The following is a 72,089-nucleotide window of genomic DNA, read 5'->3' as shown; positions in this document are numbered from 1 at the left end:
CCACCTACCTGCTCCTCTGGTTTGAAAACTTTTTTGGACTGCCACATACAGGCACTATCCAAATTGAATTGTCTCCATAGCAGCCTCCACACGTTGTCTCCATTGCTACCTCCAAAAGTCGTCCATATAGCTGCCTCCATACATCGTCCCTTTATCAAACGAGGTTTGTCAGGCCGAAATTTGGGTTGTTTTCATGGATTCCACATCAAAGTTGTTAACTTTGTCGCCACCCTGCTGTGTTATCCACAAAATACACTGGCAAACTTTTACCATTTACGGATATTATTTCAGCGCTTCTTGCGCATCTGTTTACATTCCCCTCACCCGCCATATCCTAAACTTATAAGAACGCTACTACACTTGATCTTATACAAAAGGTTCTTAGAAGTGCTGTTTGGGGAGTAGCCTAGAGACAGGGGCTTGGATTGGCGAAAGCTCGCCTAGCAGCGGAGCGCCAGCTCCATGCGCATCATGCGCTTCTTGCGCATCTGTTTACATTCCCCTCACCCGCCATATCCCAAACTTATAAGAACGCTACTACACTTAACTTGGTGCAGGCTGGGACCGAGTCTGACCCTGGGGCTGGTCATATACTGCCGACGCAGAGGATTGCGGGGCCTACCTCGGTCCAGGTCTCAAAGGCCTACTATACCTCCAAATCCTCCCACCCCTCCTCCACCTCCTCCTCCTCCGAATTACCATCCGTGGGCATGGCGCCATCAGTCGGTAGCTCTAGGCACAGCAGCAGTGCCGTTGCTAAGCGACAGCAGGCGGTGCTCAAACTGCTGAGCCTAGGTGATAAAAGGCACACCGCCCAAGAGCTATTGCAGGGCATTCCACATCAAACTTGTTAACTTTGTCGCCACCCTGCTGTGTAAGCCACAAAATATACTGGAAAACTTTTTTCATTTACGGATATTATTTCAGCGCTTCTTGCGCAGATGTTTACATTCCCCTCACCCGCCATATCCCAAACTTATAAGAACGCTACTACACTTGATCTTATCCGAAAGGTTCTTAGAAGTGCTGTTTGGGGAGTAGCCTAGAGACAGGGGCTTGGATTGGCGAAAGCTCGCCTGGCAGCGGAGCGCCAGCTCCATGCCAAGAACCAACTAACATAGTTTTAACAGCAGCACCTTTAATCTACTACTAGTTCACTGCCTCCATACATCGTCCCCTTATCAAACGAGCTGTGTCAGGCAGAATTTTGGATTGTTTTCATGGCTTCCATGTTAACTTTGTCGCCACCCTGCTGTGTAATCCACAAAATATACTGGCAAACTTTTATCATGTACCAATATTATTTGAGCGCTTCTTGCTCACCTCCTTTGGTTCCTCTCTGCTACCCATTGGTTTGAAGCCTGAGTCCATTTAGGGTATGTCGCCATGCCACTCTCTAGCCTTCCGCTGCTGCCGCTGCCTCTGCATGCCGTCCCCTATAGTGTCAGGGTCAATTATTGGATGTTTTAGATGCTATCTAGCTTCATTCTGTCACTCTGTCATGGCCATGCTGTTGCCCATAATTTTGGCATAATGGTGCATTTAAGCAGCCTCAGAGGCATCCATGCATGCTGCCCCTGCTGTTTCCTGTCCATTTCCGTGGTGTTTCCATCCTTTTCTGAGGTTCCCAGGTGTTTGGCCAAGCTTCCCTGTGCAGAGCCTTGGTCCCCTTGAAAAATGCTCGAGTCTCCCATTGACTTCAATGGGGCTCGTTACTCGAAACGAGCACTCGAGCATCGGGAAAAGTTCGTCTCGAATAACGAGTACCCGAGCATTTTAGTGCTCGCTCATCTCTAGTTTTAATATATTATTTTTTGGTATTTTTTACCCTTTGCTTATGGAATAGGATTCCGCTATCATTAAAGTAGTGGGGGGGGGTATGCGTTTTGCCATGTTTAAGGATGAAAACGACCTCTTTGCACATGCATCTATACAACTTTGAACACCCACCACTTACTCATGCTTGGGCTCTGTTGTATTGGGTATCTACTACGATTCCCTATGTCTATATGCCATATATGTCACTTCCGCGTCCTTGGGAATGAACCTTTTTCTTTGGGTTTTTAAATGTTTTTAATAGTCCTTTTGTACACTCAATAAAGATTGAATTCCCTTTGCATCTGCTCTCTCTTGTCTGACTTTATTAAATGGTATACATGTTACAATGATAGTCCTGTTGGGAGTTGGACGATGGTGTCCAGTCCATCTGTCAAATTAGACTTCCTCTGCCTTTGTTTCATGGCAGATCATCAAATAGGAGAACATTTAAAACATAGTATTACAAGTAACAAGTTTGAAATAGAACCAAAAACAACCTGTGTCATTAGGGAGTCATCTAATTGTCTGTTTATATACTTAGGGGGGTGCTGTCTGAGTTTATATTTTTTTTATGCGCTTGGCATACAAGGGGGCTGGCTGTATACTATATGGGGCTGGCTGTATACTACAGGGAGCTGGCTGCCTATATACTACATGGGGCTGGCTGTATACTACATGGTGCTGGCTTTATACTACATGGTGCTGGCTGTATACTACTTGGGGCTGGCTGTATAGTACATGGGGCTGGCTGTATACTACTTGGGGCTGGCTGTATAGTACATGGGGCTGGCTGTATACTACTTGGGGCTGGCTGTATACTACTGGGGGCTGGCTGAATACTACAGGGGGCTAACTGATTGTATAACTCAGGGGGCTGGCTGTATACCTCAGGGGGCTGGCTGACTGTACACTACAGGTGGCTGGCGGGCTGTATACTACATGGTGCTGGCTGTATACTACATGGGGGTTGGCTGGCTGTATATTACACCCTCTGATTTTTCTTGAGTCAATAGCTTTTCCCAGTTTTTGGTGGTAAAATTAAGGGTCTTGGCTTATACTTGGGTCGGCTTACACTCGAGTATGTACGGTAACACCAACATTCCCTATACATATTTTATAAAGTACAAAAAAGCTAATTCACAAAAAAAACCACATATTGGTATTGCTGCATCCGTAAAAAATATTTGCAATAAATCAGTAACATTATTCGACCTTCATCGGTGAATGCTGAAGAAACAAAACCCCAAAAAACTTGCCAAAAATGTAAATTTTTCACTGTACATTTTTAAATCCTGTAAAACAATAAAAGGGTTAACAAACTTCATAAAAGTTGTTTTACATACATTGAAAGGTGTAGTATCTATAATGGAGCCATTTAGGGGGTTTTATTTTTATTGAAGCCTCTCAAAGTGATTTGAAATCTGAGCAGGTCCATCAATAGCAGGATTTTGTGTTTTTTATTGAAATGTAAAAAAGTCCCACCTAAAATTCAAAGCCTCATAACCTCCTACAAAAATGAGAGGATGCATAAGAAACCATGACAACATAAAGCAGACATTTGGTAAATGTTAGTTTAAAAGTTTTGTTGCTGTTATGACACTGTGTAGAAAAAATAGAACATTTAGAATTTCAAAAAATTATGTTTTCCAAATCTTCACTAAGTATAATTTTTTATAAATAAATGCATATCACCAAAACTTTTCGACTAACATGAAATACAAAGTGTCACGAGAAAAAAAAAATCAAAAAGGTATAACCACCTAGGCACACAGCCCTATGGGGGATGTATATATGGCCGACATAAATATGTCGGATATACATCCCCCATAGACGGCAATGGGTGCAGGGAACCCTTGAGAGTGGTACAGTGCAGCACAAGTGCGGCACTGTACCGTTCCGTACCCCGTGAAAAGATATGACATATCCTACCTTTTCCCGGAATACGGCGCTCTGCCCCATGTTTCTCTATGGAGAGGGACGGGGGTGAGCAGCCGTGCTACGGTATGGCGGGCACAAGTTAGTGTGAATGTAGCCTTGTAGTGGCACAGGGCAGATTTGAAAATAGGTGTAAGGAATATGAAGAGTGGCTTCGGTGGTAAAGGGTTAAGAGACTACAAACATAACTACCAGAGTACCAGGCACATGCGATTGAAGAGGGCCCAGAAGATGAGCAGTTGAGTTGAGTTCTCCTCAACTTAAAAGCAGGCTCAGTTCCTAAATTTGCATCGGTGCTCATGTTTTTTTAGTTTATATCCCTGAATTCCTCTGGATATCAAAATTAAAAACAATTAAAACAAAGCAGTAAAAGGTAGGGGGTGGTGATTAATTGTGGTCCGAAAATATTTAAGACTCTACAACTTTATAGACATTGATTTCCTTTGCATTTGTTCATGAGGTTGCTTAGCACATCCTTGTTCCTAATACTATATATAAAAGGGTTCAGCATTGGTGTTACCGCTGTATACAATATGGACACCACTTTGTCCGTTTTGTAAGAGTCACCCAAATTTTTTTGGAGTGTGACCTTAGATATATGAACATAATAGGTCCATAGTAGAGAGTAACAACAGTTAGGTGGGAGCCACACGTGGAGAAGGATTTCTGCTTTCCCTGGGCTGAATTAATTTTCCATATTTTGAAGATAATATGAACATATGATATTAAAGTCAATAAGAAAGAAAACATAGCAATAATTCCTCCTGTGACATAGGTATATAACTCATTAATAAAGGTATCTCCACAAGACATTTGGACCATAGCAGGTACTTCACAAAAGTAGTGGTTCACATAAGGACAATTGCAAAATGGGAGTTGGAATGTCAGGGACACCTGTATAAAAGCGTTTACGAATCCAACACTCCATGAACCAATCGATAGATTGAGACAAAACATCTTGCTCATGATGCTGTTATAATGCAATGGTCTACAAATAGCAACAAATCTATCATAAGCCATGACAGCAAGTAGTATACATTCGGTAGCACCCAAAGCTATGGAGACATACATCTGTGTGGCACAACCCAACGAGGAAATGCTTCTGTCTTTGGTCAAGGTGTTCATTAGAAGGACAGGAACGATGGAGGAGGACAAGCTGATGTCAATAATCGAGAGGTTGGTCAGAAAAAAGTACATGGGGCTGTGTAGCCTTGGACTTATTCTCACAACTATGAACAGCAGAAGATTTCCTGATACCATCAATACATACATGATCAATAGCATTGTAAAGTAGACAACTTGTAGGTGGGGGACATTGGACAACCCAAGTAAGATGAACCTTTGTGAAATAGTCTGATTTCTTTCTTCCATAAGATTCTGGAAATAATTCAAAATATAAGACACACACAATACTTAAAAACCTATTAATATTCTAATTAAAGGTGTTTCAAGATGAAAATACTGGGTTGGGTAGGTGGATTGAAGGATTGAAGTTATAACTAAAGTTACAGCTCTTGTAGTTTTTCTACAGGTCTAGTGGTGAAAATCAACACTTATGACCAATATTATGGAAAGGCCATAAATGTTCATTCCGTAATAACTGTAATAACTCTCCAGAAGAGAACCGGATACTGTAATGCTCACATATCACCATGGCCAGATCATCTCTTCAGTTTCTACAGTTCATAGTTCTGTAAATTCTACCTTTGTTAAGAGGTCATTTTTTCATCACAAAGTTACTTTCTCATTTACCTTTTTAATTTTTTTATGGACAAGAAGATACCATGGCCAATGTATGATTCAACTTTCTGGCGTACAATTCAGAAGTTTTTTGTTGTACAGTGTTAAAGTAAGTGGTCGTTTGCAATAAGAAGTATGGCCCAGGCAGAAGAATAGAATGTGGCCATTGTCTTTGATGGAAAACAGTGAACAATGGAAGTCATAGCCCAATGGTGTTACCTCTGTGGTTTCCTCTTAGAATAGAGAGAAGTTTTAGCTTGGAATTTCTTTTGTAAGGAAAAAGAAAATCAAAATTAAAATAAAATCAACATCAAATAAAAGGATATGCCACACAGACATAACAATAGACCGTCTTATATAGTATACGGCTTGTAATTATTAATTCCCTTTTGTACTGTATAAATCTCAAATGAATTTCCCATTAAAACACTATGGGAGAGATTCAACAGGGCTTCTATGCCAGTTTTTTGATGATGGTAGAGGTTACTTAGTTACATAGTTGATACGGTTGAAAAAAAGACGCTTGTCCATCAAGTTCAACCACGGAAGGGAAGGGATTGGATGAGGAAGAGATTTAGGGGGAACAATTCTATATAACATAACCATCAATGCAATTTAAATATAAAAAGGCATCTAGACCCTTCTTGAAGCTCTCTGCTGTCCCTGCTGTGACCAGAGCCTGAGGCAAGCTATTCCACATATTTACAGTTCTCATGGTGAAGAACCCCTGTGGCCTCTAGAGATTGAACCTTGTTTTCTCCAGACGGAGACAGTGCTGCCTTGTTTTTTGTTTTGATTTAACCTGGAACAACTTTAGACCACATTTTTGCATGGATCATTCATATATTTATATAAATTAATCATGTCCCCTCATTGTTATCTCTTTTCCAGACTAAATAAATCTTGTTGTTTTAATCTTTCCTCATAACTAAGACCCTCCATACCCCTTATCATTTTTGTGGCTCTTTGTTGTACCCTTTCCAGCTCCAGGACATCCTTTTAATGGACTGGTGCCTGACCTGGAGAGCATATTCCAGGTGAGGCCGAACCAATGCCTTGTACAGTGGTAATATTACATCCTATAACAAGAGTCCATAACAATTCTGTTACATAACAAGATTTTGCTGGCTTTAGAGGCAGCTGATTGACATGGCATGCTGTAATTTAATCTATGATCTACTAGTCACTCAGGTCCTTCTCAACAATGGAATCTCCAAGATGTTGTGTAACGGTCACACTGACAACTGAAAGTACCTGGGAGTACCCGGGAGGAAAGTCGGTATGAGAATAGTCCAGAGGGAGGAGTCTGTGGATCAGTGGACCCTCTGGACCACCGCGGAGATGGAGAGAGTACAAGCCGGGACTGGAGTCTAAGTGGCACCCTGGTATTCACCAGAGCCCGCCGCAAAGCGGGATGGTCTTGCTGTGGCTGGGTGCCACCATGTCGTTGCTAGGGTGTGGCTAAACCCGTGGTGGCAGCCAGGGATGACAGAGATGTAGGACAAAGTCCGAGCCTGGGATGACAGCAGGAAAGCGGCTTGGAAGGATGAGCTGGAACTCATGACAGGCTAGCCGGCAGGAGCTGGCACAGGACCCAGGCAGGCAGGAATGGAGAGGTCATTGGGGGGTGGCTTGTAGGCGTCTGCGGATGCTGGAAGACGGGAGTCACCAGGAGCATCTGGGAACGCTAAAGACAGCAGACACGTATGCATCTGGAAATGCTGGAGGATCATAGAGGCATCTGGAAACCCATATTTGGTGACTATCCCTCCCTTTGCACTTTGCACATTAGTGTCAGAAGAGAAAGTTAACCAGATTTTTCTACAATTTAGGGTAGGAACTGGCTGGGAAGAGGATTTAATCGCAGGGCCCAGTGTCTCTGTCGGTGTCACCGGCCCATTTCCTGACCCTACAAAACATGGTATTAAAGCAAAACAAATTTAAAAAAACACAAAAAGAAATATGGGCAGTAATCCCAACATGTCATCAGACAAGTGTTAAAATGTTGATGTAGTGATATAGGCTGCAGAATCAAAATGCAATCCATAGTTTGGAGTAGAAGGAGTATTTGAAGCCCGAAAACTGGAGTCCAGTTGACGAGGCAGTAGATGACCCAAAGACTTTTCTCCTGTCCCTGCTGAAGTATTACAAACTGACAAAAGGAAAAGGAATAAAGAGTGTTAGCAGTCTGGTCTGCGGCTTCCCATGGTGAATTCAAGTGGTTTCTTGCCTTGCTGACTGAAGGGAATCTTAGACCTAAGGCAATGGAGGAGATTTATTTTTCTCTTTCTTGTTTTCCAGTTGTCTAGTTCCTTTTTGTCTTGTCAGTCTGATTCGTCTTAGTTGGATTTTTCTTGTGGTAAACTGCACCTGGTTAGAGATGAGCGAGCACTAAAATGCTCGGGTACTCGTTATTCGAGACAAACTTTTCCTGATGCTCGAGTGCTCGTCTCGAATAACGAGCCCCATTGAAGTCAATGGGAGACTCGAGCATTTTTCAACGGGACCAAGGCTCTGCACAGGGAAGCTTGGCCAAACACCTGGGAACCTCAGAAAAGGAGGGAAACACCACGGGAATGGACAGGAAACAGCAGGGGCAGCATGCATGGATGCCTCTGAGGCTGCTTAATCGCACCATTATGCCAAAATTATGGGCAACAGCATGGCCATGACAGAGTGACCGAATGAGGCTAGATAGCATCTAAAACATCCAATAATTGACCCTGACACTATAGGGGACAGCATGCAGAGGCAGCGGCAGCAGTGGCAGGCTACAGAGTCTCATGGCGACATACCCTAAATGGACTCAGGTTTCACCAAAGGAGGTGAAATGATCTCCTATGTGAGCAAAAGGTTGACGGTATATTTAGTCGATAACACAGCATGGTGGCGACATAGTGACCAAGTTCCATAACGTATCTGGTGAAACACCCGAAAAATGAGCCTGACACAGCTCTTTTGATAAGGGGACGACATGTGGAGGAAGCCATGGAGACGACTTCCATGATTAAGAGCGACAGTATGGGGCATTCATATTGCGCTGCTATGATTGCAACTTCAGGTCTCCAGCATGGCGGCGAGAGATGGGCCGAGTTCCACTATGTATCTGGTGAAACACCTGAAAATTCTGCCTGACACAGCTCGTTTGATAAGGGGATGATGTGCTGCATATCCTCTCGTGCTCCAGCGTCTGGGGTATAGAGAGTTGAAATGAGACATTGGTGGACGCTGTGGAGGATCGTGGAGGCAAAATGCACAGGAAACAGCAGGGGCAGCATGCATGGATGCCTCTGAGTCTGCCTAATCTTGGGATGGAGCTGGCGGTCCACTGCCAGGCGAGCTTTCGCCTGTCCAAGCCCCTGTCTCTCGGCTCCTCCCCACCCAAAATGGGCCTGGGGGCCAGAAGCGTTTACTTTGAAAAAATTATAATTTTCAAATCAGGCCGGGTCGTTTGAATATTTCACCTAGGAATAATGGAATAGCATAGTGGTTCTATTTTTAATTGTTTTTACGGAAATGGTTCCATGATTAAGAGCGACAGTATGGGGCATCCATATTGTGCTGCTATGATTGCAACTTCAGGTCTCCAGCATGGCGGCGACAGATGGGCCGAGTTCCACTATGTATCTGGTGAAACACCTGAAAATTCTGCCTGACACAGCTCGTTTGATAAGGGGACGATGTATGGAGGCAGTGAACTAGTAGTAGATTAAAGGTGCTGCAGTTAAAACTATGTTAGTTGGATCTTGAGATGGAGCTGGCGCTCCGCTGCCAGGCGAGCTTTCGCCAATCCAAGCCCCTGTCTCTAGACTACTCCCCAAACAGCACTTCTAAGAACCTTTTGTATAAGATCAAGTGTAGTAGCGTTCTTATAAGTTTAGGATATGGCGGGTGAGGGGAATGTAAACAGATGCGCAAGAAGCGCTGAAATAATATTGGTAAATGATAAAAGTTTGCCAGTATATTTTGTGGATTACACAGCAGGGTGGCGACAAAGTTAACAACTTTGATGTGGAAGCCATGAAAACAACCCAAAATTCTGCCCGACACAGCTCGTTTGATAAGGAGACAATGTATGGAGGCAGCTATATGGATGACTTTTGGAGGCAGCTATGGCGATGACGTGTGGAGGTAGCAATGGAGACAACGTGTGGAGCCAGCTAAAAAGACGACATGTGGAGGCTGCTATGGAGACAATTTAATTTGGATAGTGCATGTATGTGGCAGTCCAAAAAAGTTTTCAAACCAGAGGAGCAGGTAGGTGGTCCTCCAGAAAAATTAAATAGATTGAGTTCCTGTATGTGGCAGTCCAAAAAAGTTTTCAAACCAGAGGAGCAGGTAGGTGGTCCTCCAGAAAAATTAAATACATAGAGTACTATAGCTAGAGCCAGTTGGCCCTGGCAAAAAATAGCCAGTTTCCTATGCTTTAGTGTACAAAGAGGAGGAGAAGGAGGACAATGAGGAGGAGGAGTGCATACATTATTCAGGTTGAGCCTCTTTCACCTGGTGGAGAATGAAAATGCGGAGAAATCCAGGCTTTATTCATCTTGATAAGCGTCAGCCTGTCAGCGCTGTCAGTCGCCAGGCGTGTACGCTTATCGGTGATGATGCCACCAGCTGCACTGAAAACCCGCTCGGACAACACGCTAGCGGCAGGGCAGGCAAGAACCTCCAAGGCTTACAGCGCCAGTTCGTGCCACATGTCCAGCTTTGAAACCCAGTAGTTGTAGGGAGCTGTGTGATCATTTAGGACGATGGTATGGTCAGCTACGTACTCCCTCACCATCTTTCTGTAAAGATCAGCCCTACTCTGCCGAGACTGGGGACAGGTGACAGTGTCTTGCTGGGGTGACATAAAACTGGCAAAGGCCTTGTAAAGCGTACCCCTGCCAGTGCTGGAAAAGCTGCCTGCTCGCCTACTCTCCCTCACTACTTGTCCCGCAGAAGTACGCCCTCTGCCGCTAGCGCTGACAGAAGGGAAATACTGTTTCAGCTTGTGCACCAGGGCCTGCTGGTATTCATGCATTCTCACACTCCTTTCCTCTCCAGGGATGAGAGTGGAAAGATTTTGCTTGTACTGTGGGTCCAGGAGAGTGAATACCCAGTAATCGGTGCTGGAATAAATTCTTTGAACGCGAGGGTCACGGGATAGGCAGCCTAGCATGAAATCTGCCATATGCGCCAGAGTCCCAACGCGCAAGAATTCATTCCCCTCACTGGCCTGACTGCCCATTTCCTCCTCCTCTAACTCCTCCAACTCCTCTTCTTCTGCCCATACACGCTGAACAGTGAAGGACTGAACAATGGTCCCCTCTTCTGTCTCGCCAACATTCTCCTCCTCTTCCTCCTCATCCTCCTCCACCTCCTCCGATATGCGCTGAGAAACAGACCTAATGGTGCTTTGGCTATCAACAAGGGAATCTTCTTCCCCCGTCTCTTGTGACGAGCGCAAAGCTTCCGACTTCATGCTGACCAGAGAGTTTTTCAACAGGCCAAGCAGCGGGATGGTGAGGCTGATGATGGCGGCATCGCCACTGACCATCTGTGTTGACTCCTCAAAGTTACTCAGCACCTGACAGATATCAGACATCCACGTCCACTCCTCATTGTAGACTTGAGGAAGCTGACTGACCTGACTACCAGTTCTGGTGGAAGTTGACATCTGGCAGTCTACAATCGCTCTGCGCCGCTGGTAAACTCTGGATAACATGGTTAATGTTGAATTCCACCTCGTGGGCACGTCGCACAACAGTCGGTGAGCGGGCAGTTGGAGGCGGCGCTGCACTGCCTTGAGAGTGGCAGCATCTGTGCTGGACTTCCTGAAATGCGCACAGATGCGGCGCACCTTCGTGAGCAAATCAGACAGATTGGGGTATGTCTTGAGGAAACGCTGAACTATGAGATTTAACACATGGGCCAGGCATGGCACATGTGTCAGTCTGCCGAGTTGCAGAGCCGCCACCAGGTTACGGCCGTTGTCACACACAACCATGCCTGGCTTCAGGTTCAGCGGTGCCAGCCACAGATCAGTCTGCGCCCTGATGCCCTGTAATAACTCTTGGGCGGTGTGCCTTTTATCGCCTAGGCTCAGCAGTTTGAGCACCGCCTGCTGTCGCTTAGCGACGGCACTGCTGCTGTGCCTAGAGCTACCGACTGATGGCGCCATGCCCACGGATGGTCGTTCGGAGGAGGAGGTGGAGGAGGGGTGGGAGGAGGAGGAGGCATAGTAGGCCTTTGAGACCTGGACCGAAGTAGGCCCCGCAATCCTCGGCGTCGGCAGTATATGACCAGCCGCAGGGTCAGACTCGGTCCCAGCCTCCACCAAGTTAACCCAATGTGCCGTCAGCGATATATAGGGGCCCTGCCCGGCAGCACTTGTCCACGTGTCCGTGGTCAGGTGGACCTTGTCAGAAACGGCGTTGGTCAGGGCACGGATGATGTTCTCTGACACGTGCTTGTGCAGGGCGGGGACGGCACATCGGGAAAAGTAGTGGCGGCTGGGGACCGAATACCGAGGGGCGGCCGCCGCCATGAGGTTTCGAAAGGCCTCAGTCTCTACCAGCCTATAGGGCAGCATCTCCAGGCTAAGCAACTTGGAGATGTGGACGTTGAGGGCTTGGGCGTGTGGGTGGGTTGCGCTATACTTCCTTTTGCGCTCCAGAGTCTGGGGTATGGAGAGCTGAACACTGGTGGATGCTGTGGAGGATCGTGGAGGCGAAGATGGGGTTTCCGCATGGGAGGTGTTGGGGCCGTGGTCCTGGGCAGGGGGCTGACTAGCAGATGACACAGGGGAAGGAGCAGTGGTGTGCCCGGCCGGAGGTGAACGGGCTTGGTGCCATTGAGTGGGGTGTTTAGCATTCATATGCCTGCACATACTGGTGGTAGTTAAGCTAGTAAAGGTGGAACCCCTGCTGATCCTGGTTTGGCAAAGGTTGCACACCACAGTCCGTCGGTCATCCGGTGTTTCTTTAAAGAACCTCCAGACTTCTGAAAATCTAGCCCTCGCCACGGGAGCTTGATTACGGGCAACATTTGGCGCTGATGCACCAGCTCTGGCCCTGCCTCTCCGTCTGGCCCCACCACTGCCTCTTCCAACCTGTTCTGGTCGAGGACTCTCCTCCGTCTCAGAAGCACTGTGTTCACCCGGCCTCTCAACCCAGCTTGGGTCTGTCACCTCATCATCCTCCGATCCCTCAGTCTGCTCCCCCCTCGGACTTCCTGCCCTGACAACAACTTCACCACTGTCTGACAACCGTGTCTCCTCATTGTCCGACACCTCTTTACACTCTTCTTCCACTACGTCAATAATGTCATCATCACCCACAGACTGCGACTGGTGAAAAACCTGGGCATCGAAAAATTGCTCAGCAGCAACCGGACAAGTGGTTTGTGACTGTGGGAAGGGTCCAGAAAACAGTTCCTCAGAGTATGCCGGTTCAAATGCCAAATTTTGCTGGGAGTGGGCAGACTGGGGGGAAGCAGGCTGAGGTGGAGGAGCTGGAGGAGTGCTGATTTCGGTGACATGGGTGGACTGCGTGGAAGACTGACTGGTGGACAAATGGCTAGAAGCATTGTCCGCAATCCACGACATCACCTCTTCGCACTGTTCTGGCCTCAACAGTGCTCTACCACGAGTCCCAGTAACTTGAGACATGATGAACCTAGGGAGTGTAGCTCTGCGGCGTTCCCCTGCTCCCTCATCAGCAGGTGGTGTCTCACCCCACCCAGGACCACGGCCTCTGACCCCTGCAGTAGTTGGACGCCCACGTCCATGACCTCGTCCTCTACCCCTAGCCCTCGGGTTAAACATTTTCCAAATTAAAGTGTAAACTTTTAATTTTTTTTTTTTTTCGTGTTTATTTTTTTTTATTTTTATTTATTTTTTTAACAAAACGATGCTATCCTATTGCTATGGCTAGTTTCTAACCTATACTGACAGCACACAACTGGATTTTGTGCTGTGCCTGATGACTTTGAGCTATAAAATGAAATAAAGGTAAAAAAAAAAAAAATCAGCAGACTCTGCCTAATTCTACTCAAACCCCTAATAAATTGTCCCACTTCGGTGTTTGAGGTGGATATGCGTGTCACTAAGAGCTAAACACAACGGTCGCAGGTCTCCCAGCAAATTCCTCACAATATGGTACTAGCTGCACTACTAATGCCAGCAAGCCCAGCCACAAGCAAACAAAAAAAAAGGAAAATATAACGCTATTGCAGGCCTAAGTAAGCCGTTGGGGTTCTCCTATGGCTATTTTGTAGCCTACAATGAGAGCACACTGCTTTGCAAGATGAGTTTGAGCTATAAAATGAAATAAAGGTAAAAAAAAATAAATCAGCAGACTCTGCCTAATTCTAATCAAACCCCTAATAAATTGTCCCACTTTGGTGTTTGAGGTGGATATGTGTGTCACTAAGACCTAAACACAACGGTAGCAAGTCCCCCTGCAAATTCCTCACAATATGGTACTAGCTGCACTACTAATGCCAGCAAGCCCAGCCACAAGCAAATTAAAAAAAAAAATGTATAACGTTATTGTAGCCCTAAGAAGGGCTGTTGGGTTCTTGTAGAATCACTCCTGCCTCACACTATTCTAATAGAACACCCTAACGCTTTCCCTGACCAGCAGCAGCTCTCTCCCTAGCGGCATCCAGACACAGAATGATCCGAGCAGCGCGGGCAGGGGCTAGTCTATTCCAGGGTCAACTGATCTGGCCAGCCAACCACTGCTATCGACGTGTAAGGGTACCACGTCATGCTGGGTGGAGTGCAGAGTCTCCTGGCTTGTGATTGGCTCTGTTTCTGGCCGCCAAAAAGCAAAACGGCGGGAGATGCCATTTTCTCGAGCGGGCGAAGTATTCGTCCGAGCAACGAGCAGTTTTGAGTACGCTAATGCTCGAACGAGCTTCAAGCTCGGTCGAGTATGTTCGCTCATCTCTACACCTGGTCTGTTAGTCTAACATTGCTGCCTGAGGTAGAAGATAAGTCACTTGTAAGGTGTTGGACAAGACAAAGATCATTTTGGACCCGGTCAGCAGGGGTGCAGCATTCTGTCTGTAACTAATTTAGACAGTAAATTATATTTATCTCCACCTAATGGAAAACTGTATTTATGTAGGCAGTATATTACTTTCTAATATATTTTTATGTGTGTGGTATATTATTGCTTGTATCCACTATAGGTGTTCATTTAAGTGTGCAGTGTATTTGCAGATGGTATGTATCGCTTTTTTTTTCACATGGCCTTAATTTCGGTTGGGGAAGGGTACACAGGCCAAAGTTTGCATCCAGGCTAATTGGAGTCTTGATAGGCCACTGCAGGTAACTCTAACATAAAAGGACTCATTAACTAAGGGTCCGTGGACCATACAATCGGAATATGTGACGATTTCCGAAGGGTTTTTTGGCGATTGGACTTTGCCGCATCGGTGCCGGCTTTCATGTGACAGAAATTGGGGGGCGTGCCATCGGATGATCCGACAGATTCAAATTTGTGTCGCAAGCCATGCACTTACATGCACCGGGAAGAAGAAGGTGAACTCTGTCGGACCTGAGCAGGGAATGATACATGCAGGATATCAGGCGCAGGATCTACGTGGATCAAAGTGCAGGATCATCGGGGAAGGCACCTTGGGGATCGCAACCCGGACAGGTAAGTAAATGTGCCCCATTGTCCTGTTTAAATAATAATTTTGTAATGTGGGTCTAAAAATTATTTTCAACATTTTAATAAAATTTCATATCACATCTTTAAGTCCTAAGTGGGCTTCAAATTATTTCAATATTTTTTTTAAACTCTAGTAAAAAAAAATAGCATTTTCCCCTTATCCTATTTTTTCATGACCCGTGTATAAGCCAAAGACCCAAGTCACAGTGTAGGGACCTGCTTGATCGCGCAAGAATAATCGACGATTAGTCACAAAGGTCCCATAACCCATTTGAGAAATCATTTTTTAGTTTCAAAAGTTGACACAGGGGATCAGTAATGAGCGAGGTAAAATATATAAAAAGCTCTTTGCATCAATTGTGTCTTTTTAACAGAAATTAAGATCTCTCCCTACCATAGGTCCTGCTCTGCATTCGTCATCCAGCTTGTGTGTAAGTTTTTATTTAACATTAATGATGATAATCTTATTTTTTTTCATCTCTGAATGTCCATAATTTTATAAAAATTACCAGTTTAAAAAAGGTTAAAATGAAACCTGACACTAAACAAATATGTTATGGTTTGAGTGGGTAGACAGAGGGAGGAGGCTCTCTTCTGGACTTATTTGCCCTAACAACCCCAACCACATTATAGTTTGTGTCCTGATTACATGTCCGGTCTCTCTTTGTGTCCCTAAAGCAATGTAAATCCTGTATGGAAGACATTTCAGTTCTACAGGCAGTCCCTGGGTTACGTACAAGATAGGGTCTGTAAGTGTGTTCTTAAGTTGAATTTGTATGTAAGTCAGAACAGGTATATTTTATAATGGTAGCTCCAGACAATAAATCAATAAAATTTAATTACAGAAACCTTACAGCTCATAATTGCAACCTCAGATTAAAGTTAAGCACCCAGAGAGCTTCACCAGTGGTCACAGTGGGCAGAGAACTCTGTCTTCTGGCAGGGGGGGTCATCTGTAAGTCGAGGGTCCTTAAGCAGGAGACCGCCATTAGTGCTTTTTTTCATGGTATGTTTCTGTGACTGTGAAACTGGCTCTGCTTTCTCGTCATTTTTTGTCTGTGTATAATTAGCCTTTAAAATAATTTTTTTACCTCTTGCAATGCCTGTTTCTCTTACAGACATGTACTTGAACCGTCAGATAACCTTAGCTGTCCCACTGGAACTTTTCTTCTATTTTTTAAAATATGTTGTCTTTCAATTTCTTATCTAAATAGAGAAACTTGATAGTAGAGGGTTGTGTCTGAACAGAGTCCAGTAACTCTTTAATTTGCGTTTTGTATATTTCCTCCTGCTCAACAGTGAGTTGCAATAATTTCTCCGAGCATTCCGTACGGATAGCATTCCACTGTGAGAAAAAACTGATGTATAACTGATGGACAGGAATTCCTCAACGTATGATTTTAGTGTTACAGGATCCCCCCAAATTCTTTTACAAGCAAATCTTCCAAATAATTCATGCAAATTCTTAAATTCCTCATCCCTTCTTGTTCCAAACTTGTTGCATTAACAGTTTTGTTTGGTGTACATTTATTCGACCAGACATGTAGCTGCATAAGGGAGGTTTTCCTCTTCGTTGGACTAATAAGTGGGCATATTATTATTATTATTTTTATAATACACACAAACAACTTGGGAGAGTCAACTCAATCGTAGAACGCCAACCTATTCCCTGAAGCTTCCAACTCACGGAACGGGCCTCAGTTATGTATGATCTATTCACAAAAGGAGGAAATCCAGTTACAGGCAAACTTCTTAAAATAAAACTTGTAATTCATTTTTTTCTTATGATTAAAATCCATAGTAATCAGTGCAGCAAAAGAGGAACAAAAAAGCAGGTGAAGCCTTCATATTTTGATAAGGCTTGACAGAGGACAAGCCCGGTTCCTCTTCTCGAAACGTGTTTCATTTTTAAACACACATGTTTTTCGTGTTTTAAATCTATGTAAGCTTTTAAGCTGTTTTTAAGAAATAAAATATTTCCATGAAAAACAAGTGCCCAATGGAATTTTTTGGAGCTATATTTTGACTCCTAACCCCCAATTTTAATTCATGGCTTAGCGTCAAGTGTTGCTAGCCTGACTGAAAACCACCCCTTACCAGAAGCTCTATACCTTCCAAGACAACCTGACAGAGATCCAGTTGGCTAAAAAAGAAATACTCATTACTAAATATTCTCAAAAGTATTTACACATAGATAGCATTTAATATTAGTATTATCATTATTATTATTATTATTTATTATTATTATTATTATTATTATTATTATTATAGTTAACAACTCTAATTGCAAGGAATTTGTCAGGCTCGGTGGTAGTGGATCCTCTGTACCACCGCGGACGATGACGTAAGCCGACACCTGGGACCGTAGTCTAAGTGGTACCCAGTATTCACCAGAGCACGCAGCAAAGCAGGTTGGACTTGTTGCGGCGTGGTACCACCAGGTCGTTCCACAGGCACAACTTTGTCCGCGGTAGTACAGAATCGCATTTGCGCATTTTAATATGCGCATTTTTATTCTACTTTTGTGAGTCTACATTTTCCTAGTGACCTATTTTGTGGTGGAGTTGATGGGAGAAAAATGCACTAAGGATGTTCTGAACAGTGGTCTATTCCGATTGGAGTACTTTAATATTTAATGGAATAAATTAAATTTAAAGGAAAATTAAGACTCTTGGAACAATGCAAAAAGATACAGCCTACAGACTTGGTTCTCTGGTCAGAGAATAAAGAGGTTTTTTATCTGAAAAAATTTTTGTAGTACAGAATCGTCAGGTAAATTCGTGCTCAAGGACAGGTAGGAGGTCGAGACAGGCTGCACGGGATCGGAGTCGGGAACGTAGCAATAGGTCAGGACAGGCAGCACAGGATCGGAGTCAGGAACGGAATCGAGGTCACAATGGGAAATCTGGATAATCTCAGTGGGCTTTGAATAAAGCTTTCTCTCAGGCATGGAAGCACAAAGATCCGTCAGGGGACCTAAGAAGGGGCTGGTATCTGTAATGGCAAGCTGCTGGCCAGTGGCACTTAGCGGTGCACTGGCCCTTTAAATTTTACAGAGCCCTCGCGCATGCGGCCTAGGAAGCGTGTGCCATGGCGCGAACATTGTGGGGATCTCTGCTGGAGCTGGGAGAGGTGAGAGAGAGGCCGGAGAACACGGAGGCATACAGGTGCGCCTGAAACACGGGATATGGGTCGCAGGGGTACCCATGACAGAATTATAGAATACACCTATGATAGAAATAAATCACATCTTGTTTTCCATTTAGTCCATGGATGGGAGGAGTGTTTGGAATGTTCCCATGCCAGCAGAATGGGAACAAAACCGTTTGTAAATAGTTTAGGATTTTTGTTCAAAAAATTTTTTTTTTGCACAACGTTTTTTTTTTTTTTTTAAAGTTTGTTTTTGTAAATAGTTTCAGTTGATCCAGGGAGTTAGGAGGGAGATTTTCTCTATGGTTTCGCTGAAACTGGTGTTGCCGGCCCAATGCTGACTGAATATGGAGGCAGAAGATTGATTGGAGTCAGTTGCCCTCTACTTCCTCTACTACTCAATGTTGGAAATATCCAGAGCTCCTATTTTTATTGCTGTAAACTATTATGTAATGCAGCCCAGGCAAACAATTTTAATATGAGTGTTTGAAATAGAAATGTAATAATTAAATAAAATATTTTTTGAATTTTTGAATATAAATTACATGACCAGTTTCAAAAATTTTGACTATTTTGTTTATTATTGTATAACAGAATATCATAGAAAGTTATGGAATATCTAAACCAGACCACTCTCCATAGGTTTATCTTACTTGGGTTCTCTGATGTTCTTCACCTTCAAGTCATCATCTTCATCACATTTTTGACAATGTATTTAATGACTATATCAGGGAACCTTCTTCTGATCATCATTGTGAGGATCAATCCAAGACTTCACAGCCCTATGTATTTCTTTTTGACCAGCCTATCGCTTACAGACATCTTTTTCTCCTCCTCCATTGATCCTGTGATCCTAATGAACATCTTCACTAAAGATAGAAGTATTTCTTCACTTGGATGTGCAGTACAGATGTACATCTCCTTAGCTATGGGGGTTACAGAGTGTGTATTACTTGCCTTCATGGCCTATGATAGATACGCTGCTATTTGTAGACCACTCCATTACAACACCATAATGAGTAAGGCATTGTGCATCTACTTAGTTGCAGGGGCATGGACGGTTGGCTTCGTTAACTCTTTTGTGCAGGTCTTCCTCGCCTTCCAACTCCAATTCTGCCACTGTCCAATCGTCAACCACTACTTTTGTGAGGTACCTGCATTTATACGGATGGCTTGTAGAGATACTTTTGTTATTGAATTATCTATACAGATCACAGGAGGAGTTTTTGCTTTAAGCTTCTTCTGCTTGATTCTGATTTCATATGTCCATATTATCTTCAAGATAATGAAGATAATTTCATTAGAAGGAAGACAGAAATCCTTTTCCACCTGTGCCTCCCACCTCACCGTTGTCATCCTCTACTATGGGACTATTATGTTTATGTATCTACGACCACAATCAAAGAAATATAGTCATCGTCCTAGTAAATCAGACAACATAGTGCCAATTTTTTATACCGCAGTGACCCCGATGTTGAACCCTTTTATATACAGTATCAGGAACAAGGATGTGAAAAATACTTTCATCAATCAATTCAAGAGGAGACAATTTCATTAAATATTAAACATTTTCTTGAGTCTATGGCATCCACCGTTTTAACTGTCATCAGCTTCAGTAATTCTAACTAGTTGAGTGGACCTGAACAATTTTTAGGTCTTTGCTAAACATTGTGGGTCTGAGATCTCAAATGGTAGCATCTAAAGCATAACACTCATGATTAGTGCCAACACTGATTGTGGGTGCTATCAGTGAAGGTGAAAGTTCAAGTACGAGTTTAGTACACTAAACCAAACCTCGGTCTTGTGGCTGGTTGTGTGTGCGCTAGTTGGGGTGTAATCAATCAGAGTGGGTCACAAACTCATACTGCTGCTAAAGCTGTCAGCCTTCAGTTTTTTAGTCTCTGTACTGCCAGCTACCATCTTTGACCCTATTATCTCTATTCCTGACTCTCAGCTTGCCTAGCGATTTTGTATTGCATTGCCCTCTTGGTTTGACCCTTATTTGGTGACTAACCCTCCCTATTTGCATTGTTTTGTCTTGCACTTTGGACTCTGAAAACTGGAGTCCAAGTGACATGGCAGTAGATGACCCAAAAACTTCTCTCCTGTGTTTTCTGAGGAATTACGAACTGGTAAAAGGAAAAGGCATCAAGAGTGTTAGCAGTCCAGTCTTTGACTGCCAATGGTTAATTCTAGTGGTTTCTTCCCTTGCTCACTGAAGGGGATTTTAGACCTAAGGCCATGGAGGAGATTTATTTTTTCTCTTTCTTGTTTTACAGATGTCCAGTTCCTTTTTGTCTTGTCAGTCTGATTCGTCTAAGTTGGATTTCTCTTGTGGTAAACTGCACCTGTGCCTGTTAGTCTAACATTGGGGCCTGGTCTAGAAGAATAGTCACTTGTAAGGTGTTGACCAAGACAAAGAACAATTTGGACCCGATCAGCAGGGGTGCAGCAGTCTGTCTAACTAATTTAGGCAGTACATTACTTTCTCATATATATTTATGTGTGTGGTATATTATTGCTTGTATTCACTACAGGTATTTACCCCTTCCCGACACGCGCTGTAATAGCACAGCGTTGTGGGAAGTAACTTAATGGCACACATCGTATTACTATGGCACACAGTAGATGCCGGTTCACGTTTGGAGCTGACACCATACAGAACGGGTGTCAGTTGCAAATTGCAGCTGACACCCATCTGTAACACCAGCGACTAGAGATTCCTCCGATCACGGGTGTTAACCCTTTACACGCCGCTGTTGAACATGCTGCTGCCCCCATGCCAGATGGCATTCTGGCTTAAAGTAAATACATGGGTGGATTTGATCTGTCATTTCAGGTGCTGAGACCGTACAGCGCCCTACGAAAACCGCATATATGGTACAAAACGGCTGGCCATGATGATGCTGTACAACTCTTATGTGCTGTTCCAATGTGCAGGTCAGGCGGTATCATGTCTCCATTTTCAAGAGGCAGATATTAGGAAACTAATATTTGGAAGGGCAGAGCCCCAGTAACTCTGAATTAGATGTTCCCGTGTTTTTCCAACACAGTATTTTCCCAGTGAATTCCACTGCTTCAAAAGGAAGGACTTAGAAAAGAGTCTGTTCCTAAAGAGGAGTTGGGATGGACACCATATACTGCTTTGAGATCTGCAAGAACTCCCGAGTGACAAAATTTTAGTTGGTACCCTGGTATATTCCACCTCCTTATACGCAATGAATTCACAATTTACGTCTAACCTTTGTTGTTAATTCATTTACGTAAAAGGATTTCTTGTAACAATTGCAAGGTCAAATTGATCACCATACCCCTCGATGATTTCATTGCGGGATGTAGTTTGCAATTGGGGTTAGGGATGGGGTTTAGGTACACAGGCCAAAGTTTGCATACAGACTTATTGGAGTCTTGTTAGGCCACTGCAGGTAACACGAACATATTGTTCTGTTTAAATAATTGTAATGTGCAGTGAGTCTAAAAATTATTTTCAAAATTTTAATAAAATTTCACTTCATGTCTTTAAGTGGGCTTTAAATTATTTCAATATTTTTTTAACAACCCATTTTCAGAACTGGAGCTTTCTCCAGAAAATGAAAGCTGCATTTTTCCATTATCCTATATTTTCATGACCCCAATGACCCAAGTCACAATGTGGGGTCCTGTCCAAATTAAAGAAACTTTATTTCCATTTTCCATATACATAACATATACATTATTACATCATATCATAACTCTTATATATCATAATATTTTCCATCATATATTCATATCATTACAAAAATTCATACCCACCCACCCTCGTTCAGCAGAGCACCCCCCCCCCCAAAAGAAAAAAAAATGACCATTCCTTAGCATAATTGTTATATTCTGCCCTTAATATTTTCTCTTTTTTTCTTTCCTTTACTTTTTCCTTCCCCTTTTATGGTTACAACTTCGGAAATCTAGTATGGCCTACCTCCCATAGCCCACTTTCTTAATGCATCCTTTCCCATAGCTGAGAATTTTCAAACCATTTAACCCTGCTCACTAATCTTAACCAATCTAAACAACTTGGCGTATCACTGCTACCCCATTTCATGACAATTCCCAATCTCGCCAACAATAATGTTTTTATCTAGCACAGGCTTCTTGCGTGCTTCCTCATAATTTAACCTAATCAGACCAAGAATGGTCTCCAATACTCCTCTCCAGGACCACTATCTGGGATTCTTCGATGAACGCAAAGATAGACTCCCGATATTTTTTAATTCTGTTACATCCCCAGTAGAGATGAGCGAGCACTAAAATACTCGAGTGCTCGTTATTCGAGACAAAATTTTCCTGATGCTCAATAGGAGACTCGAGCATTTTTCAAAGGGACCATGGTTCGGGAATAAAATGTGTTATTTAATTGAAAAAGTATGTCTTCTCATAAGTTAGCAGATGTATGCAAACATCTGCAATCTATTCTTCACTGTTCCGCGTGTATATTATCTCCTGACAAGTTAGCAGATGTGAAGAACAGTGAAGAATAGAATAAAAACAGTGAACACAGTGAACACAGGATCATTTAAGTGAAAAACGCAGTGAAAAACACAGTGAAGAATAGATTGCAGATGTTCGGCACATCTGCTTACTTGTCGGGAGATACGCTGTCCCGGGATCCACTCCTATTCTTCCACTGAAGTCTCCCCGATCTCTATGTCCTTGCTCCCCAATGTCTCTGTCCTGGCTCCCCGATGTCTCTGTCCTTGCTCCCCGATGTCTCTGTCCTGGCTCCCTGATGTCTATGTCCTGGCTCCCCGATGTCTATGTCCTGGCTCCCCGATGTCTCCGTCCTGGCTCCCCGTTGTCTCCATTCTGGCTCCCCGATGTCTCCGTTCTGGCTCCCCGGTGTCTCCGTTCTGGCTCCCCGGTGTCTCCGTTCTGGCTCCCCGGTGTCTCCGTTCTGGCTCCCCGATGTCTCCGTTCTGGCTCCCCGATGTCTATGTCCTGGCTTCCCGATGTCTATGTTCTGGCTCCCCGATGTCTATGTCCTGGCTCCCCGATGTCTATGTTCTGGCTCCCCAATGTCTCTGTCCTGGCTCCCCGATGTCTCCGTCCTGGCTCCCCGTTGTCTCCATTCTGGCTCCCCGATGTCTCTGTTCTGGCTCCCCGATGTCTCCGTTCTGGCTTCCCGATGTCTCTGTTCTGGCTCCCCGATGTCTCTGTTCTGGCTCTCCGATGTCTCTGTTCTTGCTCCCCGATGTCTCTGTTCTGGCTCCCCGATATCTCTGTTCTGGCTCCCCGATGTCTCTGTGCTGCTCCCCGCTGTCTCTGTGCTGCTCACTGTGTTCTTCAATGTGTTCTATTACACATTAGGAAACTAATATTTGGAAGGGCAGGGCCCCAGTACCTCTGAATTAGATGTTCCCGTGTTTTCCTAGCACAGCATTTTCCCAGTGAATTCCACTGCTTCAAAAGTTGGTCCCCTGGTATATTCCACCTCCTTATGCGCAATGAATTCTGGCTCCCCGATGTCTCTGTGCTGCTCCCCGCTGTCTCTGTGCTGCTCACTGTGTTCTTCAATGTGTTCTTCACACATATATATTGTTCTTCACATACTAATTTGTTTGCACCGTTTCGCGCGTATCTTCCGACAAGTAAGCAGATGTGCCGAACACCTGTAATCTATTCTTCACTGTGTTTTTCACTGTGTTTTTCACTTAAATGATCCTGTGTTCACTGTTTTTATTCTATTCTTCATTGTTCTTCACTGTGTTTTTTTAATTAAATGCTCGATCTTGAGCAGGGGAAATACTGAAGATAAACTGATTCCCCTGCAACAATCTTTCCATTTCTCCAGGTTCTAGTCTTCTACCACCTCTCCCCATTTCTGTGGTACACTGGAGAGCACCTTTTTGCTCCATGCCTAAATCAGATTTTTGTAAATTCTCAAAATATTTTTATTAACAGTGCCCGAAAACCTAATGAAGTCTATGCAAATCTATGTAAATCTAAAACAATCTAAATACTCCGAAATCCCATATATCCTCCTTATCTCTATAACTTACCGTTACTACCTATCTGATTCAAATACTTAACGCCCCTATTTACCCAATATTTATTATCAGGAGTAGACCTGAAATCTTCGAAATTGTAATTGCTCCAAATTGGTGTACAAGAAAAAATTCCCGGTAATCTCAAAATCTCAGTGATATCCAACAATTATTCAACAGTGTAGCTATCGGTAATGTGAAATAAATCTTTTTCATCAATTCCCCACTTTCTAATAACTCACCCATTGTGTCCCTATCCCCTACACTAAGTTTCAACAATCTACTAAAGGTGCTACAGTTCCTCCAGGACACTAAAAGCGCTGCCTGGAAAGGAATAAAATATCCAAACATCCAAGGGATATTTAAACCACCTTTTACCAATGGACAATATAGCCGTGTCAATTTCATTCTGCAATTCTGAACATCTGCAATGTGTTCTTCACACATATTGTTCTTCACATACTATTGTGAAGAACACCGTTAAGCACGCGTGTCTTTGGATAAGTTAGCAGATGTACGCGAACATCTGCAATGTGTTCTTCACTGTGTTCTTTCAATGTTTTCTTTCAGTTAAAACATCTGCAATGTGTTCTTCACTGCAATGTGTTCTTCACTAAAGAACACATTGCAGATGTTTCCATACATCTGCTAACTTAGACAATTTGCATTGACTCGAGCATTTTCTTGAGCGGGCGAAATACTCATCCGAGCAATGAGCCGTTTTGAGTACCCTAATACTTGAACAAGCATTAAGCTCGGACGAGTATACTCGCTCATCTCTAATCTTTAGCCAATTCGGGATTTTTTACCTAAATTTCTCTAACAGAGGAAGTAAGTTTAGGTCTAGAAATTCCCTCACATCAGCTGATGCAAGAACCCCATAATACCTGAATAATGCGTTCTTTTCTGAGACCATAAGAGAATTTATATTAATACTCATCTCATTACCGAGGGGCAACAACAGAGTTTTCTCCCAATTAATTTTTAAGCCCGAAAAAGGGCCATCCTCAATCAGTTCTATTATATATTCTATAGTCTTTTATGGCTCCCTAATCATTAGGAGAACATTCACCCGTATACATGGATATCTTCTTTACCTCTGCATCTATTGTCTTTACCTGAGAGGAAGTATTTGATACCTTCTGGCGGATTTTAAACATATCTTCTCTTAGCATCACTAGATCAGAAGAAAGTGAGACAACCTGAGTAACAAGGGATTCAACTGTAGCCCCCATTTTCTGCACTGTAGCAAGGATTTCTGTCCAGATAGGGTTGAAGACTTCCCCACCTCCCATCTCTGTGTCTGCTACCCCCTCCCCTTCTGTTTGTGAGGAAGTAGGAGGATATTTCAAAGTATGTCTTGTTTTGACTACTGGTGAACTCCAGATTTTTCTAATTTGGAGGTTGAGTCTCCTTTATTCCCTGATTTCTCATTTACTTCCTTCGGGGGAAAGCCCCTCCTCCCCCCGACTTGCGCCACAGATTCTTAGCCAGTAATTCATTAATACTTCACCTTCAAACCCACTGCCAACTTGTATGTAAAAGTAAATTACATCAAGAATGATCAAACATGAACCCACATTAATTCCCAAGCTGAAACCAGAGAACCCTTTTTGAGTAAATGAACAGTCCAGAAAAGAATACCCCAGTCGGTAAACAAAAATGTCAAAGAACAACTGCCCAAAGCCAGTCCACCTGGTTACTTATCAATGTGGCCACAAATGCCAACCGGTAAGGACCCAACTGTCATACCAAGCTGGCCGAGCCAACCTGGAGGGAATCAAGCCAGCAGAGTCAAACCAGTAGAAACACGCCGATGGGCAAAGCCGACAGAGTGAGTTTGGCCAGGTCTCGTTGCACAATCGATACAGCAGAACCAGGCGGCCCACCCCGGCGGCAAACCCCAAACGACAATCCCAGACCGTCCGACCCCAACCTGCAGATCCCGACTGGCAGGCCCTAGACGGCAGGCTTTGGGTGGCAGACCCCTACACAGTCCTCCCCAAGCCAACTGGCCCTAGAGCTCCAAGCCCCTGTAGCAGACTCAGGTCGGCAGACTCAGGTCGGCAGACTCAGGTTAGCAGACTTGGGTTAACAAAAGACTGAGGTAAGTGGCTGATTCAGATTGGCTGCAAACTCAGTTTAACAGTTGACTCAGAGTAACAACCAACTCAGATTAACAGCAGATTTAAAAATGAACAGTAAAGTCATATTTAGCAGCAGATTCAACTTAGTCAATTAACTTTGAGTTAACTTCAAATTATTGGCCCTCTCAAGATGCCTTCGGGCCCAAAATAGCAGCAGAATCAGGATGACAATGAGAATAAATCAAGTTTAGCTGCAGCTAGCACAAGAGAGAAAAAGGCAAAGCGTTAGGGCCTACCATAAAATTAAGCCACGAGAGAGGAGGAGGGACCAGAAACGACGTGACGCATGCTCACGTCATCCTGTCCGCCTACATGAAGAAGTCTATACTTCTATCATCATGCTTGATTGGATCTCACACTCTGATGATATATGAGCCACAAACAACAAACTATGGCTTGCATCCCATGAATGTGTGCAGGTATTTTTTAGGGTAAGTACAGAACAAGTGTAACTGGGGAATGTCCTAGTGTTATATATAATGTTTATATATATATATATATATATATATATATATATATATATATATATATATATATTATATGCTGCGCATCGTAAATTCATCTTAGGCTTCTTCTATTTATTTACCCTGTTATATAAAATACATACATTTTTTTAAACACAATTTACAATGTTAAATTATAAAATAAATAATCCAATAATAACCGATGATTAGTCACAAAGGTCCCAAAACCCATTTGAGAAATCAATTTGTAGTTTCAAAATTTGACACAGGGGATGAGTAATGAGCGAGGTAAAATATACAAAAAGCTCTTTGTATCAATTGTGTCTTTTCAACAGAAATTGGGATGCTTCCCTTCCATAGATCCTGCTCGGCACTCATCATCCATCTTGTGTGTAAGTTTTTATTTAACATTAATGATGATCATCTTGTTTTATTCTTCTCTGAATGCTCAGAATTTTATAAAAATTACCAGTTTAAAAAAGATGAAAATGAAACCTGATACTAAAAACCTGAGGCTCTCCAAATGTTATGGTTGGTAGACAGAGGGAGGGGGCTTTCTTTTGGATTTATTCCCCCTAAACAGCCTCAACCACGTTATAGTTTGCGTCCTGATTACATGTCCGGTCTCTCTTTGTGTCCCTACTGCAATGTAAACCCTGTATGGAAGACATTTCAGTTCTATATTGTTTTAATGAAAATATTCTTAAAATTCTGTAGCAAAAATTCCTAACATCTCTGCACATCGTTCTCTTCTTCACATGTTTCATATAACGATACAGCTCTACATCCATGTACATAGCCCCGCACAATATTCCAATTTCTCACATACAGTAGATTATAATTCTATTCACATCCCTTGAACTTTTCCTCTTATTTTGTTAAACATTCTGGGCACAAATTTAAATTTATTGGATTAACATTTTATGTGAATGACACATAAAGTACAGAAGGTACTATATGAAATAGTAGAAGAACATCCAGCAATGTGCAGCTCCAAGAGGGAAATTCTAAAAACATTTTATTGAGATCATGACTGACGCGTTTCAAATCTATTGAGATTTTTAGTCATCGATCAAAGAATCTCATAGATCATACATCTATGACTAAGAATCTCACTAGATTCGAAACGCGTCAGAAATTCTTCTATTCCTGCCATTGCATTGTGATGATTTTCACATGAGTTAACCTGGACATATCTCATTGAAAGTGAGCAGTTTTTTCTCCTCCTGGTTGATAATCCATAATTATTTAGCATGAAAGATTAAAAAATTGTTGTTTCCGTAGTGGATATTGTTTTATAACTGGGTTTGTGTTAATAGCTTTCCATTCTCCATGTGGTTAAACTTTTTTGCAGTGACAGGCAGTCCTTGGGTTAGGTACAAGATCGGTTCTTTAGGTTTGTACTTAAGTTGAATTTGTATGTAAGTAAGAACAGGTATATTTTATAATGGTAGAAAATTAATCAATAAAATCTAATTACAGAAACCTTACAGCTGATAATTGCAACCTCTGATTAAAGCTAAGCATCCAGAGAGCTTCACCAGTGGTCACAGTGGGCAGAGAACTCTGTCTGCTGGCAGAGGGGTCATCTGTAAGCCGAGTGTCTTTAATTAGGAGACCACCAGTACTGTTTTTTTTTCATGGTAACTTTCTGTATCTGTGAAACTGACTCTGCTTTCTCCTCGTTTTTTGTCTGTGTACAATTAGTCTTTAAAATACATTTTTTACCTCTTGCGATGCCTGTTTCTCTTACAGACATGTACTTGAACCGTCAGATAACCTTAGCTGTCCCACTGGAACTTTTCTTTTTTTTCTTAAATATGTTGTCTTTCAATTTCTTATCCAGCTAGAGAAACTCGAGAGTAGAGGATTGTGTCTGAACAGAGTCCAGTAACTTCTTAATTTTTGTTTGTACATCAGCATATTCCGTTTCCTCCTGCTCAACAATAAGTTGCAATAATTTCTCTGTGCATTCCGTAAGGACAGCATTCCACTGTGAGAAAAATTCTGATGTATAACTGATGGACAGGAATTTCTTGGGACTCCGATTTCCTCAATGTATGATTTTAGTGTTACAGGATCCCCCAAATTCTTTTACAAGCAAATCTTCCAAATAATTCATGCAAATTCTTAAATTCATCATCCCTTCTTGTTCCAAACTTGTTGCATTAACAGTTTTGTTTTGTTTGTTGTACATTTATTCGGCCAGACATGTAGCTGCACAAGGAGGGTTTTCCTCTTTATTGGACTAATTAGTGGGCATATTATTATTATTATTTTTATAATATACACAAACAACTTGGGAGAGTCAACTCAATCGTACAACATCAGGTTATTGAACGAAGCTTCCAGCGCACTGAACCATTTTGGCCCTAGGTACGTATGATCTATTAGAAAGAAAAAATAATTTTTTTTCAGCTCACCGGCTTGTGTCCACAGGCTGTGCAGGTTGCTTTAGGACCAAGAGAACGAGACAGAAACAAGAGAAGGAAATCGCATTCCGCACCGGAATAGAGTTATTTTCAGTAGCCGTACATCCTGATAAACACTGGGGTAAGATGTAGTAGAAAAACCTATGTTTCGGGCGATTAAAAACGCCATTACCTATGGCTGAGTATGACCTATTCGCAAACAGAGGAAAGCCAGCTACAGGAAAGCTTCTTAAAATAAATTAAAATCCATAGTAATAAATGCAGCAAAAGAGCAACAGATAAGCAGGTTAAGCCTTCATATTATGATAAAACATCTTATTCATGGCTTAGAACCAGTGTTGCTAGCCTGACTTAAATCCACCCTTTACCAGAAGCTCTATACCTTCCAAGCCAACCTGACAGAAGTCTAGTTGGCTAAAACAGAGATACTCAGAGCACCATTACCATTACGAGTATTTACACATAGATAAAAGTTTTTTATTTTTATTATTATAAGTAACAACTCTAAGTGCAATGAATTCAAGAATACACCTTCAATAGAAATAAACACATCTTGTTTTCTATTTACACTACCACAAGAAAAAATGGATCTACACAGTTCTCAATGTAAAATTGCAGATCAAACTTTATTAGACAAGTTAAAAGTTAAATACAATGGATGCAAGTTAAAAAAAAACAATAAAATCAAATCCGACTGCGCTAATCCCCTGTGCACAGTATGGGGTATATCTACCAGCTAAGGATAGGCATGCCTCTGATGTAATCTTCTATAATAATTATTATTTTACAATTCATAACAGCCAGTATGTGTAGAAGCGGTAGAATTAAATTTAAGAGACCATTACTTAGCATTTTTAGTGCAGTAGGAACACCCACGGACAGCCCAATGCTTCCTCAGGGGGTATGTAACAAACGCTGGGAGACAAGATTTTACATACTCACAAGAGTCAGGTGGACGTTACTAGTGCATGCGTCTCGAATGATCATTCGGCGTGTAGAATTCTCACTTCCGGCATCATGGTACTGGTGCACATGTCTGGGGTTCGACAGAGCTATCGAATCCGTGGGTGTTCCTACTGTACTAAAAATGGGTAAGACACTGGTCTCTTACATTTTATTCTACCGCTTCTACACACACTGGCTGTTATGAATTGTAAAATAATTATTATTATAGGAGATTACATCAGAGGCATGCCTATCCCTAGCTGGTAGATGTACCCCATACTGCTCACAGAGGATTAGCCCAGTCGGAGCTGTTTTTATTGGGTTTCTTTGATTTGTATCCCTTGTATTTAAATTTTTTAACGTGTCTAATAAAGTTTATCTGCAATTTTACATTGAGAACTGTGTAGCTACTGTACTCTTTCTGGTAGTGCATTTAACATTTGGGAGTAGTTCTGTATTTTGAAGGTGGAAGGCTATATGCCTAGTCCCGTAATGTAGCAAATTGAAGATGCGGTAATTGATTGTTTTCCATTTAGTCCAGAGAAGGGTGGAGTACAATGTTTAGGATGTTCCCATTCCAGTGGCATGGGAACAAAAACCTTTTGTAAATAGTTTATGTTTTTGCAAATAATTTAGTTTGTTTTCTAAGAAAGTTTATCAAAATTCCTTTTTGGAAATTAGTTTTTTTTTTTTTAAATATTTTCCAACAAAGTTCATGTTTTTTTAAAAAGCTTGTTTTTTTAAATAGTTTCAGTTGATCCATGGAGTTACTGGAACAGGAGGGAATTTTTCTCTATGGCTGCGCTTAAACTGGTGTTACCAGCCCAATGCTGACTGGAGGAGTAGGCAGGGGATTGGTTAGAGTTGGTTGCCCTATAGTTCAATGTGGACAATATCCATGAGTCCTATTTCTATTGCTTTATTAGACATGCTTTAAAAGATGATATAGTGCAGCCCATGCAAACAATTTTAATATGATCATTTGAATTTTTAATTTAATAATAATGTAACACAATATTTATTTTACCGAAAAGTTATTGTGGTTGCTTTTTTGCTATAGTTCTGCTGTCAACTGGACCTGGCCTGTGAAAAGAAGGTTCATGTTCTACTAGTTCCACAAAGATCAGCAGGGTTATATTGTGGTTGTCCTCTGCTACATGTAGAAATGAATACAGTATATACTCGAGTATAAGCTGACCCGAGTACAAGTCGAGACCCCGATTTTTAACACAAAAAACTGGCAAAACATATTGACTCGAGTATAAGCCTAGGGTGGTAAATGCATTGGTCACAGCTCCCCCAGTATTTAGTCAGCAAGCCCCCTGTGGTATATAGCTAGCAAGCCCCCTGTAGTATAAAAGTATAAAGTCTGCCAGCCCCCTGTGATATTTAGCCTGCACCCTGTAATATATAGCCTGCCAGCCCTTGTAGTACATAGCCTTTCAGCCCCTTTAGTATATAGCCAGCCCCTGTAGTATATACCCTGTCAGCCCTTGTAATATATAGCCTGCCAGCCCCTGTAGTATATACCCTGTCAGCCCTTGTAGTATATAGCCTGCCAGCCCTTGCAGTATGTAGCCAGCCCTTGTAGTATGTAGCCTGCAGCCCCTGTAGTATATAGCCTGCAAGCCCCTGCCCCCAATGTAATACCTGTAGGAAAAAACCCAGATTACTCACCTTCCGACACCCCCCCACCCCGGGCAGGTCCTATACAGCAATGCTCCAGCATCCCTACGAGTTCTGTCGCAGGCACCATGACGTCAGCCGCTTGCTGACATCATAGTGTGTGTCGAAGCTGGGACACAGAGCCATTGCCGGATCATCGCTGTATAGAAGAGGACCTGGGGAGGGGGGGGCGTAGGAAGGTGAGTACACTGTTTGTTTTTTTTCTTGACTCAAGTATAAGCTGAGGTGTGGTTTTTCATCCCATATTTTGGGCTGAAAAACTAGGCTTATACTTGATTGTAAACATATACGGTACTCTTTTGTGGAAAAAGAGAGCTATGTGGTTTCTTTTTTGTGGGTTACCGTATATACTCAAGTATAAGCTGACCCAAGTATAAGCCGAGACCCCTAATTTTACCACCAAAACTGGGAAAAGCTACTGACTCGAGTATAAGCCGAGGGTGTAGTATACAGCCTGCCCTGCCCCAAGTGGTATACAGCCTGCCCTGCCCCAAGTGGTATACAGCCTGCCCTTTCCCAAGTAGTATACAGCCTGCCCTGCCCCAAGTGGTATACAGCCTGCCCTGCCCCAAGTGGTATACAGCCTGCCCTGCCCCAAGTAGTATACAGCCTGCCCTGCCCCAAGTGGTATACAGCCTGCCCTGCCCCAAGTGGTATACAGCCTGCCCTGCCCCAAGTGGTATGCAGCCTGCCCTGCCCCAAGTGGTATACAGCCAGCCCTGCCCCAAGTATGCCAAGCTAATAAAAAAAAATAAACTCGGCGGCGACTCCCGGATCCTCGGCGGCGGCTTCTCTGCATTCTTCACTAGCCGGCAGTAGGCGGCGGCTCCCGGATCCTCGGCGGCGGCTTCTATGCATTCTTCACTAGCCGGCAGTCGCGTCCATGCAAGCTGCCGGCGGGCGCACACTATGATGCGGCGGTGTCGCCGCTGATGACGTCATCAGCGGCGACACCGCCGCATCATAGTGTGGGCTCGCCGGCAGCTCACAAGGGCACGACTGCCGGCTAGTGAAGAATGCAGAGAGAAACGGAAGCCGCTGCTGAGGACTGGGAGCCGCTGCCGAGGATCCGGGAGCCGCCGCCGAGGATCCGGGTGCCGCCGCCGAGGATCCGGGTGCCGGAGGGTGAGTATTAGTTTTTTTTTTTTTGATTGGCTCGTGTATAAGCCGAGGTAAGATTTTTCAGCACATTTTTTGTGCTGAAAATCTCGGCTTATACAGGAGTATATACGGTATATGAAGAGGACGTTTTTTTAAATCTTAGTTTTATCCTTAGCTTTTTCTGATTAAATTAAAAGCAGATTGACTGTTATGAAGAATGTACAAACAATGATAATTATGCAGAAAGAGATGCCGCTGTAGAGAATCTTAAAAAAAAGACCTATGCTAAAAACCACCTAACAACGTTCACTAGATCACAAGAGGCAAAAATCCTTAGCTTGGAGTTTTCATAAAGATGAACAATACTATGTGAGAAAAAATTATTAGTACTAATATTAGCCTACTACTCTCCTAGTCCCCTTTTGTATTGCAGAAAGTCTATAGAGTTTTCAATCAAGCCATCAACAATTTGGTTACTTTCCTGACTATATGTATTTTTTGACTAAACATTACATGACCAGTTTGGAATTGTTGACAATTTTGTTTATTTTTGTATAACAGAACATCACAGAAAGTTATGGAATATCTAAACCAGACCACTCCTCGTAGGTTCATCTTACTTGGGTTCTCCAATGTCCTTCACCTTCAAGTCATCATCTTCATCACATTTTTGACAATGTATTTAATGACTATATCAGGGAACCTTCTTCTGATCATCATTGTGAGGATCAATCCAAGACTTCACAGCCCAATGTATTTCTTTTTGACCAGCCTATCACTTACAGACATCTTTTTCACCTCCTCCATTGTTCCTGTGATCCTAATGAACATCTTCGCTAAAGATAGAAGTATTTCTTTACTTGGATGTGCAGTACAGATGTACATCTCCTTAGCTATGGGGGTTACAGAATGTATATTACTTTCCTTCATGGCCTATGATAGATATGCTGCTATTTGTAGACCACTCCATTACAACACCATAATGAGTAAGGCATTGTGCATCTACTTAGTTGCAGGGGCATGGACGATTGGCTTCATTAACTCTTTTGTGCAGGTCTTCCTCGCCTTTCAACTTCCATTCTGCAACTGTCCAAACGTCAACCACTACTTTTGTGAGGTACCTGCATTTATACGGATGGCTTGTAGAGATACTTTTGTTATTGAATTATCTATATACATCGCAGGAGGGATTTTTGCTTAAATTTCCTTCTGCTTGATTCTGATTTCATATGTCCATATTATCTCCAACATCCTAAAGATTATTTCATCAAAAGGAAGACAGAAATCCTTCTCCACATGTGTCTCCCACCTCACTGTTGTCATTATCTACTATGGGACTATTATGTTTATGTATCTACGACCGCAATCAAAGAGATATAGTCATCGTTCTAGTAAATCAGACAACATAGTGCCAATTTTTTATACCACAGTGACCCCGATGTTGAACCCTTTTATATACAGTATCAGGAACAAGGATGTGAAAAATACTTTCATCAATCAATTCAAGAGGAAGCAATTTCATTAAATAATAAAACTTTTCTTGGGTCTATGGCATCCACCAATTTAACTGTCATCAGGTTCAGTAATTCTAGCTAGTGATGAGCGGACCTGAACTCCTAAATTTTCATGTCCGCGCTGAACATTGTGGGTATGGGATCCCCGATGGTGGCATCTAAAGATAACACTCATGACTAGTCCCGACACTGATTGTGGGTGCTATAAGTGAAGGTGAAAGTTCAAGTATGAGTTTAGTACCCGAACCCTCGGGCTTGTGGCTGGCTGTGTGTGTACTAGCCAAGGTATAATCAATCACAGTGGGTCACAAACTAATACTACTGCTGCTAAAGTTTTAGTCAACTACATTGATCAGGAGACAAGTAGGAGGAGGACCCTGCCCGTGAGCGCTTAACATACATATAGGGTGGGAGGGATTGAGACATGAGGTGTGGGAGTAATGCAGTTAATGTGCATTGTAAGTGAACGTGAACAGATGGGTTTTCAGGTTACGTTTGAAGGTTTGGAAAGTGGGGGACAGTCTGACACATTTGGGTAGAGTTCCAGACTATGGGAGATGCACAGGAGAAGTCCTAGATGTGGTTGTGTGAAGAGTGGGTGGTAACAGAGTGAAGATGAAGGTCCTGTGGACCTGTGGAGACTATGTGTGGGGCGGTATTGCCTGAGGAGTTCAGAGATATATGGAGGGAACATGTTGTTGATGGCTTTGTAGGTTATAGTTAGTATTTTAAATTGAATTCATTGTGCAATGGGTAACCAAAGGAGACTGGCAGAGAGGAGATGCAGAGATGACAGATGGATTAGCCGGGGAGCAAAGTTTCGGACAGATTGGAGCAGTGTTAGAAAGTTAGCTGGGAGACCGCAGAAAAAGAGTGTTGCAGTAGTCCAAGCAAGGGATGATGAAGGCATGGACTAGTAATTTTGTAGACTCTGGATTGAGAAGGGTCAGATGCGAGAGATGTTCCTGAGGTAGAGGCAGCACGTTGCAGTAAGGGCCTAGATGTGTGGCTAAAAGGATAAGGCAGAGTCAAGGATGACTCCAAGGTAGCAGACTTTATGGACTGGGGAGAGTGTGGAGCCATGAATTGTGACTAGAGATGAGCGAGTATACTCGTCCGAGCTTGATGCTCGTTCGAGTATTAAGGTACTCGAAACGGCTCGTTGCTCAGACGAGTATTTCCCCTGTTCGAGATCGAGCATTTAATTAAAAAAACACAGTGAAGAACAATGAAGAATAGAATAAAAACAGTGAACACAGGATCATTTAAGTGAAAAACACAGTGAAAAACACAGTGAAGAATAGATTACAGATGTTCGGCACATCTGCTTACTTGTCGGAAGATACGCGCGGAACGGTGCGAACAAAATAGTATGTGAAGAACAATATATATGTGTGAAGAACACATTGAAGAACACGGTGAGCAGGACAGAGACACCGGGGAGCAGCACGGAGACATGGGGCAGCGGCAGCACGGAGACATGGGGCAGCGGCAGCACGGAGACATGGGGCAGCGGCAGCACGGAGACATGGGGCAGCGGCAGCACGGAGACATGGGGCAGCGGCAGCATGGAGACATGGGGCAGCGGCAGCACGGAGACATCGGGCAGCGGCACGGAGCGGCACGGAGACATCGGGGAGCGGCACGGAGACATCGGGGCATGGAGACATCGGGGAGCGGCACGGAGACACCGGGGAGCGGCACAGAGACATTGGGGCACGGAGACATCGGGGAGCGGCACGGAGACATCAGGCAGCGGCACGGAGACATCGGGCAGCGGCACGGAGCGGCACGGAGACATCGGGCCACGGAGACATCGGGGCACGGAGACATCGGGGAGCGGCACGGAGACATCGGGGAGCGGCACGGAGACATCGGGGAGCTTCACGGAGACATCGGGCAGCGGCACGGAGACATCGGGGAGCAGCACGGAGACATCGGGGAGCAGCACGGAGACATCGGGGAGACTTCAGTGGAAGAAGAGCAGCGGATCCCGGGACAGCGTATCTCCTGACAAGTAAGCAGATGTGCCGAACATCTGCAATCTATTTTTCACTGTGTTTTTCACTTAAATGATCCTGTGTTCACTGTGTTCACTGTTTTTATTCTATTCTTCACTGTTCTTCACATCTGCTAACTTGTCGGGAGATAATATATGCGCGGAACAGTGAAGAATAGATTGCAGATGTTTGCATACATCTACTAACTTATAAGAAGACATTCTTTTTCAATTAATTAACACATTTTATTCCCGAACCATGGTCCCTTTGAAAAATGCTCGAGTCTCCCATTGACTTCAATGGGGCTCGTTATTCGAGACGAGCACTCGAGCATCTGGAAAAGTTCGTCTCGCATAACGAGCACTCGAGCATTTTAGTGCTCGCTCATCTCTAATTGTGACAGATAGCTCAGGTGGGAGGGATAAGTTAGATGGAGGAAAGATAATGCGGAAAGATTATGGGAAAAGAAAAAGGAGGATATGGTTGAAAGACACTCTGGAATTCTGGCTAGAAAAGTAGAGATATCTGGACAAGAAAAATAGATCTGTGTGTCGTCTGTATATGAATGGTATCAAAAGCCATGGAACTTAATTAGGTGCCCCAGGCCAGAGGTGTAGAGGGTGAAGAGCAGGGGTCCCCGGAACGAGCCCTGAGCGACATCAACAGAGAGGGGGCCAGGTGAAAAAGAGATGTGAAAGTGATAGACACTGAACATCTGGTTGGAAAGGTATAAGTAGATCCAGAAGAAGGCACGGTCAATGATACAAAGAGAAAAAAGCATCTGCATTAGAGATGAGCGAACATACTCGTCCGGGCTTGATGCTCGTTCGACCATTTGTGTACTCACAACTGCTAGTTGCTCGGACGAGTATTTCGTCAGATCGAGAAAATGGCATCTACCGCCGTTTTGATTTTTGGCGGCCAGAAACAGAGCCAATCACAAGCCAGGAGACTCTGCAGTACACCCAGCATCACATGGTACACTTACATGTCGAGAGCAGTGGTAGGCTGGCCTGATCAGGTGACCCTGGAATATACTATCCACTGCCCGCGGGGCTCGGATCATTCTCTGCCTGGATGCTGTTAGGGATAGAGCTGTTACTGGTCAGGAATAGCGTTAGGGTGTTCTATTAGATTAGTGTTAGGCAAAAGTGATTCTACAAAAACCCAACAGCCCTTGTTAGGGCTACAATAGGGTTATTTTATTTTATTTTTTTTATTTGCTTGTGGCTGGGCTTGCCTGCACTAGTAGTGCAGCTAGTACCATATTGTGACAAATTTGCAGGGAGACTTGCGAACGTTATTTTTGTCTCTTAGTGGCACACAGGCACACATTTCCATTTCAAAAAGTTAAGTGGGACAATTTATTAGCTATCAGTGGTGCAAATGCAATTTCATCTAGCCTTGTCTGTCTGCTACTGTTTAGCAAGGTAGTCTCCAGAAATCCCAATCCACATTCTCTCTGCCAGTGAAGCGTACGGCATGTCACGTGTGACGTAATCAAATACGGTATTTGTTCACATCAATACCGGGACATTTAAAAAAAATTGTCTGTTTTGGTTAGAAACTAGCCATAGTAATCATCTTCTGAGGTTGCTGTCTGATTTCTTCTGCACGTCTTTTTCTTATATAAATCCAAAAAAAGAACCAAACATAAAAAAAATTACCAAAAAAATTTACAATTTATATTTCTCTTTTGTCTAAAAAATAGACTTTTATTTGGAAAATATTGAACCCGAGGGCTAGGGGTATAGGACGAGAGCGTGAGCGTGGGCATCCAATTACTGCAGTGGTCCAAGGACGTGGTCCTTGGCGGGGTGAGATGCTACCTGCTGATGAGGGAGCAGGGGAACGCCGCAGAGCTACACTCCTTAGCTTCATGTCTCAACTTACTGGGACTCATGGAGGAGCACTTTTGAGGCCACAACATTGCGAACAGGTGATGTCTTGGATTGCGGACAATGCTTCAAGTCATTTGTCCACCAGTCAGTCTTCCACGTAGTCCACCCATGTTACCCAAGTGAGCACTCCTCCAGCTCCTCCACCTCAACCTCCTTCCCCCCAGTCTGCCCCCTCCCAGGAAAATTTGGAATTTGATTCGGCATAATCTGAAGAACTGTTTTCTGGACCCTTCCCACAGTCACAAACCACTTGTCCGGTTGCTGCTGAGCTCTTTCCCGATGCCCAGGTTTTCCAACGATCGCAGTCTGTGGATGATGATGATATTGTTGACATAGTGGAAGAAATGTATTAGACAGTGATGAAGTTGTTGTCAGGGCAGGAAGTCCGAGGGGGGAGCAGGCTGAAGGATCGGAGGATGATGAGGTGACAGACCCAAGCGGGGTTGATAGGCCGGGTAAAGACAGTGCTACTGAGACGGAGGTGAGTCCTATACCAGAACAGGTTGGAAGAGGCAGTGGTGGGGCCAGACGGAGTGGGAGGGCCAGAGCTGGTGCATCAGTGACAAATGTTTCCCGTAGTGAAGCTCCCGTGGCGAGGGCTAGATGTTCTCAAGTCTGGAGGTTCTTTACAGAAACAGCGGATGACTGACGGACTGCGGTGTGCAACCTGTGCCACACCAGCATTAGCAGGGGTTTCACCACTAGCTTAACCACCACCAGTATGCGCAGGCATATGAGTGCTAAATATCCCCCTCAATGGAACCAAGGCCGTTCGACTCTGGCCGGGCCCGCCACTGCTCCTTCCCCTGTTTCATTTGCTGCCTCTGCTACTCAGGTCCCTGCCCAGGACCCCGGCACAAACACCTCCTGCTCGAAAACCACACCTTCACCTTCACGATCCTCCACAGCGTCCACCAATGTCTCCATGCACAAAGTTCAGCTGCCTATACCCCAGACGCTGGAGTGCAAGAGGAAATACAGTTACACCCACCCACACGCCCAAGCCCTCAACGTCCACATCTCCAAACTACTGAGCCTAGAGATGCTACCCTATAAGCTGGTAGAGACCAAGGCCTTTCGCAACCTCATGGCGGCGGCCGCCCCTCGGTATTTGGTCCCCAGCCGCCACTACTTTTCCCGATGTGCCATCCCAGCCCTACACAAGCACATGTCAGACAACATCATACATGCCCTGACCAACGCCATTTCTGACAGGGTCCACCTAACCACGGACACGTGGATGAGTGCTGTCGTGCAGGGCCACTCCATATCGCTGACGGCACATTGGGTTAACTTGGTGGAGGGTGGGACCGATTCTGACCCTGGGGCCGCTCATATACTGCCGACGCTGAGGATTGCGGGGCCTACCTCAGTCACTGTCTCTCAGGCCTACTATGCCTCCTCCCTTCTGTGATAGAAGGTCTTCCTTTGAGAGGGATTTCTTCCAAAACCATTCAGCACTCCTAGCACTCTGTCTCAGATGTTTTGTGAGGTTGGTGTGCCAGGGTTGCCGGTTAGGTTGTCCAGATGTAGTGAGAGTGAGGGGCTAGATGTAGTGAGAATGAGGGGGCTACAGAGTCAAGGGCTGTAGAAACTGTGGTGTTGAAGAAGGTGGCAGCAGTTTCTGCCTCCGTGAATGTGGATATGGAAGAGAGAGGAAGGAGAGTCTTGTAGAAATGTTTGAGATTCCTATGTGGGTGTATTGACCTGTGGACTGAAGGAGAGGTTGAAACCAGAGTGGTAGGGAAAGTGAGCAAGTTGTGGTCGTATAGCAGGATAGTAGAATTATTGGATAGGATTGGATAGGTAACAGAGGCAAGAGAAGATCGGGTCAAGTGTGTGGCCCTCTTTGTGAATAGCGGTAGAGGAGCACTGTGAGAAACAGAATGAGGTGGAAAGCGAGAGGAATTTAGGGGTAACAGAATGAGCTATCCCACTCTGATGATATATGGGCCGCAAGCAACAAACTATGGGTTGGCAGTTTGCATCCCATGAATGAATCGTAGGTATTCTCATGGGGTAATTACAGAACAAGTGTAACTGGAGTATGTCCTAATGTTTGTTTTTTCTAAAAAAAATTATATTCGTCTCATCGCAAATTCATCCTATGCTTCTTCTATTTATTTACACTGTTACCTAAAATTGAAATATTTCTTAAATCCAATTTACAATGTTAAATTATAAAATAAATAATCCAAGAATAATCTATAATCACAAAGGTCCCAAAACCCATTTGAGAAATCAATTTTTTGTTTAAAAATTTGACACAGGGGATCAGTAATGAGCGAGGTAAAACATACAAAAAGCTCTTTGTATCTATTGTATCTTTTTAACTAGAAATTAAGATGCCTCCCTTCCATAGATCCTGCTCGGCACTCATCATCCAGCTTACGTGTAAGATTTTATTTAACATTTATGGTGATAATCTTATTTTTTTTCTTCTCTGAATGCTCAGAATTTTATAAAAAAGATGAAAACGAAACCTGACACTAAAAACCTCAGGCTCTCCAAATGTTATGGTTTGAGTGGGTAGACAGAGGGAGGGGGCTTTCTTCTGGATTTATTCCCTCTAACAACCCCAACCACATTATAGTTTGCGTCCTGATTACATGTCCGGTCACTTTTTGTGTCCCTACTGCAATGTAAACCCTGTATGGAAGACATTTCAATTCTATATTGTTTTAATGAAAATATTTTTAAAATTCTGTAGCAAAGATTCTTAACATCTCTGCACATCGTTCTTTTCTTCACATGTTTCATACAACGATACAGCTCTACATCCATGTACATAGCCCTGCACAATATTCCAATTTCTCACATGCACTAGATTGTAATTGTATTCACACCCCTTGAACTTTTCCTCTTACTTTGATAAACATTACGGGAACAAATTTAAATTTAATTAGATAGAAATTTTATGTTAATGACCAACACAAAGTATTATATATTTGTGAATAAAAAATAAAAAAATTTAATGGTACTAAAATAATCCCTCAGAAATGTAATTTTAGTTGTGCTACAACTTTTATCTGGTACCTAGAGCCAATGCACAGTAAAGCAAATAGAAGGCAGCAAGCGCTAACAAACAGTATTAAAGCTATCATTTAAAATAATGAAAATAATACATAAAAATAAAATAACAAATGAAAACAGTAAATTCATAAAATATGAATTTATCATATTTATGCCCAGATTTATCAAAAGTAGTGTAATATGTATTAAGTGCAGTTTGCCTCACAAATGTGAAGGGTGCGGCATATTATTGTAGTGCGTCAGATTATTGTAAACTACATAATTTATGTTAGATTATGTTTAATCAAGTTTATACAGACAGTCCCCGGGTTACGTACAATTTCTTTAGGTTTGTTCTTAAGTTGAATCTGTAAGTCGGAACTGTATAGTTTATAATTGTAACCCAAGTAGAAATTTTTTTGGTCTTTGTGATAATTGGATTTAAAAATGTTGGGTTGTCGTCAGAACCAGGATTAACAATAAAGCTTAATTGTAGACGCCTGTGATAACTGTTATAGCTGATTATTTTAGCCTAGGACTAAAGTACAGTAAATTACCAAAGGTTCATTTGGCACTAGGGGTCGTCTGTAAGTCGGATGTTCTTAAGTAGGGGACCACCTGTATTAGGTTCACCATATCTTGTTCCACTGGTTCTCAGAATAAATCCTTAACTGGTGTTTGTAAAGCCACCAGATAAAATGATGGATTGTGGGAAAAAGGTGCAAAAGGTATTATTCAAATTAGTGATGTATCCATGCTCGACTCTGCTTGTAGCTGCCATATGAGTGTGAATTGTACCTTATCCTGAAATGTATTCATCTCTGGGACGATTTACTTAGATTGGCATCTTCCTGACATTAACAGCATCTTCCTGACCAAAATGCTTGCAAAGTATAATGCTGCGGACAAACTTGTTCACCTCAAGTATTATATGTCTTGGTAGGCCACTGCCCGTAACTCTAACATAATGTTCTATTTAAATAATTGTAATGGACAGTGAGTCTAAAAATGATTTCCAAAATTTTAATAGGATTTTATGTCACATCGTTAAGTTCTACTTGCCTCCAAATGATCTCAATGAGGCTTATTTACATACCCGGTACTGTTGCGATCCAGTGGCGCGTTCTCTGGCGAGGATTCGGGTCTTCCGGCGATTGACTAAGGTCGTGCGCCCTATGTTTTCCAGGTGTCGCTGCTGCGCAGAGGTCTGCCGAGGTCCGCCGGAGTTCATTAGTCTATCCATGGTGCATGTAAGTTCGTGTCAAGCGACACTTTTTAAAAAAAATTTCCGTCGCATGCAACCCATTTACGTCCTCCATTTCCGTTGCATGCAACCCGACACCATTGCGACACAATCCGATCATGTGCCCCAAAAACCCGGGCCAAGCTGTAAAATTCGGGAAACCCAACTAAAATGCGCAATTCGGACCCTTAGTAAATTACCCCCAATATTTTTTTTTTAAATATCCATTTTCCAAACTGGAGCTTTCTCCAATTAAAAATAAAGTAGCATTTTTCCATTATCTAACCGAATTAAAATATCCATACTTTCCAAGCCAACCTGACAGAGGTCCGCTAGAGTTCACCTTCTTCCCGGTACATTTAAGTGCATGGCTTGCGTCACAAATTTAAATGTTAAATCCTGCGCTTAGTCCGTATCTGTTGGATCGTCCGACGGCCCGCCCCGCAATTTCTGTTGCATGAAAACCGGTGGCGATGCGCCAAAATCTGAAATAATTGGGAGCCATGAGGTCGTGGAGAAAAACCCAAGCCCAAATAACAGATCGGGTTGATAATCCATTACTATTTAACATGAAAGATTTAAAAATTGTTATTTATATTTTTGTTTCCGCAGTGGAGATTGTTTTATAACTGGGACTGTGTTAATGGATTCCCCTTCTCCATTTTTATTTACTTTTTTAGAGTTACCAGCAGTCCCCGGGCTACGTAAAAGATCGGTTCTTTAGGTTTTGTACTTAAGTTGAATTTGTATGTTAGCAGGAACATGTATATTTTGTAATTGTATACCAATGAAAAACGCCCTATAGTTGCAAAGTAACAATCCCTATAAGACACTAATTCTACAAACCACAGTATATAGGATCACAACAGATCACACTAGAATACATATTCATAAAAATTCACAAATCTTTATTAATAAATATCATGGCAATCAATATACAATAAAAACACACATCTAAAAGCCTCAAGAACAAACATGTGGTGGTGGCCATTCCCTTCAAGTATAAATGAACACAATGTAAATACAGCAAAAATCCATATACATCAAGTAATAAAAAAAGGGGGGATATGAGGAAGCAACGGCGAAACATACATCAGGGTGCTGTGGTAAAATGATCTGTATTACATTATGTCATTTACATTGTGATCCTGTTTACTTGATGGGCCAGGCCACCACCACATGTTTGTTTGTTCTTGTGGCTTTTAGATGTGTGCTTTTATTGTGTATTGATTGCCGTTATACTTATCAATAAAGATTTGTGAATTTGTATGCATTTATTCTGAAAACCAATTGGTTTTATATAATCGTAGCTACAGACAAAATTCTTTGTCTGAAATAGGAACAAGGATTATCAATAATACCTCATTACAGACAACTTACAGCAGATTACTGCAATCTTAGAGTAAAGTAAAGCCAAAAGTCCAAAGAGCAAAAAAGTCAAAAGACCTAAGGTCACAGTTGACAGAGAGGTCCGCCTGTTGGCAGAGTGTCCTTAAATAGAAGACTGCCTGTACTGTACTGTATTTTATTTGTAACTTCCGCAATATATCCAGAGACATAACTTTTGCTCGAGAAAACCAATGGCTCTGAAAAATCTTCTAATTTAGTTGCTATTAAAGTTTCTGTATCTAAGAAACTGCCTCTGTTTTCTCCTTGTTTATTGTCTGTATATAAATAGTCTTTTTTTTTTACCTCTCGCGATGCCTGTTTCTCTTCCAGAAATGTACTTTTACCTTTCCATAATATTTGCTTCTATTTTTTAAAATATGTTAAAATTCAATTCCTTATCCAGGTAGAGAAACTCAGGAGTTGAGGATTGTGTCTGAACCCAGTCCAGTAACGTGTGTGTGTACATCAGCATGTGCCGCTTCCTCGTGCTCAACAATGAGTTGCAATCATTTATTCGAGCATTCCGTAAGGATAGCATTCCACTGTGATAAAAATTCTGATGTGTAAATTATGGACGGGAGGGGGCGTGGCCAGCCATGGAAGAGTGAGGTCGCACTGAACCTGAGCTCTGCTGTGTATCCCTCTCCATCGACAGCCATCAGGCACACGGGCATGGGGAAACCCACCAGAAAAGGGCTACCAAAGACCCCCCAAAAGATCTCTACGACCAAAAAAGGAATTGGCCATTTTTTTACATCCACTCCGGAGAACATGGACCTTATGCCGCCGACCACGAGGAGCCAAGATGGCCGCCACCGCTCGCCCTGCTCCCCATCGCAGCCAGGCGCGGCAACAGCACCGCAGCTCGCAGCCTCCGATCCCGCTCGGATGACTGCTGCTTACACAGCTCCGCATTCCTCAAACGGCTCTGCGCCTCTACTACGCGTTGTTCCGCCGGAACCCGCGGCCATCGCCGAGGAAACCAAAACGGCGTGCGCCGAGTCCACAGGCCTGCAACAAGTCGCAGCCGTCCAACAGGCCGTCACATACCCGCCGCCGGCGCGATCAGTGCCGCAGAAGCAGCCCCTCATTGGCTTGATTCCAGAGGCTGAACAGACCATTAACCCGCCAGGAGCCGCCTCCCATCGGGAGGAGAACGGCGAAGACCTACAGGGAGGAGAAATGGCGCTGGACCAGGGAACATCACACAATGGAGGCCTGCTTGATCTTCCCGTGGAAACCCAGCACAAGACCGGGACAGGAGTCCCAGAGCCCTCGAGCCCCTGCAGTGCAGAACTAGGCCGGAGGCCTACGTGTGAGTACGGGGCTGGAGTCCCCTTAACCTCCCCCCTGCAAACCACACCACAGCTTGGGTTAGGGACCATTCCTGCTCACACAAGGCCCGGAACTAGCCCACAACCAGGAACTCTCACTCCTCCTATGGCCATAGTGCAGGATTCCATATCCACACAACTTTCCCTCACTGAAGAGAGAATGCTCACCTTGTCAGACCTCCACACCTTATTCGCCTCCCTGCCTACTAAGGCTGACATGTCTAACTTCGCAGCGCAGATAACTGCCGACTGCAAGCAAGAATTCGCCAAACTGCATTCTGAAATCTCTACGCTCTCCAGCAGAATTGATGTTCTAGATCAGGCAAAAACCTCCACGGAGGCATCTATTGAGACCCTACAAGACACAGTTCAGCGACAACAGGCCCAGCTTTTCGCCATACAGCAACATATAGACGATATTGAAAACAGAAGCAGGCGCAATAACCTGCGCATTAAAGGCCTTCCAGAGAGTGTTTCACAGGCTAAACTGCTCTCGACAATAACCAATATATTCAATGGCATTCTAGGACGACCACCTGACACATATATTGAAATTGACAGAGCAAACCGCGCTCTGAGACCCCCTGATCCGAATTCTCAAACAGCTAGAGACGTCATTTGCCGGATACACTTTTACGCACTGAAGGAGCAACTTCTATTTAAAATCCGCTCTCAAAAACAGATAACATACCAGGGTACTGTCATTAAAATCCTACCGAACTTGTCCCGCTATACATTGGCTCAACGGGCTGCCCTTCGACCCCTGCTTGATCTGTTACGTGAACGTGACATACCCTATAGGTGGGGTTTTCCCTTTGCTCTGCATGTCCGCCAAGGCGGCAAAGAAACCTCTCTTCGCTCAACTGACGACCTGCCTTCCTTCTTACGCGACCTGAACTTACCTACAATTCACCTAACCACTTGGCCCTCCTTCTCCATACAACCAAAAGGAGGCATCAATCCACTCTCCGCCAACCTAACACCATTAGGCCTCCCGAAGAGAAGCCCCAGGAAGCGGCCTCATCGCACCAATGGCCAGGACTCCGCACCCCCACGCTGATGTCTAGACCTGACTCACCAAAATATTGGTTCATGGACTCTATCTGATGTTACCACAACTTAATTGCCTTCTCCTCTCAGGAATCTATGCCCTCTTATCTGTAATGTATAATGTTTTGCCCACTATACTTAGCATCCATACGTTCTGCCTGATGGCCCATAATCTTGCCAATTCACCATAGGGGGACCACCTGTGGCTCACCCGGCTAGAATATCTCACCCCAATAGTTGGAGGACATCGGTCGACACTGGTTGTCAGTCCGGCACCCTCTATACCACTGGTTATTAGTTACTGCTGCGGCTCCTTCGCTTCTCTTTGTAGGTGCTGCTTCTGTATTGTTTTCATCCCCTCTCTTTCCGCTACTTATTACCCTCCCCTCTCCCCACATCAACCCAACCCCACTCCCTTTCCAAAACCCTCCCTAAGCATCATTTTGGTTTCCACTGCTAACTCCTTTCTCCCTTAGTACCTAGAGACACGGAAATTCAATAAAGTGATCACTCACCCTGATGATGGCTGAACTCAAGATTGCCTCCTTCAACGCCCAGGGACTCAACTCTCCCTCTAAGAGAGCCCAGGTACTGCACCACTTCCACAGAGACAAAGTACAAATTTTATGCCTGCAAGAGACACATTTTAAGGAGGGTCATACCCCCTTGATGAAACATAAACACTATACCTCCTGGCACTTTGCTAATAATCCCCAGTCACGCTCCTGTGGAGTAGCCATAGCCATACATAAATCTCTACCCCATACAATAATCGATTGCACAGTAGACCCCAACGCCAGATATCTTCTACTCACTATTGACATTAGTGGCCACATCTTCACCATTCTTAATGCCTATGTGCCCAACCAGGGCCAAGTGACCTACTTACTTAACCTGCTCGACGAGGTACTTCCATTGATAAGAGGCTCTGCTATACTATGTGGTGACCTAAATTTAACTCTGGATCCTACCCTTGACAACTCGTCGGGTAAATCTAGCATCGCTTACTCAGCTTTGAAAAAAGTAAAACGAGCCCTCAGACAATTACAATTATGTGATATCTGGAGGATACAGCATCCCTCGGACAGGGATTACAGCTTCTACTCAGCTCCACATGGTGTTTATAGCAGACTGGATCACATTCTGACCCAACACAACACTCTCCCCTGGGTGGTATCCACCTGACCATGCCCCAGTTTACGCCTCTCTCAGACTGCCCTTCCTGACCAAACGTGAATGGTCATGGAGACTAAACGAGTCACTCCTGCTAGACCCCCTTTGCTCAGATGAAGTATCACAAACAATCACTAACTACACTCAAGAGAGAGAACAAGACACGACCCCCTTTCTGACCAAATGGGACACCCTTAAATGGTTGCTTAGGGGCATATTTGTTAGACATGGGACACGCCTGAAAAAGGAAAAGGCTCACAAACTGCATTTAGCCCTACAAAAAGTTTCCTCTCTTGAAACACAGCGCAAACGCGCCTTAGCGACCCCTACACTACGTGAATTACAAGCGGCCAGACTAGAAGTTAGACACCTGCTTGACCAGGCACACGGGGGAATGCTGCAAATATGTCACAGTAAATTTTATGAGTACGGCAACAAATGTGGACAAATGTTAGCGAGAGCCTTGAAGAGGCGCGCGGCCCAATCCTTTATTTCAAGTATCAAGTCTGCACCGAACAAGATAGCACACTCCACCCCAGACATCTGTGAGGCTTTCCACTCCTTCTATACAGACTTATATAATCTCCCAATCACCCCCCCTCCCGCAGGAGAGCCGAACATATCTCCCCCCTCTCCATTCACCCTCCCCTCAGCTGAAATCATTTCTGCTTTGGAAGAACCATTCTCACAAGCAGAATTAGAAGCGGTTGTCAAAAGCCTCCCTGGTGGTAAAAGCCCCGGCCCTGACGGCTACACAGGGAAATTTTATAAACACTTCATGTCCACACTGAGCCCTATTTTACTGAAAGCATTCAACACGGTTTCTCCGGACTCCCCCTTCCCCCCCCAGGCGACTTCTGCACACGTCGTGGTCATTCCCAAACCAGGCAAAGACCCCCAATCCTGCGGTAGCTATAGACCGATATCACTCCTTAATATCGATCTTAAGATTTATGCCAAACTTATAGCCAACCGGTTAAACCCCCTTTTGCCAGATCTTATTCATAAAGATCAAGTAGGGTTCGTCCCTAGCCGGGAAGCTCGAGACAACACCATAAAAACCCTCGACATCATGAAATACGCCCAGTCCCATAAAATCCCCATGATGATACTATCCCTGGACGCCGAAAAGGCCTTTGATAGAATTGCATGGTCCTCACTAAGAGAAACCCTACATAGCATAGGAATAGGCCCCGCCTTCACTGCCAAAATATTATCACTTTACAACAACCCATCAGCTAGATTGAAAATCAATGGAACCCTATCTGCCCCCTTCTCCATCAACAATGGAACCCGTCAAGGTTGTCCGCTCTCCCCGCTCCTATACGTTCTAGTGATGGAACACCTATTAGGAGCCATACGCAACAACCCTAACATCCCGGGTATTTCTATTGCCGGGGTCGAACATAAGTGTTCAGCTTTCGCAGACGACCTCCTGGTCTATATCACCAATCCTGCCTAGTCCCTACCAGCCCTGATGTCCACCTTATCAGCATTCGGGAAGTGGTCCAACTTTAAAGTAAATATGACAAAATCAGAAGCCCTAAACATATCTCTCGCCCCCTCTGAAGTAGAAACCCTCAAGACAACCCTTCCTTTTACTTGGCCTCCGGGAGGCATTACCTATCTGGGTGTTAAGATCTCTAGTGATCTATCCAAACTGTTTAATAACAATTTCTCCTCCTTACTGGCCAACTTCATTTCTGACCTAGATACATGGCGGAAAAAAGATTTCTCTTGGTTTGGCAGGTTAAATATCCTGAAAATGACCCTCCTGCCTCGACTACTTTACCTCCTACAAACCATCCCCATCACCATCCCTACCTCCTTTTGGGATAGAACCAGAAAGTGCTTCTCTAAGTTTGTTTGGTCCACGGGTAGTCCCAGAGTGAAGAGAGACATACTGATTCTACCAAAAGACAGAGGAGGCGTAGGTCTACCGGACTGTCGCCTCTACTACTTGGCGGCAGCACACGCTAGAGTGCTTGACCTCTTTCATCATAAACGCTCCAAAACATGGGTCGCACTGGCGCAAGGTATATGTCCCAGAGAACTTTCCACCCTCCCCTGGACGTGGTCCCCTACCGCTAGAGATCCCACCCCTCTCTCATTCTCCACAGAACACACACTGCGGATCCTGAAAGGCTTAAACCCCCGTCACTCCCTAGTGGACAAACAAGGACCTCTCACACCTATCATGGACAACCCCCTATTCCGACCTGGCCTCCAAAAAAGCGAATTCCTATCGGGCACACAGCATAAACCTCTTCGATTTACACACGTCCTAGCAGGAACCACCCTACAGCCGCTCTCAGTACTATTATCAGACACCACACCGACAGCCGCTCACCAATTCCAATATACCCAACTCCAACACTTTCATGCCTCCATTAAATCTCACTACCAACTCTCACGCACTCTGACACATTTCGAACAATTATGCTTGGCACGCACTCACACGCCCCATGCATTATCAGAGATGTACAAACTGCTAATTTCTACCAACCGTACGCCCACTCCGTCTTTTTGCAAAGCCTGGGAAACTGAATTGGGGAAGACATTTTCAGAAGGACAATGGTCACAGTGTTTCTCTTTGGCTCAGAAGGCAGTCATAGCCTCTAAACACCAAGAAACTAGTTATAAAATTCTGACGAGATGGTACAGAGTACCATCGCTACTACACAAAATGTACCCAAATGTCCCAGACACCTGCTGGCGTTGTGGATCGATGGGAGGTACAATGTCCCACATCTGGTGGCGGTGCCCTCGCCTACAAAGCTTTTGGCCCAAGGTACTTCAGGTCATTGAGGAAGTCACAGGCCTTAATATACCCAACACCCCTGAAGCAGTGTTACTATTCATGTTTGACATTCCCGTTTCAACATACAAGAAATCGTTGGCAAAACACCTCTTGCAGGCAGCCAAGACAATCATCCCACGGAAGTGGAAGTCTGACTCCCCTCCCACACTGAGTGAATGGTTCGGGGAAGTAGCTCTAACGCACAGAATGGAAGAACTCATCGCTCAGTCCCCAAAGGACCGTATGCGATTTTCTAAGACGTGGTTTCATTGGCAGCAGTTCTTGAGCTCCCAATCCTATCGCGTATTACAAGACTAAGGTTTCTGTGGAGGTGGTGCAACTTGGGAAAAAATACAACCCCATGCCCTCATCAGCGACACCACTACATGCCCCTCTCCCCCCCTCCCCCCATCCTCTCCTAACCCCCACTTACCTAATCTTTCATCCCCCCCCTCCATCTCCTATCTTCTCAAGCTATATATGTTATGTGTATTGGCAACTAGGTTTGCCTTAGCTTCACCACAATGTATAACCTTTTAAGACAAAGACAATACTATAGTGAAGATCAGTTCTTATTGTTCGTTCTTGTTATAAATGTTTCCTCTTTGTATCTTTAACTGGAATGTTGACTTGTTAACTATGCATGCCCTAAAGGCATATAATGCATAAATTCATATTATTCTGTATGTTTCTCAACTTAAACCAATAAAGCCTTGAATGATAAAAAAAAAAATTATGGACGGGAACTTCTTGGAACCCCGATTCTATCGATGCATGATTTTAGTGTTAAAAAAAATCGAACCAAATTGTTTCACGAGTAAATCTTACAATTGATTAATGCAAATTCTTAAATTCATAATCCATTCTTCTTCCAAACTTTCTTCAATCTTGGTGGTGTACAATCTCTCATATCGGCCAGATATGTAGCAGCACAAGAAGGGTTTTCCTCTTCGTTGGACTAATATGTGGGCTACCAGCTTCTGGTGTGCACAACAGCAATTTTATAATACACACAAACAACTTGGGAGAGTGAACTCAACTGAACAACGCCAACCCATTCAACGAAGCTTCCAACGCACGGAATGACCTGAGCCTCACGTATGTATGACATATTCACCAAAGGAGGAAAGCCAGTTACAGGCAAGCTTCGTTAAAATAAAACTTGTTATTGTTTTTTAATTATGATTAAAATCCATAGTAATAAGTGCAGCAAAAGAGGAACAGATAAGCAGGTGAAGCCTTCACATTTTTTCGGCTTAGCGTCCAGTGTTAGAAGCCTGACTTAAAACCAGCCCTTATTAGAAGCTTGATACTTTCCGAGCCAACCTAAAAGAGGTCCGGGTGGCTAAAACAGAGATTCTCTGAATACCATTACTAAATATACTCAAAAGTATATACACATAGATAGCAGTATTTCATAATTATTTATTAAAAGTAACAAGCACAAAGAATAACAGAATACACTTCATTTTTTGCTATCTTCTTGGGAAACCTCACAACTTAATTCAAGGGCACAACACATATAAAATATTGTTTACATACATACAAAAACAAATACCGAAATGAAAGTGAGGTAAAGGGCTTTACTCACAAAGGCTTTAGAAAGTACATCGGAGAGATCAGAGAGAAAATGTGAACTGCACATTAGGTGCCAGAAAGGTTCATTTCTATTGTAGCCTCCTTTTGGTAGTTTTAGGGGCAGATGGGAAAAGTAGTCAAGAGGACAGCAAAGAAAAAAGTGTGGATAGGATGGAAGAACAGTTACAGAAGCCACCTAACAATGTTTATAAGATCACAGAGAGTAAAAGGCTTCACCTTATTAGGGTAATAGTCTCCAAGTCCCCTTGAGTATTCCAGAAGGTCCATAGACATTAGGGTTTTCTATCAAGTCTTCAACAATTTGGTTTCTTTTCTCGAATATCTATAATTTTGAACATTACATGACCAGTTTCTAAAATGTTGACTATTTTGTTATTTTTGTATAACAGAACATCATAGAAAGTTATGGAATATCTAAACCAGACCACTCCTCGTAGGTTTATCTTACTTGGGTTCTCCAATGTCCTTCACCTTCAAGTCATCATCTTCATCACATTTTTGACAATGTATTTAATGACAATATCAGGGAACCTTCTTCTGATCATCATTGTGAGGATCAATCCAAGACTTCACAGCCCAATGTATTTCTTTTTGACCAGCCTATCGCTTACAGATATCATTTTCTCCTCCTCCATTGACCCTGTGATCCTAATGAACATCTTCAGTAAAGATAGAAGTATTTCTTCACTTGGATGTGCAGTACAGATGTATATCTCCTTAGCTATGGGGGTTACAGAGTGTGTATTACTTGCCTTCATGGCCTATGATAGATATGCTGCTATTTGTAGACCTCTCCATTATAACACCATAATGAGTAAGGCATTGTGCATCTACTTAGTTGCAGGGACATGGACGGTTGGCTTCGTTAACTCTTTTGTGCAGGTCTTCCTTGCCTTCCAACTCCAATTCTGCAACTGTCCAAACGTCAACCACTACTTTTGTGAGGTACCTGCATTTATACGGATGGCTTGTAGAGATACTTTTGTCATTGAATTATCTATATACATCACAGGAGGGATTTTTGCTGTAAGTTCCTTCTGCTTGATTCTGATTTCATATGTCCATATTATCTCCAACATCCTAAAGATTATTTCATCAGAAGGAAGACAGAAATCCTTCTCCACATGTGTCTCCCACCTCACCGCAGTCATCCTCTACTATGGGACTATTATGTTTATGTATCTACGACCACAATCAAAGAAATATAGTCATCGTTCTAGTAAATCAGACAACATAGTGCCAATTTTTTATGCCACAGTGACCCCGATGTTGAACCCTTTTATATACAGTATCAGGAACAAGGATGTGAAAAATACTTTCATCAATCAATTCAAGAGGAAGCAATTTCATTAAATAGTAAAACTTTTCTTGGGTCTATGGCATCCACCGTTTTAACTATATTCAGCTTCAGTTGTGATGAGCGGACCTTGACTCACAATTTTAAGGTCAATACTGAACATTGTGGATTTTGATCCCTGAATGGGACTTTCAAAGGTTAACACTCGGGTCCATGCCAGCACTGTTCGACTTTAGTTCCCAAGCCTGAACCTTGGTCTTGTGGCTGTTTGTGTGTGATTCCTGGGTGACAATTTCATACTACTGCAGCAAAACCTATCGGCAATGATTTTTTGGTCTTTGGTCTTTTACTGAGTTGTTTCCCCTGGTGCATTATTGCAATCTGTCAGTATCAAATTGTGCATGGAAATACATTGTATTGGGGTTCAGCATCACCTCAGTTATTGCAAAATATGGTGCATAATCTGATAGTATCTGGTTCACAAACAGTTAATGTGCTGTGATTGACAGAATCTTATTCCAATCTCATTGGCACTCTGCCTGATTACAGAGAACTGACCCAACCATCTTCTGAATAGGGGCTATGCTTCTCAGATAAGGATTTGTGGACCTGTGCTCTTTGTCTGCTATCATTTGTACTTGGCTTGTTGTTGGCTTGTTGTGACTCTCAGCTTACCTAGCGATTTTGTACTGCATTGCTCTCTTGGTTTGACCCTTATTTGGTAACCCTATATATATTGTTTACTACATGACTACATGTTTGCACTTTGCATGGGAAGGGATCATTGACCAGATTTTTCTACCACTTAGGTTAGGTTGAGCAATTAGGCAGGGGTGGGCTGGGAAAGGGATAGAGTCTCAGGGCCCAGTGTCTCTTTGTGTTTCACCAGTCCACTCCATGACCCTACATATTATGGTGATAAAGCAAAATAAATCAAATAAAACTCAAAAAGAAATATAGGCAGTAATGTTATCAGACAAGTGTTAAAATGTTGGTGTCAGCAATGCACAAGAAGTAGATGGTCTCGTCTGTATTGGCGCTGCGTCATCCAGTAACTCAAAGGAACTGGCAGTTGATTATTTTATTATTTTTATTGAATCAGTAGTCCACTACATGTTTCGGCTCTGAGCCGGAGCCTTCATCAGAAAAAAAAAAATAAAATAAAATATATATATATATATATATATATATATATATATATATATATATATATATATATTTCGACGCAGCACCAATACAGACGAGACCATCCACTTCTTGTGCATTGCTTGTATCCTGTTGGTCCGCCATTCTGGGTGAGCGGACCAAAAAGAATCGTGTGGCAAGCAGCGTGTCCTGACTTCCAAACATCTAAGAGAGAACTGGTTCTCTGATACGCCTAGATCAGATGAGACTTGACACCATCTACTTTTCACCGTATGTAGTAAAATACCACTTGCATCTCTTTGAGTCTCTTTATTTTCTCTGTCTAGTTTTCCTGTAGCCTAATTCCTTTTTGTCTTGTAAGTCTAATTTGTCTTAGTTGGATTTCTCTGGTGCTAAATTGCACCTGTGCCCGTTAGTCTAACATTGCTGCCTGGTGTAGAGGATGCAACTTTTTAAAAAAAAAGTGGCAAATTTTTGCACATAAAAAGTCACAGAGTAGGTTGTACTGCTTCATCCTGCAAAGTTCCCCAGCTCATTTGGGGTGAGCTTTTGCATACTTTTATTGACTTTTTCAAACAGTCTAAACATCAGGATTTATTAGATAAACAGAGTGAATCTATCCAAAATGCTATGTTTCATGAGTCTTGGGGCAAATCTTTAGATCTGTTACAATGTTCCAGTGATAATGTGGAAAATCCCCATATACTGCCATACTATAGTATCGTAATATATGGTAGGATCAATCAGATCAATTAGACAAACTAGGGTAAAAGTAAAAAAGTATCCAAGAGAGTATGAAAAATAGTAAAAAATAATTTTAAAAAGTTAAAAAAGTAAAAATAAATTAATAAAACCTCAAAGTTCAAATCATCCCCTTTCCCTAAAATAGAAAAAAAATAACAAGTATCCCATGTAGGTTGGTATGCCAGCAGACACTGTGCTTTTAAGATGCCATCACAGACGGCATCTTATAGGCACTGCCAGTTGACAGCTCTGGAGTCCTGCTTGGACCTCAGGGCTGCCATGACAGCGATTGGCTCTCCCCAAAGATGGCGCGGGGAGGCGATCATGGGAAAGAAACCCCTAGCAGACGTGTTAAATGCTGTAGTTGCACTGATCATGGAATTTAATGGGTTAAATACCCATGATCGGAGCCCACTCCGACTGTGGGTGTTACACTAGTATTCACACAGTGTATTCCAGAAATGGCCCAACTTCAATTTGTAAGATATAGCGCTCAGCGTCCAATATATCAGACGCAGAGGGTTAAGAGGTTAACGGCAAGAAGTAAAAAATGGAGGATAGCTACAAAGATATTAATAAATTAATAAAAAATTTACTGGTGGGCTGTGAAAAAAAATAAGCCTATACTTATCTCCCATGGTGCTCCTGGTGTCCCACACCACCATCCGTCAGTTTGTTTAAAGGGGAAAAGCATCTCCGCTACGACAACTTTTAGCGGCTTGGCATGCCAGGCAGGTGACTTTGTCAGAGCAGAGGTGCCATGCCCTTGTTAACAAACAGGGTCACGGTGGCAACGGATGGCGGTAAGGAGCACCGAGAGAAGAAAGTATAGGTGTATACTCTCCAGTAATATTTCAAATATATAGTAATTTTTCAATGGCCTTTCCTTTACTTGAGACCATCAAAGTCATATCAGTGGGTTTCTGATCCTAAGAAGTCTTGGAGATCAACTTTTTTGATGGACCAAGATACCTGTATTACCAATGTGGCCTCCTTAATGCTTTATCTACAGTACTGTGTTTGGATACCTATCATCTACAGAAACTTCTTCCTTTTCACTCCCAATGACATCTAACTGCACGTAGTGTCGCTACTACATAACCAGTGGATGGATCACTGTAAACACTGAAGCGGCCACAACTTCTGCATGAGCACTTTGACACCTAAAGCCGATGGTTTACAGGGTTCCTAATGGTGGCACCCCTATCAATCTGATCTAAATGGCCTATAATTATGAGCATTAAACAGGAAAACTTAATTCTAATTATGATGACAGCACCACGATATGAGATTCATATGGTGTTTTATATTTTAATAGCTGTCACCTTTGATCATCTTTACGGTGATTGATAGAGCTTCGTAGAGGCTTGTGTTTTGGAGGATTAGTTGACATTTTTTGTAACCTATTTGGTACATGTCTCTTTAGATCTTTTTTAACCTTATTTCCACTTCCACTCTACTGTATGGTATAATGATGATTTTGCTTTTTTACTTATGTGTGGATTCTACCGAAAAGGGTGCCATTTTGAATCTCTACAACCTATTCTATATTTTTAAACTTATGCCACAATTTGTGTTAGCGGCTATTCTGGGTGTTTTTGGCCATCGATTGTTGTTTAGTAGAGCAGACAATCACCCTGTTTGGAGAAGCCCAAGAGCCCATACAGCCTTAATGACCATGTGCCATACATGTAACGCACACAACGTTACAAAGTTTATCTGTGTTTTCTAATAGGCTGGATGATACACAATGCATAAAAAAAATAAATTTTTAAATTTTTTTATAGACCATTTTTTATTATATTTCTTCCAAGACCATCACTGCCAGAATGGTCAGGTATGTTAAGTCAAGTGTAGAAGTCCCATTTTAGCCAAAAAAATTAAAAATCTTCAATGTTGAAATACTTTTGTGTAAAAACTACAATAGTGCTAAGGAATGAGACTTTTATTGGCTAACCACAAAAATTTTATTTTGTTGCAAGCTTTGAGGCCCTTTCATCAGGCAAGGATACAAATTAAGTACTAAGAGAAAAACATGCCAGAACAGGCCACGCCAGATTTTTTAAATTTGCCCTATGTCATTATAGGAGGTTATACCGTTGTAAGACTTTAACATATCCAGGGTATTTTGAGATTGTTTTCTCATCACAAATTGTACTTCATCATCATCATTTTGATGATATCTTTTGTGTTTAGTTATGAAAATTGGAAATTTGTCAATTTTTTTTAAACATTATTCATTTTCAAAGGTCTAAATTTTCAGCTTTCCAGGCATATAGTAGCACCCAAGTAATTTTATAATTCACATTTTTATATCGGCAATGGTTTTTATGCATCCTCTCTCTTTTTTAGGTTGTTACGAGGTTCAAAATTTTGGGTGCAATTTTTCTCAATTTTATGAAAATCGTCAAAACCCGTATTTAGAGGCACCTGCTCAGCTTAAGTCACTTTGAGAGGCCAAAATAGCTGTAAAACCCTGTAAATTATGGCATGTTAGAAACTACACCCCTCAATGTGTGAAAAATCTACTTTAAGAAGTAGAACCCTTTAGATGTTTCAGAGGGGTTAAAACAAAATGGGGGTGTAATTTACAAGCTGTAATTTTTTTTTAGACAATACATTAATTTTGGCCAATTAATTGTAAGCTTTATTGGTATCTTCCAATATAGCTAACAATTTAACACTGCTACACCTGGGGTAGTGCTATGGATAGATACTGTAGATTATTTGGGTGACAGGTCCTCTTTAAGTATAGCAGAGAAAGCAATACCTGGGAGTTCAAGCTGATGATGACCTTCCAATCACTGACACAAGGCCTCAATATTGCACCTGGGTTCATTACATGGACACACTCCAAACCCTACAAAAGACTGACTCCAGACCCCTGCCATCCTAGGCCATCCCCACACTCCAGACCCTGCCGTCCTAGGTCATCCCCCTGACTCCAGACCCTGCCATCCTAGGCCACCCCCTGACTCCAGACTCTGACATCCTAGGCCACCCCCTGACTCCAGACCCTGACATCCTAGGCCACCCCCTGAATCCAGACCCTGACATCCTAGGCCACCCCCTTACTCCAGACCCTGACATCCTAGGGCATCCCCAGACTCCAGACCCCTGCCATCCTAGGTCATCCCCCTTGGCCCTTCATTGTGTAACATAAACTCCAGTTGTATTGCTCAGGCTTATCTTAATTATGTTTCACCATATGTATTAATCATCTTAGTGTAATATCCTTCAAATTCTGTGTTTTTCTCCCAGTGCTTCTTTTGTATCCAAGCCTGAAGAAGGGACCTCTGTGCCGTGAAAGCTTGCACCAAATATAATTTTTCTGGTAAGCCAATAAAGGTCTCATTCCTTAAGTACTTTGTAGTTTCTACACAAAAGGATCTCGGACTCGGTCTCATCGTTGAAAAAACAAGGTGCCGTTGGAGTCTTTGCCAATTTTGGTCTCACTTTAAAACGTAAAGGTCCTTTTACAATCCTCGAGGATCCTGTTACTGAATTTGTCATATTGCACGTCTTTTTGTAGAGCTCTGCCTGTGTTCCTCCTGTTCCTTTTCTCACAACAGGTATCACTCTGTTTTCACTCTAGAGACTTCTGGTAGACACATCAAAACTTCTTCTGACAGCAAACATGGAAGTCCTATCCTTGAGAAGGAAGATATGCTATGTCCCAAAAGGACACTAGCAAAATGCAAAACTAGAGATGAATCAACCATGAAGAATAACAAGAGCAAAAATGTCTGTGGCCACTGCCTGCCGTTCTACTATAATACAGGTTCTGATAGATGGACAGCAAGAGATCGGTCAAATCTGGATCCCTGTTGCTGGTGTATTGGTCAGAATGCCCACCTGGACTACAACTTCGCATTACATTTTTTTAAAAGTGCAAAAATGTGCCTGATATAAGTCTACCAAAAATTTTTTTCTATAAACAACATACCTTGGTTCCCTTTATTTTATTATTTTACATAGAATACAAATAAAATGTTATGTTTTAAATGAGACCATCAGAGAATAAACGATGATTGGTCACAAAGGCCCCAGGATTTATTTGAGCAAAATATTCCGAGATCACAAATTTGACAAAGGGGATTCATGATTAGGTTCTGTTCAGTATATAAGGAGGCCTCCTCATCCCTTCTGTTTTGTAAGAAAACCAAGATGTCTCCACCTCCATAGAGACTGTTCTGCATTGTTTCAACTAACCTGTAAGTACAATACATACAGTATTGATTCTTTGGTTCTTTTTTTTACTCAGATGCCAATATTTGTCTTAACCAGAAGGTTTTATTATAAATAATTACTGTATATACTCGAGTATAAGCCGACCCAAGTATTAGCCGGGGCCCCTAATTTTACCACAAAAACCTGGTAAAACCTATATATTTTTTTTACTCAAGTATAAGCCGAGTTTGGGTTTTCAGCACATTTTTTGTGCTGAAAAACTAGGCTTATACTCGAGTATATATGGTACATCTGTTTAGCTGAAAGTCTTCTGCGTAGTCCATAGTCCACCCATTAAGTTACATGAATGGGACTCGTTCCTGGGTGCACTGCGGGTCAGGGCGCTTTCTCTTTTCTGTGTCTTCTTTCTACAGGCCTATCACTTATCAGATAAAGGGCAATGCTAGTTCGCACTAGGTTATATTGAAAGAAGAAAATTAATGTAACGTGAGGTGAGTTCACAGACCTGATGCTCAGAGAAGCTCAAATGCCTAATGAAACAGGATAGGCATGTGTGGAAAGATTAGTGCTCTACACACTGGTTGTTTAACTAGTGGTATTACTTGAGATCAGGGTAGACTGCCTTTAAACCCAGACGGACATCTTTACAGTTTGATCTTTCACATCATGTACTCAGTGTGAACCTGCTGTCATTTGTGAAGAGATGGAAGCACCATTGGTGGACTAGCCAATTCTGTTGTTCCCAGGTGCCATTGCTTAATGTGAGGCCCTCGTGCCACCCTCATGGAGCCTTACACTGACAGTTTGGTCAGACACATGCACACCCGTAACTAGCTGAAACTCATTTTGTACATCTCTAGCTGTCCTCCACCAGCTTCTCGATGCACAGTAGATACTAGTCTGTCTGTTGGGTTGTGGCCCTTCTAATGCACACACAGACAGTTCTGTACACATTATCAGATCATTTTTGGACTTTTGGAGAGAGGGCATTTGTAAAACAAAAACGTAAAGTTTAGTTTTACATTTTAGCATAAACATATCAAATTTGCTCCAGTTCACTCCTAGAAAAATGTGTATATTTTTTTTTTAAATATCCATGATTGTTCAAAAACATCTAAAACATAAAATATAGACTTTAAAACTGTTTTCTGGGACCACTAGTAAAAGAGGGAAAAAGCCTAAATTTAAGACCTTGAGACTACTACTGGATAAAACTTCTTTATGGGTCTGTATCTACAGTATATACTGAGCTTGGTTCTGATATAGTTATTTACTAACTAAACTTGGTACTGACACTTTAAGCATTATGCCTGGTTCTTCTATGTTATGAGCTTGGTTCTGTTGGACATGTCCCTTGTCATTTTATCTGTTTTCTACATGCTCTTCTTCGTCCTTGTATAGTGGTTTGACATGGTAACTGTACAATGATATTGTTAGGCTTCATTCTGATAACACTTATGTTTTGAGCTTCTTTGTGATTCTGTAAAAGGGATTTATTACCTTTGTCATAGGATACAACTGTGATATTTACAACTAGCTGTCGGCTACTTTACTGTAATAACCAATGTGGCACATAAAGTTGTGGTCTTCTTTATTCCATGTATAACTGTAGCTACATTACGGCTAGTGCTGTTTTTCAAGCTTGAAAAGGGCTAAGCATGAACCGAAACGTCGCTACTGGAGTAAAGAAGACCACAACTTTATCAACACTAAGCTTTTGGAGCGCTGCTAATTTTATCTTTTTATGGAGGATTTGGGGCTCTAAAATTGGAATGCTGCTTGGACTTTTTTGCTGTAATGTGGCACATAGACAGAATTTATTTGGTAGTACTATAGCACGGAAGTACCATAAATAACTATTATTTTTCATGAAAGTGGTAGTCAATTAGGCGGAATGTCCGGATTGTCGGGAATAGTAAATTCCCTGCAATATTTTCATAATAAGCTTTATGCTGGCACTTTATTTATGTATTATGCCTGGTTCTGGTATGTTATGGGCTTAGGTCTGAGAGACCTGATGCCTGCAATTTGATGTGACCCTGGTGAGAAGTAATGTCATGCTGTCTGTCTTCTATATGCTCTTCTTTTTTTTTCCAACTTACTTCATATTATTTAACCAAGAGTAATAAAAACAGACATGTACATTATGGGGGGAACAAAGACATATCTAGTAATATAAAGCAAGTTATCACTTCCGGGTCGCGCAGGACCCATCAAGATTCTTTAAGCTAAAGGATCGTAGATCAGATACATCTGTTCTGAGAAAAAGAAGAAAGAAGGGGGGTCTTGCCACCACTCAGAGATCGTGATCTATGACAGGACAACAAGAGCCCGCTACTTGCAGTAGTGCCTGTTAATCAAGTTTACATACAATATTACAAACATAAATAGCACAGAAATAAACACAGACCTTAGGCTGGATTCACACGACCGGTGCCCGCCGTACCGTAGCACGGCGGGCACACGGCAGCGCGCGGGGAGAGGAGGAGGGGGAGAGCGCTGCTCACCCCCGCCCCTCTCCATAGGGATATATGGCGCACGGCACCGTATGCCCTGAAAAAATAGGACATGTCCTATTTTTTCACGGGGCACGGAGCAGTACGGTGCCGCACGTGTGCTGCACCGTACCGCTCCCGTAGGGTGCCGTGCGCCCATTGCCGTCTATGGGGGACGTATATCGGCCGTATATACGTCGGCCGTATATACGTCCCCCTTGCGGTAGTGTGAATGCAGCCATAGGAAAGAAAAATTTAAAAAATAACTTTTCCATGGGTCTAACTATACAAAAATTCAACCTAACGTGTCCATGAGCCTCTAAGTGGTTAAAAAATTAGTTTATAGGGGGAAGTTGTCACCAATCGCTATATGCTCTTCTTAGCCCATGTATAGAGGTACGACATTGTAACAGTATAATGGTAAGATTAAGCTTTATTCTGATAACATTCATGATATGAGATTCCTTCTAGTTCAATATCTACAGTGGGGAAAAAGTATTTAGTCCACTACAAATTGTGTTCTCCCACTTAAAAACATGAGAGAGGCCTGTAATTGACTTCATAGGTAGAACCTCCACTATGATCTGATTTTTAAAGGATTTATTTGCAAATTATGGTGGGAAAGAAGTATTTGGTCAATGTGAGGGAATAGAATCCATTTTTGAATCTGTTCTTCTATCATGTATCTATACAAAGATCCCTGTGAATAGCTCCATCCCCCGCGTACACAGATCATCTTTCAGTTACATCCTGTAGGCTATTGGAATGTGGGTATGGTCAGTAGGTTCCTTTGTCTCAAGAACCTATAAAAACTGTCTGCAACCTAAATAAATTGGAATTCTCTCAAACATGTGAAGGTCTGAGTGATTCACCGAGCAGCTCGTACTATACAATGATTTGGAACCACACATCACATCAAGAGATAGGGATATTTCCCTGACAGTCAATAACAAAACTTAATCTCAAAACTTTGTTATATTGTTGGTTCCTTTGTTGGAAATGAGGTCAAACACAAGGTTGCCAAACACTGTTGCTGGTAGGTTGGCTCATTTCTCTATGCCGATGTCCTCTGGAGCAGTGACATTTTGATGCTGTTTCTGGGACCACTCCAGGACCTTGAAATGCTTCTTATGAAGCCAATTGGGATCATTGTCATGCCGAAAGACCCAACTACTTTCATCTTCAATGCCCTTGCTAATGGAAGGAGGTCTGCACTTAAAATCTCACAATACATGGCCCCATTCATTCTTTCATGTAAATGGATCAGTTGTCCTGGCCCCTTTGCAAAGAAACAGCCACTCACTATGATGTTGCCCGCCCCCATAATTTACAGTACGTCTGGTGTTCTTCGGATGCAACTATGAATTCACTATTCTCCAAACATGAGTTGTGTTTCTTCCAAACATTAATACTCCCAATACTCTTCAGATGGGCCTGGATATGTACAAGGATTTGAGTCCCTGGCAGTTAAGTGTGTTACTGGTAGCAACCTTTGCTATGTTGATCCCAGCTTTCTGCAGGTCAGTCACTTGGTCCCCCCCAGGTGGTTCTGAGATTTTGTGTGGAGCCCCTGATGGAGGGAGATTATCAGTGGTCTTGTATGTCTGACCAATTTCTAATTATTGCTCCCACAAATGGTTTCTTCACACCAATCTGCTGCCTATTGCGGATTCAGTCTTTAAAGCCTGGAGCAGGTCTACAATTTTGTTGTGTCCTTCGACAGCTCTTTGGTCTTCACCATAGTGGAGTTTGGAGTGTGATTGCAGCCATTACTACAGGTAATGAGTGGAGAACAGAGAAGCCTTTACTACGTGTAATGAGTGGAGGACACAGGAGCCATTACTACAGGTAATGAGTGGAGGACAGAGGAGCCATTACTACAGGTAATGAGGGGAGGACAGAGGAGCCATTACTACAGGTAATGAGAGGAGGACACAGGAGCCATTACTACAGGTAATGAGAGGAGGACAGAGGAGCCATTACTACAGGTAATGAGAGGAGGACAGAGGAGCCATTACTACAGGTAATGAGTGGAGGACGGAGGAGCCATTACTACAGGTAATGAGAGGAGGACACAGGAGCCATTACTACAGGTAATGAGGGGAGGACAGAGGAGCCATTACTACAGGTAATGAGGGGAGGACAGAGGAGCCATTACTACAGGTAATGAGTGGAGGACAGAGGAGCCATTACTACAGGTAATGAGTGGAGGACAGAGGAGCCATTACTACAGGTAATGAGTGGAGGACAGAGGAGCCATTACTACAGGTAATGAGGGGAGGACAGAGGAGCCATTACTACAGGTAATGAGGGGAGGACAGAGGAGCCATTACTACAGGTAATGAGTGGAGGACAGAGGAGCCATTACTACAGGTAATGAGTGGAGGACAGAGGAGCCATTACTACAGGTAATGAGAGGAGGACACAGGAGCCATTACTACAGGTAATGAGGGAGGACACAGGAGCCATTACTACAGGTAATGAGAGGAGGACAGAGGAGCCATTACTACAGGTAATGAGTGGAGGACAGAGGAGCCATTACTACAGGTAATGAGAGGAGGACACAGGAGCCATTGCTACAGGTAATGAGTGGAGGACACAAGAGCCATTACTATAGGTAATGAGTGGAGGACAGAGGAGCCTCTTACAGGTCTGTGAGAGCCAGAAATATTGCTTGTGTGTAGGTGACCAAATACTTATGTCTCATTATAATGTGCAAAAAACGTCAGACAATGTGATTTTCTGGATTTGTTTTCTCATTTTGTCTCGTATAGATGAGGTCTACCTTTTTCAATTATAGGCCTTTCTTAACCTTGTTAATGTTAATTGCTAGAGTTCTTCAACATTTGTGTCTATTGTACAGTGTAATTACATGGTTAGTGTAGGAGACACTGTTCTATTTTTCTTTTTTTTATCATAGTTTTTAAGGTGTATCTATCTTGGGATTGAACCCCTGATTTCCTAAGAACCTAGCAATGGCCTCTATGAACACATAACTTTTACTGATCTGTAATATTGTATATATGGAATTACTTGCTTGGTCCTGGTGTAAATAGATAGAACTCTAAATGTGTTTTTTTGCTAGTACTTCCTTAATCTTAACAATATTCATTTCTTTTTTTGTAACTCTTTTTGTTTTTGCAGGAAGATGAAGTCTAGAAAGGATGCCACATTTTACCAAAGATTCCATTTGCAAAAACACACTCTTTATGTTGATGACAACCTGACAAATTGGACGGCTGTGCTGCTTACCACCACTTCAGATATGTTTATTGGGCAGTTTCTTTTTACGGATATCTCTGCGGTTTACTATGTCATTTTTAAGTTTCTGAGATAACAGCCTAATATTGTATTACTATTTGCTGTTGTTCATCAATACAGGCGGCCCCCTACTTAAGAACACACAATTTACAGACAACCCCCAGTTACAAGCGGACCTGTGAATGTTGGTAATTGAATGTACTTTAGCCCCAGGCTACAATGATCAGCTGTAATAGTTGTCTGCAATTATGCTGGTTCTTATGACAACCGAACATTTGTAAAATTGTCACAGAGACCAAAAAAATTTCTTGTAGCCAACCAGGGTATTTACTTCTAAATATAACTTTACAAAAAACTTTTTCCAATTTATGACTAATCTCACCTGATTTCGAGTGTAAGAGTATGATGGAGGGTATGCGTGAAATGCATCGGTTGTATTCCACAATCTATAAGCTTCTATGAAGCCAGAAAGCAAAGAATGGTCTAGATGCCGTCAACTTCATTACATATCCAAAAAGTTCAAGCTTTTACATGGCCAGCAGAAAACATCCATCTTAATTTTAATGGCCTAAATATAAGCATGGCACAATGCCTTCTCGGGGACCTTCTTGTTATGGCTACAACAAGCAAATAAGAAGCACATCTTCTACATTTGTACATACTGATTCCAATTATTCTAAGGTGTAAGCTGTAAAAGTAAAACCCATGAAGGGCTCAACCAACCTAAAAACATTTAGCTTAGCAAAATTTTATTTGAAAGAATATTAGACTTTTAAAAACATTGAAATCTTTGATTTTGAAGATTGGGCCATGGTGCAGCAAAGTCACCACTGCCGCAATGAAACGGACCTCTTTGATCTTTTCATCTTTTTTTCGTAAATACTATAAATTTACATATTTACAGAAACAAATAAATGAGAAATTGCCTACTGAAAAATTCTATCGACAACCATTCCAGTAGGCACAGACGGTAAAGGGCATCACAGACATCTGTAAAGATGTTCTATAGAGATGTTCAATCTGCCCTCTTAACCATGATCAATCTAATAGGTCATATTCTAGGTCATCCAACAAGGTATCTCACATAAGGTGACGTGGTTCTGACAAAAGGCATCTCACATAGGACGATCTTCATGATTGCTAGCAGGCAGAAATTTTTGGCCTATCAATGACTTTATCTTAGTAGCTCCTACAGAGAATTTGCATCATAATAATTCATCACCTATGAATGAAATGTTATGGAACCATTAAACCAAACAACTTCACTTAGGTTCATCTTACTTGGGTTGTCCACTGATTCTCAGCACAAAACTATTTACTTCATCATATTTTTGATTATGTATTTAATGACGGTATCTGGGAACCTTATGCTGGTCATCGTTGTGAGGATCAATCCAAGACTACATAGCCCGATGTTCTTTTTTCTGACCAACCTCTCTATCATTGATATCATCTTTTCCTCCTCAGTTGTTCCTCTCCTCCTTAAAAACACCTTGGCTAAAGACAGAAGTATTTCAGTATTTGGATGTGCCACACAGATATGCGTCTCCTTAGGTATGGGCGCTACAGAAAGTTTAATTCTTGCCTTTATGGCCTATGATAGATATGCTGCGATTTGTAGACCATTACATTATAACACCATAATGAACAGGTCATTGTGTATTTACTTAGCTGTAGTGTCATGGAGTGTCGGATTAATAAACTCTACTATTCAGGCAATCCTTACATTCCAACTTCTGCAATTCTGCAATAGTCGTGATGTAAATCACTATTTTTGTGAGGTACCTGCTTTCATTCGACTGTCTTGTGGAGATACCTTTGTGAATGAGTTATCTGTATACATCACAGGAGCCATTATTGCGATGGGCTGCTTCTACTTAATTGTGATATCATATGTGCATATTATCTCCAAGATTCTGAAGATTATTTCATCAGAAGGGAGACAGAAATCCTTCTCTACATGCGCCTCCCACCTCACCGTTGTCACCCTCTACTTTGGAACTGTTATGTACATGTATCTACGACCCCATTCCAAAAAGAACGCCGATTCTTCTACAGATAAGATAGTGCCCATACTTTATACATCAGTAACTCCAATGTTAAACCCTTTTATATATAGTATGAGGAACAAGGATGTGAAAAATACCCTCATGAAGAGGAAGCAAGATCACTAAAACCTTGACAATATTGATGACTGCTGTTACGTTGTTACGCTGTCCACTAGTTAATAGGGACAACTTTGGGAAGCATCTCCAGGCATACAGTACCAAGTCCCAGACCCCCTCACAAGAAATTTGGCTTAGCTATCAGACTTTCCTTGGTACTGACAGTTCAGCAGAATGATTTTAGTAAACTGTTCTTGTTCCCCTCTGAGGTCCGTAACACAATGCTCTTTAATGCCATCAATTCTACTGTCCTGGTGGTCAACTTCAGTCAACAAATTAATTCATTCAGGAGGAAAACCCATAACCATGATATCCATGACAAAACTGTGAAGGACAAAAAAGTGGAACCAATATGTCCCCCCATTTATTGTTAGGCTGCCGTGGGGTTCATATGCCTTGTATTATTTTAGTGGCTTCAGTACTTTTGGTTTAACCATACAAATCAGTTTATAGTATAGAACTCTTCATTCTAATCTCTGTTGTTATCCATGGGAACAAGATGGGTCCCTATTGAAGATGAAATTTCTCCTGCTGTAAGTTAAGGAGGGTCATGCATCTTTAGTGAAGACATTTGTGTCTTTGTAATAGATAGCCTCGGTCATGACAGCCTCAGATCTTTGTGTGATCCGAGGCTGTCATGACAACGGATTGCTGCTCCCCGGTGACGTCACAGGGAGTGACGATCGGAGCCAAGATGGCGGCGCCCACGCGCCGCCGGCTCTTTAATGCCACCGGCAGCTTTGCCGGCGGCGATCAAAGGGTTAACACCCGCGATCGGTGGGCAAGCACCGATCGCGGGTGTTAGCGGCGGGCGTTTGCTTCATTATGAAGCAAATGCCCGGTGAGTATGAAGAGGGCTCAGCCCATTGCACTATGGGGTTAAAGATATATAAGATGCAACACTGAACAATTGTTGAGCAGAGAGAAAATTCTAAGATAAATGACCCCAGCAAGCCTTAAAAAGAAACCAAATATAGTTCTGAAAATGTTTCAGCTTTGTAAAGGAATCTTCCAAGAAAGTTATAATTAAGGCGAGATTGGAAAACCTTATAAACATACAGTGTAAGAAACATTTTGTGCCAACCAATGAACCCCATGTTCAAGCACTACAGGGAAAGGTACAGTTTAATTAACAAATGATGACAACTTGTCAATAATTTCTATGTGCTCTGCCACATACAAACAAAGTGGGGCACATTTACTTACCCGGCCGCTGGAGTTCACTAAGATCGTGCGCTTCCCCACTCAGGTCCGACAGAGTCCACCATATTTTTAGTGGTTCATCTAAGTGCTTGGACTTGTAACACAATTTGAAAGTTAAATCCCGCGCTCAGTCAGAATCAGTTGGACAGTCTGACAGCCCACCCCCCGATGGAAGCCAGCGCAGCTGCGCCACAAAAGGGTCGTGTGCCTGAACTGAGTTCCTCTGTGGCAATAGAGAGGTTTAGGTTGTCCCATTACATTGGACCAAGAACTAATGGATGCAAAGCTACTTTACTTGGGAAGACTATTGGAGTCCGATGGATCCAGATCTTAGCGCCCATTGGGCAGGAGGTTAATATTCGAGTTAATAATATCTTCAGATTGGTATGGGGGGTATACCTAAAAGGAAAATGGGCAGAAAAATTTGAAAAGTTGTGGGGGAGGTGGTTGAACACAGCATGGCTCCCAAATGGGACCCTTGAGGATCTGCCTGGAAGCCTTCATTACCAACTGATGGTATAGGGGGTCTAATAGCAGGCACATTGTCTATACACCCTGTTCTCTGTATTATAACATAAGCCCTGCATTCAAGGTCCAATTCCTACAGTTATATGGACTGGTCTTCATAAATGGATTTGTTTTCTGGACTATCGTTTGTCTACAGTGGGGGATCAGGGTAGAAATTGGGAACTTTTGAACTATATGTACAGATTTTGTTTCTTGTTTTGCTGCTTGTGTACTCGTTTTTTGTGTGTAGAAGAAAAATATGTTAAAAAAATGTCAATAAAAACGTTTTGATTTTAAAAAAGAACTAATGGATGCCAAAGATGACCTGATCAAAGTGCCCTGAACTACAGTGATTTGAGTGAACTTCAAGTCAAGCGGAACCAGCATGGACTACAGCAAGAGCGAGATGCTGCTGATACCCAAGACTAAGAGATATTCATGTACAGAATCTTTTTAAGTTTGGGATCAGCTAGAGAATGTTTACTGAAGGTAAAACTTTCTAGTTGCCCATGGTAACGAAATCAGAGCTTATCTTTACAGTTCTAAACAGCTGTGGGAAAACACTGAGCTCTGTTTGGTTGCCATGGCGAACTAGAACAGTTCTGCTATAAGAGACTTGTAATAAATCCCCCCCCCCCCGGGACTCCATTGTAAAGGGAATGGTGTAACTGTCAAGCATAAATAAAGTGCCATGAGCAAATGTGTCAGCTGCCACAAGGTCTACTAGCTGCTTTATTTGACCCATATTCACAGTTCATTAATCACAAGTTGAGAAACCTTCAAGCTAAGTGTACCTTTTATATCCTGTTCCAAAACAGGAAAACAAGTTTTCAAAATGCATGCGACAGCCCTCAGGGAATTCGGTAGGAGCATAGCTTGCACCATAACACTACTATTTTGCCCATACTCTTTGTTCTTAGATTAACTGCGACAGATTTTAGCTCTATTAAATATTATACATTCTGGTCATCTTCTTGTGTAGTCATCTAAAAGGTCTCACAAGATGCCTTCCTGAATGGTTTTGGACTTTAAAAGGACTAATCTAAAATTAGTCAGAAAGGTTTTTTTTTAAAAAAGTAGAGCATTTAAAAGTGATCAGTCCCTTGTAAATTAGGAAACACCATGATAGTGGCTTAAAGGCTGAAGATTGGTATTTTAAAAAATGTAGATTTTACTATAACTTCTTCTCTAAGTTCTGGGGTGAATATATTTATTTGCTAGTAAAATTCTTGTAACTAGAGTTGAGCAGACCCAATGTTCAGGTCCAACAAGCCAGACCTCAACAAGAATTTTAGATTCCTTGTTGGGGCTCACCGAGAAAAGTTTGGCGATAGATCTATACATCATTGTGCCATTAAGGATGTTTGAACAATAATTTTAATGTAATATGGTAAAGTATTTTTATATTTATGCCTAATATGGTAATAAAAAGGGGGAAATTGGAAAGTTTGAATATAAAATGTTTATGACCTCCTTTTACTGTGTATGCCAATTTTCTATGTTGGCACAAATGTATTATATTGTACTATTTTGTCTGTTTATCTTGTTTAATTTTTTTTATTAAAAAAAGGCTGTTTGAAAAGGACTCATGGGCTGAGATCTCTTTGAACACATAGGGGGTCATTTACTAAGGGCCCGATTCGCGTTTTCCCGACGTGTTACCCGTATATTTCAGATTTGCGCTGATTTTCCATGAATTGCCCCAGGATTTTGGCGCATCAGCGCTGGCATGCTCGCGACGGAAATCGGGGAGGTGTGGCCGAACGAAAACCCGACGGATTCGGAAAAACCGCCGCATTTAAAAAAAAAGTGTTGAGGGGCTTGCGCTTACCTTCACTAGGAATAGGCCGGTGTACTTCAGTGCATTCCGGGGAACTTCAGCGCAGCAGCGCCACCTGGTGGAACTGCCTTAATGAATCCCGGCCGAACCCGAATCCACCGCAGAGAACGCGCCGCTGGATCGCGAATGGACCGGGTAAGTAAATCTGCCCCATGGGATGTTTGCGACATTATGCAGGAAGCACCTAATGGTACCACCACCAATCAGTGGTGACACCAATAACGGGTGTTAACCCTTAAAATGTCACCGGCAAAGCTGTGCGCTGTGATTTTGGATCTCTCCAATGACAGGGATCCACAGCCCTTTCCCATAACAGCCTAAACCTTTATAAGACTTTAGAACTGTAATAGATCAGTAGCCAGTTCCCCATATACTGCAATATTTTAGTATTAGGTAAGAGCAAACAGATTCCCAGGTTCAACATTCGGTAGAACTTAGCAAAACAAAACCTCAATCGTGCACTGCAATAAGTAAAAATAACACACAAAAATGAAAAAAAATGAAAATGAAAAACAAATATAGAACAATATATGATTTTAAAAAAGGGTAAAAATGAAAAAAACGCAACATATTAGGAATTGCCATGTCCCAGAATTCCCAATCATTAAAAATATAAAAACGGTTGTTTGTGTGGTGAACCTCGTAAGTGAAAAAATGCACTCCAAATTGCCCCTTTAGCCATGAGTAGCCATTTTGCAACTCATAGAAATTTCTATAAAAAATAATCAAAAGGTTGCACAGTCCCCTAGGTATGAAAAAGTTATTGGCATCAGATTATGTCAAAATGAAAAAATGTTTTTCCCAGATGTTAGCAACTAAAAATGGCTGTAAAATGGGGATAGTAATGGCTAAAGCACTACAAATGGAGGGAATAACAAAGAAATAATAAAGAAATAATTTTAAGAATAATAGAAAAAATGATGTCACAGTGGTTTGAGGGACTCTGAGTATTGAGGCCTAGTTATTCAATCAATGGGAAAAGAAGCAATGGGGAAAACCAAAAAGCCCTTCCTCTCAAGTTTGAAGTACCAGGAATACAGAATTGAAAAATTTGACATTGGAGATTTTTGCGAATGTGGAATTGAAAAATTTTACGTTAAAGGTCTGGGAATGCAATTTGAA

The 72,089-nt window shown here is 42.6% G+C and overlaps 3 protein-coding genes and 2 pseudogenes across 3 annotated transcripts; 4 read left to right on the top strand and 1 right to left on the bottom strand.

The window, feature by feature from the left end:
* Window positions 1–4,177: 4,177 nt before the first annotated feature.
* Window positions 4,178–5,124, bottom strand: LOC140070047 (olfactory receptor 5AR1-like; annotated as a pseudogene).
* Window positions 5,125–18,921: 13,797 nt separating this feature from the next.
* LOC140070046 (olfactory receptor 5F1-like) lies at window positions 18,922–19,869 on the top strand. Its single transcript, XM_072116374.1, has one exon. It carries the CDS (start codon window positions 18,922–18,924, stop codon window positions 19,867–19,869), a length of 948 nt encoding a protein of 315 aa, XP_071972475.1.
* Window positions 19,870–33,680: 13,811 nt separating this feature from the next.
* Window positions 33,681–34,628, top strand: LOC140070045 (olfactory receptor 2G6-like; annotated as a pseudogene).
* Window positions 34,629–52,523: 17,895 nt separating this feature from the next.
* On the top strand, window positions 52,524–53,471 carry LOC140070043 (olfactory receptor 5G26-like). Its single transcript, XM_072116372.1, has one exon. It carries the CDS (start codon window positions 52,524–52,526, stop codon window positions 53,469–53,471), a length of 948 nt encoding a protein of 315 aa, XP_071972473.1.
* A 13,019-nt stretch (window positions 53,472–66,490) lies between these two features.
* Window positions 66,491–67,457, top strand: LOC140068679 (olfactory receptor 2D3-like). The gene has a single exon (XM_072114063.1). The coding sequence runs from the start codon at window positions 66,491–66,493 to the stop codon at window positions 67,424–67,426; it is 936 nt and encodes a 311-aa protein (XP_071970164.1). The 3' UTR covers window positions 67,427–67,457.
* Window positions 67,458–72,089: the final 4,632 nt, after the last annotated feature.

Source organism: Engystomops pustulosus, chromosome 7, assembly GCF_040894005.1.
Source record: "Engystomops pustulosus chromosome 7, aEngPut4.maternal, whole genome shotgun sequence".
In the NCBI taxonomy this organism is placed as follows: domain Eukaryota; kingdom Metazoa; phylum Chordata; class Amphibia; order Anura; family Leptodactylidae; genus Engystomops; species Engystomops pustulosus.
The sequence above is the reverse complement of the archived record's forward strand: the minus strand, read 5'-3'. Positions and strand labels throughout refer to the sequence as shown.

Bases quoted from the DNA above. Each gene is read 5' to 3' on its own strand.
- LOC140070046 (XM_072116374.1), top strand. From the start codon at position 18,922: ATGGAATATCTAAACCAGACCACTCTCCATAGGTTTATCTTACTTGGG.
- LOC140068679 (XM_072114063.1), top strand. From the start codon at position 66,491: ATGGAACCATTAAACCAAACAACTTCACTTAGGTTCATCTTACTTGGG.
- LOC140070043 (XM_072116372.1), top strand. From the start codon at position 52,524: ATGGAATATCTAAACCAGACCACTCCTCGTAGGTTTATCTTACTTGGG.